Below are 68,712 nucleotides of genomic sequence, written 5' to 3'. Positions count from 1 at the left end.
AAATATTCAGACATTATTCATTTACCATAATATTTACTTGTGTCTAATATGTCCATAATGGATCAAGGCATAAAAGAAATTAATTCATATATACTATGATTCCTTCTAAATATGTCCCTCAAAATTTTTATAAACATCTGGACATTAAGGAAATCAAGTTTAACATATATGACATGTTCCACAGCACGTAAATCATCGAAACTTATCTTGTAGCATTTCTAGAGATGTAAAAGGTTAGTGGGAGCATTAAATGTATTTATCTTAAGTTGCGAGAGTTGCAAGAGGTAGGGGAGTGAAAACTTGTTACTACCTCAATTTGCACCTCTTGTACAAGACATTGCTCCTTCACAACTTTTCTCTTTAAGAATATACTGCTACTCTAACAAAAGTTTCATTGTTGCTTAAACGTGGGCACACTCAGATTTCTTGCCAAACTTGTAATCCTCAAACAGAGAAACTACAATGAGTAACTTCTTTAATTTGTTTCTCTACTAGAATTTATTGGTCTTCTAATGTTGACCATAATCATGCTAAACTGTTAAAGATTTCTAAGTCAGTGGGAGCAATAAAATCCTTATCAGGACTTCCCAGAAGTGCAAGAGGCGGGGGGAAGAGACCTATTAAATTTTACTCCGATTACACCTCTTGCACACCATACTGCACCAACTCTTACACACTTAGAATCTTGAAAGTGATAGCAACTTAATCAAGAGTTAATCCACAAAAGCTGAAACTCATAATACAACCCAATAATCAACTACACAGGTCATCTAGGTTTAAATCCTCCTTGGTTGAAGTCGAAATGGATATTGGAAAGTTTACTGGTCCTACTTCCTCTAATTAAGCCATTAGCATCAATCAATTTTCTAAATGAAATAAGAATTGTTATTAGCAAATTTGATTTTAACGTTTGGGATTTGGTTGAATTACCTAAGGGTGTTCATCACTAAACAAAATCTGAATGCAAATGTTAAGACACTAAAAGCAAGATTGATCGTTAATGGCTATGCTCAGGAGAGAATTATTTATCAAAGAATCATCTTACCTTTCTTACAAAAGGTTTCTTTGAGGATCATTGTTGTTCTAGTAGCTTATAATCTTTTGTAGCTACATTAAATGGATATTAAAACAACTTTCCCTAAACAAAGACTTACATGTTCAAAACAACCTGAAAGTTCTAAACTGAAAGGTCAAGAACACTTAGTTTCTAATTCGATGAAATTCATATATGGGTTGAAGCAAACATCAAAATGTGACGAAATCTTAATGCAATTCTTTTCATCACGAATTAAGTGGATTTATGTGTACCAACCTCAGGATGAGTGGTAGCAACTAATGTTAACTTGTCCTTATATAGATGACACTCTTTTGATAAGTATATGTTACATAAGTCAAATAATTTCTCACACATATTTTGATATAATGAATCTCGGAAATACCACTTACGTGAGAGATATCAAAATATACCGAGATAGACCCATTGGGGCATTAGTTTCGTGCCATAAGCTTTACTCTAAAGTGGGTCCTTACATATGTAACAAACAATATTGCTCTCATTAAGAGGATAAAATGATAAATGAGATTACTTCCTTATGCTTCATTAATTAGAAGCCTTATGAAGGTTCAAGTCTATACTTGTTTAGATATTGCTCACATTGATGAACATTATATCACTCTAGATTATTGTGAAGCATCTTACAATATTTTTAAGAAACGAGAAAGACAATAAGAAGAGGAAGATTATTCTTACCTTGATTTTATGATGTTCAAAAGAAACTAAAAGTCAATTTGGGGTAATCCTTGTGTCTACGGACAAATCTATCTCATGGAGGAGTCATGAGAAACTGTTAACAACAACCTAAATTATAATGACATAATATGTTGTTAATTAACAACGCAATTGTCACTAAATGTTGTTGAAATTTTATCAGTGGACTCATAAACTTATTAACTCCATATAAATACTATATTGAAGACTTACTGTGAAGAGTCAGCTACCTTATTTTTTCGAACAGTAACAGTTCGAGAGGTGCTGCATTAAACTTCGATACAAAATTATTGTTCGTTTATGAACAAGAAGAGGAACCTAAATACTTGTATCGAATACATTTACATTCATGATATGCTTGCGGATCCGATAACTAAGGTCTGCACCCAAAGTCTTTTTAAGAGCTCATAATAAAGACGGGTTTTACTAAAGGCCTTACATAATAGCATATCGTACATATGAATGATTAGTTATTATTTTTTCTCAATTACACAATTTGTTTGTCTATAAATACGTATGTGCACCTGATGACGTATAGACAAGAATTATACAAATTAATTTTAAAGGGCTTACCTCAGTCATTTTGGTCTTAAATTTACGTATGTTTTGATTTGGGGTTGTAACATGATTAATGGGGGTCTTGAGTTGACAGTAACTCAATGACTGTATTTTTCTGTTGCAATTTCAATTTGAAACATTGATTGATGTTTTAACTTGGCCAAACTTACTTATACTTATCACAAATGATCACTCGGCCAAGTGGGAGAATGCTAGAAATAACCCGTTGATGTGGCCTTAGGGATCATTTGGTAACATTACCAATATGACATAACTAGTCCCCGACAATTACTTGATGGTAGTAATTGTAATTATTGATTAGTATTAAGGGGCACTTATGATTTCCCTTTAGGTACCATTAATAGAGAAAACATAGAGTTTTATAACGGATCACCATTCATGACCATTATTCATTGATCTTTATATATTGATGATAAGTGGTGATCAAAACTCTCTAGTAGAACACCATTACAAAATTCTCTAGTGTGATCCATCAACACAAGGTATCATAACGGGAATCATGGCTTCATCTTTATTATCAAAGATAATCATCCCTACAAGTAAGTATCTCTATCTTGGTATCTATATTTAGATTACGATTAAATAAACATGATTAGGGTTCTATGTTTTTAACCCATGTTTATAGATATAATCAACAGAAACAAATTCCAATTATTTTCAACAGCAAGACTAATAACAGTTCTAACCGTAACCATTTTAACTACAGGAGAAAATGTCTCTGTAAAGTCTATACCTTCTCTCTGACTAAATCCTTTGGCAACTAACCTTGCTTTATATCTCTCAACCTCACCATTAGACTTGTATTTTATTTTATAAACCCATTTACACCCAATGGGTTTTCTACCAATAGGTAGATCAACTAACTCCCAAGTCTTATTTCTAAACAACGCTTCCATTTCAAGATTCATTGCTTCAACCCACTTAGGGTCTTTAACAGCTTCACTAAAGCTGTTTGGTTCAACAGACTTGTTCAGACTAGACACATAACACATATTCTCAACAGATAAACAAGAATAGTTCACAGATTTATCAATACCATACTTAACCTTCCCATCCAAAACAAAACCATCTAATCTTTTTGGAACAAAAGTTACTCTAGATGACCTCCTAACACTTGGTAAATTTCCCTCAGACGGGTTAGTCTCAACATGTGAAGTGTTAGTGTCCTCAACCCTGCCATGACCTTCATCACTACTACTCACAACCCTAGGTTCTAAGGACTGACCCTGCCTAGAAGTGGCAATTGTTGAAGAATGATCAGGCTACTGATCATCACTAGACACTTCTTGAGTACCTAAATCCCTCTCTTCATCATCGGGAGCAGACACTTTATCACTTTCAGAATCATTGGATGGTAATGTTTCAAAACAGTCAAAAAAATTTAAGTGATTCAAATCAGAATTAACAAATAATTCTTTCTTAATTACAACTTTAGACTTGAAAGGGTATACATTTACATAAAATTTAACATCTCTTGAATAAAATTCGATTTTGTCATCCAAGTTCCACAGCTTATACCCTTTCTTCACGTTTGAATATCCAATTAACACACACTTGCTTGCTCTATACGAAAACTTATCTGACTCATTCAAAACCGTACCAAAACATAAACATCCGAAATTTCTTAGCTGATTAAGAGAGGGTTTAAAGCCATGAACTAACTCATATGGACTCTTTCCTAGAAGCACAGAAGAGGGAAGCCTGTTGATTAAGTAAACAGCCGTTAATACACAATCTAACCAAAAATTTAAGGGTAACCCTCCTTGAAACAATAATGACCTAGCCATGTTTAGAAGATGCCGGTGTTTCCTTTCCACCACACCATTTTGTTGTGGTGTATAGGTACACGTTGTTTGGTAAAGAATACCCTTTTGTTTACAAAAAAACATTCATTTGTGAATTAACAAATTCAGCTCCGTTATCACTACGAAAACATTTTATTTTTTTCTTGAACTGAGTTAACAACAATTCATAAAAACTCGTAATGTTTTCAAACACTTCACTTTTAGTTTTTAACATGTAACACCAAACAGTTCTAGAGTAGTCATCAACCACAGTTAAGAAATATTTAAAACCTTCTCTACTCACAACCTTGTAAGCCCCCAAACATCTAAGTGAATTAACTCTCCAACACTTTTAGTTTTATGTTCACTTAACGGAAACGGAACCCTAACTTGCTTTGCCCTATGACATATCTCACAAGACACATCCTCAACAACACCAATATCAAGGCTTTCTTTAAAAATGGCTAGAACCTGTTTAGAGGGATGCCCTAATCTACAATGCCACAGATTAAGACTATTTACACTACTAAAACACATATTAGCAGAATTACCATTTCTATCAACAAAGAACAAGCCATTATGTTGTCTACCAATCACCAGGAGCTTCTTTGAACTCAAATCCTGAATAAAATAGTTATTCTCATCAAACAACACAGTCACTTTATTATCTCTTGCAAGCTTATGAACAGACACTAAATTAACATTATAACTAGGAACATAGAAAACATCAAACAAAATAACACCAGTAGCAAGTTTTATGTTTCCTATTTTTGTTACTTTAGCACTTGTTCCATTTGGATGTGAAACCTTAAAGTCATAATCAGACACATCAACACAATCATACATATCTCTATCAGTCATAACCATATGCTGATTAGCACCAGAATCAATGACCCAATTATAATTGAACTCATGATTAACAATACTAGAACAACTCATATAACTACTACACATGTTATTAAATACAGAATTGTTTTCAACATTCACAAACTTACCTCCCATGTTAGACACAGAATGCTCAGAAGCAGTTTTACCTTTTCTCATTCACCAGACTAAGAAGTTTGGAAATCTGTTCAGAAGTAAAAGGCATAACAGAAGTACTAGAAGATGCATTTAACTTTCCATAATTAAAACTATTATTACTTTTATTCCCTGGATTTCCAACCCTTCTTTTAAACCCTGATGGATAACCAATTATTTCAAAACATCTATCAACCGTATGTCCAAGCATGTTACAATGGGTACATTTCAAATTAGGATTAGACCCCCTAAATACTTTTTTTCTTTGGATCAAAAGATTGATTAGTTTTTGACACAAAAGAAACATTTTGACCTTTTGATCTATTACTAGACAACCTATGAGACTCTTCTTTGGAAATGATTGAAAAAGCAACCTTGACAGAAGGAAATGGTTCCATAGTTAACAAACTTGTTCTAACAGGCTGATATACATCATCAAGGCCCAATAGAAACTGCATCAGTTTTATTAAAGTAGTAAAATCATTGTAATCTTTTGCTGCCTTACATGAACATGAAGGCAGCTGTACCATAGCGTCAAATTGTTTCCACATTGTAGTTAATTTGTTATAATACTCGGCTACAGTACTACCATTTTGAGAAATATTGTTTATTCTTTTATATAGATCATATAGATCATATACAACTGAACCATCAACCTTGTCATAGGTTTCTTTCAGATCAGTCCAGACTTCAGAGGCAAGTTTAGAAAAAACTTGCCCCAAAAACAATTCCTCAGATATAGAATTCAATAACCATGTAAGAACCACTGAGTTACACCTATCCCACTGACCCGCTAAGACCTCATCATCCTCTGACTTAACACATTTTCCATCAATAAAACCGTATTTATTTTTAGCTTCAAATGCCAATTTCATAGCACTTAACCATACAGCATCATTTTCAGTTCCCTTTAGTTTTATATTAACAATTGTTAACGCACTAGAGTCACTAGGATGCAAGTAAAGAGGTGACCCTATGTCTAATTTACTAATGATCGTAACAGACGTACTAGCATCCATATTGACAGATCAACAAAAAAAAACAGATAAACAAACACAATACAAGCAGAGAACAAGCAAGAAACACCACAAGTTATCAAACGGATAACTACTCACAGAAGTAACAGCCAATAAGAAGCAAACAACTCTAAGGCGAAGCTGAGTCAGGGACAAGATTCCAGGTTCATCACTCTATGGTGCCTGGACATGCCTTTACTCAGGAGCCACGATCTAAGACACAAAAAACAAAACAACAACAGTCAACACAACCAAAAAAAATGAACCCTACACAACAAAAAAAAAAAAAAAACAAGTAACACAAAATAGTCAAGAATCAACTATAACAAACAGTCAACAGTGCCGGTCCTCACTACCCCGACTTCAACTAATCAACAACAACTAAAACAAAAAAAAAAAACAGAATGAAATGATCTTACAGAGGGTGCGATTAACTCCAAAGCGGATCAGAACTATAGCCTTCACTTAGGGCTAAAGTTACAGATCAGAAGACAAGAGAACAATGCAACCGGTCAGTTTGCTCTGTTCACACCAAACCCTAGATTAGGGTTTCCAAACCTCCGAATGATCACAAGCCCCAAATATACTTCCGATAAAAAACAAGAGTTCCTGAGACAAGAAACCTTCATATAACCCAGAATCAATCAACAATCAGAGACAAATAAGAAAAAGCGAAAAAAAGATGATAATCAAGAGCCTAAAAGCTCTCATACCATGTACAAAACTATGGTATGAACTAGAACAAGAACAAAAAACTGAACAATCAACACAACCGTAGCGGCAAAACAGTGACGGAAAACTTTTATTATGTTTAGCCAACCCAAAAAACTCCCGAACCAAACCCTAGATCTCAAGAAGATGAGATCTGTGTAATACAATGAACAAATACAACATATCAGTAAGATCTGTTGGCTGACAAAAACGAAACAAACCAACAATATACACAGAGATAACAAGTTCTCTGAAATACAACCGTGCTTTCTACAAGAAATCACTAGACTATCGGCTGAAATAGCTCCTACTGAAGACACCAGCAACTGAAGACAACAACAACGATCACTCAGACAAAAGTTGATTACAGCGACAACAACGAACCAGTGAAACCCTAATTGCCACTCTAATCGCCTGTACAGAACTAGAGAGAGACGAACAATAATTGTGAGAGGGTAGATATCGAGAACTGATATAAGAGACTCTTTTATATTAGTCTCTTCTAATATTACATCCAAGACCCTCAAACATAACACCAAACACCCTGAACATATGCTGAAGTTGATCGCAGTCCTCAACTTTACAAGAAAATACTATTCAAGTCCTTAAACTCGTTATACCTGCACAACCACTTGTAACAACTTTAGTTTATTTTGTAACAAACTTTAATAAATAACTCTTAACATATGAATGATAATATTTAACCATAACCTCTTTTTGGTGCAGATATGGATCAACGTCTTTTTGGGTCTGCAACCTCTCTTCTCCTCCACAAAACCCTTGCACCTCTCCATCCCTCTCCTCCACCCCATCTTCTCAACCAACGCCACCCACCCTCCCACCGGCGGCACCCTCCCACCGTCTGCCACCACCTCGTCACCCTCCCACCGTCCGCCACCCCATTTGTAACCATCGCCACTGTCCATCAACCTCCCTCATTAGCCGCCGCCACCTCGTCACCCCCTCCTCACCAGTCGTCTGCCACCTCGTCACCCAGACGTCCACCACCCCGTCACCGTCATCATCAGCCGCCATCATTAGTATCTATCCAGGTAAGTTAAATTTATGTTTTTTTGTGTTAATTTTCAGAAATTGGTGCTAGTTTTCAGATTTGGTGTTATACTTTAGATTTTTTATGTTAGTTTTTCATAATTTTGGTGTTAATTTTAAGAATTGTGGTGTTACTTTGCTCACTTTTGGTGTTAATTTTCATAATTGTGATGTTAATTTTGGTGTTACTCATGCTTGTTATGTTGTTTGATTATGATATTCATTGATAAAATGGTAATTAGAATTTGTATGATGTTTAGCAGCTTGCATAAGTTAAAAAACAAATAGTCTTCTTCTAGCAGACTGGAGAGGTTTGGTCCACCTCTTCCGCTGCAGACGTGTTCCGCAGACTGCAGACATTTTACCTCTGAAAAAACAAACAGCACCTAAACCGGCATCCACTCCACCACCCAACTCGAGCCGAAACTGGACCAACAACTCGTTTTGGTTAGTTCCCGGTTTGAGTTATGGAGTTTTTTCGATTGTTGACTTGGTCGGTCCGATTATATCATATTTTTATAAATAAAAAATAAGAAGAAGAAGAAACTCAACTAACAACAGAATTGTCGGTTAAACTATGATAACTTTTTGGATGGAGTCCCATTTAAGTACATAAATGCTACTTTCCCTTCATCTTTATGTATTTTCCACACGAAGGAACCTTGAGATTTTCATAATGATGAATAATTCCTGTTATGAGTCCATTCTACGCCAACCAAACCTATGACACATCACCAAGCAACCCACACTTCAACTTTATCAAACATTATTCTTTATTATTAGACTTGACTTGATTACAATTTTCATCCTTCGTTTTATTCCTTGGAGTCTTGGACACTATGTGGTTTTGTTTTCTCATCATTTTGCTTGTAAGACTAACAGTCTAACACCGTTACAATTATGAAGTTAACCTTCCAAAGTTGATCAAAAATTAAAAATACTCTTTGTTATTACAAATCATCATCATCGTCATCGAACTCAGTAAATCTCACCAAATAGAGTCTGAGGAGGGTAAGATGTAGACAACCTTACCTCTACCCAGTGGCGAAGCTTGACTCGATTGACGAGGGGGTCGAAAACGTACATACCAAAAAAATTGCATAGAAACAGGGGGTCGAAAACGTATATACCCAAATATTTCTATATGAAAACTACATATATAACACTACTGAGAGAAAAGTTCGGGGGGTCGGGCGCCCCCGGCCCCTTCTATACTTCGCCCCTGCCTCTACCTCATAGAAATAGAGACGATGCTTCTAGTGAGACCCTCGATTCGATAGTAGTTTTGCATCAAGCTTTGGACATAAGACACATAACAGTCAACAATCAGGACAAAGGGCGATTATTGCATGTACCCTTTTGTCTTTCGGCTATCACCGCCACCACATGATGCATGATTAACCGTCTGCAGCTTTTAACGTTATTTTCACGAAATTAGTAAAATAACATGAAAATTAGTGCATTTTCACTTTTGGCCCCAAAGGGTCCACACATATATACATTATATATCCACACAGCAAGCGCGACGTCTTTATTATTAAATAAAACAAAAAAAAAACATTTGCATTTAAAAATAATTTCTTTTTTTTTACCAAATCTAGTTTTAAAACAAGGATATTTTGGTTTGGGGTATTTGTTTTTCTTAATAACAATAACAATGGTATTTTGGTCGATTTTAGAAGGTTAATGACAAAACTTTAACAACGTTAGTTTAAGAGAGACGAAAGTGAGAATGATATTTTGGTCAATTTTAGAAGGTTAACAACAAACTTTAACAGCGTTAGTATAAGAGAGACAAAAGTGAGAATTTGACCAACCAAAGAGACGATCGTTGTAAGTAACTCTTATTAGTTAATTCATATAATCTAAACAAATTACAAGTGTGTTGTTGTTGAGGTATTACATCCAATTACAAGTGCATTGTTGTTAAGGTATTACATCCATGATTTGTAATTAAATAAAGTCAATTAATATATTAATGGATTATTCATTTAACATTTAAACTTGCATTGGATTAGTTAGCTTTTAGTTGGTGGCCCATGCACTCATCAACTACACCAAACCCCTTCCATATCAACACCAATCTTGTTCACCCATCTTCACCGGAATCACCATCGCCGGAGACACTACAATTCCGATGGAATCCACCATCAAAATCATTAGAAATTCAATCCATATTTTCCTCAAACAATACAATTTCTTCACTTTAACAGCCATTTTAGCCATCCCATTCTCTACTTCAATCCTCATCTCCACTTCTCTTATTCCTGACTTCCTCTCATTCCATTCCCATCTCCAGTCGCTTTTCGACGCGGCCGGATTCCCTCCGGAATCGGAATTCTATTCCATTCTCACCCTCAAACTCTCCCAAACCATCTCTTGTTCTATTCTAGTCCTACCCTTTTCCCTCTCTTTCCTCCTCATAGCAAAAGGAATTGTAATCCATTCCCTTTGCAATCGTAAACCGCCACCTTCGCTCGCCGGAATCTTGAATTCCATCCTCCAAACACAAATTTGCAACACTTTAATAATCATCTCAGCAAATGCCACATGCTTTTGGGTTCTTTTCATTGCTTTCAACACCTTACAAAACCTCCATATCCCCTCACTATTCCTCACCATAACCGGTGGAATCGTGTATTCCATAGTTGTAGCAAATGCATTGATCATATGCAATTTAGCACTAATCCTGTCTGGAATGGAACTAAGTGGTGGCTTCATTTCCATTCTCAAAGCTTGTGTGTTGATCAAAGGAAGAACCGCTATCGCGCTTTCGTTATCGCTGCCTGTAAACATGGCGTTGGCCGGAATCGAATTCCTATTCCAGTTCCGGATCATCAAGGCTTATTCCAATTCCGGGATGAATAAACTCACATCAACCATGGTATTAGAGGGGTTATTTATAGCTTATTTGTACTCCATTCTCATCATAATAGATGCCATAATTGGGTGTGTGTTCTTTAAAAGCTGCAAAATTGCTTATGAACATAATATTGTTGATCAAACAGCAGGCAGAATTATAGAAGAAGAAGATGTTGCATTGGTAAAGTGTTAGGCAAAAGATATTTTTTTTTTAATTATATATTTTTTTTCTTTTTTATTATAACTTTTTCTTTTGTGTGATTGGGGATTTTTTATTTTATTTTCTTGGATTGAAATCATAGGGTGAGAATGAGTTGATAAACTCTCCTCTGGATTAAATTCATGTAGTGTGATAGTTACAAAACTGAATATAGAAGAATGTATAACTTTATTTGTATCTAATACAAAGTGTGTTATAACATCATGATATATCAAATTAAGTATATATTATAATGATTGTTTACTTCTTTTTTTAATGTTTTGTCTGATTATTTGGTAACAAGTAGATTATGTACACACCCTTTAGAAATATGATATTATGATGTAGAAAAGCACATTTTTTAAAGCTTATAACATTCGAATTTTACTATTTTTGTAGAATATTCATAGATGGTATTGGACCTAAACATATCTTATAATCACATAGTTAAAATGACACTCAAGATATTTGTTTTTAGAGTAAATTACTTTTTGACTTCTTGTGTTTTAGTGGTTTTAACTATTTGGGTCCAAAATCAAAATGTTTAACGCACTGAGTCCCTAGACGCTTTTTTATAACCATTTGAGTCCAATTTGTTTTTTAACAAAATTTCCTCTCCCCGATGGGGAGTCATTATTAGTTCAAGGGCATCGTAGTGGGACGATGGTTGGTATTATCTCGGCCATGCATGCGCAGAAGTATCTACAAAAGGGGTATCCTGCAATGTTAGCGTTAGTTACCAACGCTCAGTCTGAAGAGAGAAAGATCGAGGATCTACCAGTGGTGCGAGAATTCGCTGATGTGTTCCCAGAGGAGCTACCAGGTTACCTCCTCACCGTCAAGTAGAATTTCAGGTTGATCTGGCGCCGGGAGCGGCCCCAATTGCTCGAGCTCCATACCGGTTGGCCCCAGAACCGGGATATTCCGCATTGCTAACGCATTTTTAGTCGGCATCTTTTCCATCTCTGCTCTCCACGCCACGATACTAACTTTTTTCGGCACCCAGTTATTCCATTCAAAAGCTCTAGCCGGATTTATGCGATTAACTGCACTTAGGATTTTTTTAATGTTGGCCACACTAAATATACCATTCGGATCATACTTCCAGCACCACCTATCCTTACCCGATGTTGGACGATAGTTGTCGATCAAAGCAATAATCTGTTGGACCTGATTTTGTTCCACTAACCCGACAACAGGCCTGGCCCAGGCCCAATTAAACGCCAAGCCGAGATTGTCAACAGTAATACGATCATGTACAGTGCACTCCTTGTCCAATTCAATTTTAAAGAGATCAGGGAACTTTAAGTATAAAGGCAAAGGGTCTACCCAGCTATCCATCCAAAAGGAGATCGATTTACCATTTGCTAGTACCGCTGAAATAGCCTGACGCATATCAATATCAGCAATAAGAAGAGACTGTTGAATACTAATAATACCTTTCCATGGCCCAGCAATAGACGCTTTGATAGGTAGATCATTCCATGCCCTTGGACTATGATGAATCGCCTAAATTACATTCCTCCACAATGCTTTCCTTTCCGATTTAAATCTCCACCACCACTTTGCTAACATTGCTAGATTCGCGTCCCTAAGAGAGCCAAAACCCAACCCCCCATATTCTACAGGCGAAATCGTTTTTATCCCACGCAACCCAATTCATTTTAGCCTTCTCTTCCGACCCACCCCAGAAGAATACTCTTCTAATCTTATCCAATGATTCCAGAACTTTTAATGGGGCTTTAAATAATGAGAAATAATAAGTAGGTAAGGAGTTTAACACCGATTTGATGAGTGTTATCCTCCCACCATAAGATAACATTTTGGCTTTCCATAATGAAAGTCTATTCTTAAAAAGCTCAATCACCGGTTTCCAATTTCTAACAAGATTCATGTTGGCACCAATCATCAATCCAAGATGTTTAAAAGGGAACATACCTTGTTTACAGCTCAAGAGGGTAGCCATGTTTTGAACTTCCTGCTCTTCCACACCAATACCGTAGATACTACACTTAGCGAGGTTAATTTTCAATCCAGAAACTAGATAAAAACACCTCATCATCCTACGCAAATTGAAAACATTCAAAAGAGACCACTCGCCGATAAACATCACATCGTCCGCATATATCAAATGCGATAGATTCGGGCCACTATTGGAGACATTAATCCCATGGAATAATCCAACAGAAGTAGCTTTCTTCATAATACCGGTAAGTGCTTCCATAACCATAACAAACAAAAATGGGAAGAGTGGGTCCCCCTGGCGAAGCCCCCGGGAACAGTCAAATTCCCTAGTTGGAGATCCATTAACTAGAACTAAAGCTCTGGCCGAATTCACTATGGACATCACCCATGCTCTGCATCTACTCGGGAAATTCATTTGTGTCATAATCGAATCAAGGAACCCCCAGTTGACAGAATCATATGCCTTACTTATGTCAACTTTGAAGAATAATCCACTCCGCTTATTCCTTTTTAGCCAGCTAAGGACCTCGTTAAGAATCAAGGGGCCATCCATAATATTCTTTCCCGTCAGAAAAGCCGACTGTTGCTCCGAAATTAGGTTATTCCTTCCCGTCTATACTACCATTTATGTAGAACTTGACCACACAATTCATGTACATTTAATTCCGCATAATCCCTACAGGAAAAATGGCATTCTATATTTTTGAATTTATCATCCCAAATTAATTTATTACCTAGAGATATTATATCCCAAAGCAAAACCACTTGAGGAATTTAGTAATTCCCAATCCATTTCCCATTGAAGTTTTAACTTATCAATCTATTTCATCACGTGGCTATATATTTTACTAAAAATTTTAAAAAAAAATAATAAAAAAAAAAAAACTAAGCAAGGCTTTTCTACCATGTAATAATTAACATGTCACAACCATCAAAATGACTTTTATAACCTTCCTCGACGAATTTCAGTTTCATACTTCATTAATTTATAATAATATACAATATAAATCACTTGTTCTTCATGTAAGTTGTAACATATGGATTGGTCTATTGGCAAAGGCAAAGCCTTTAAAAACATCTAGGTTGGGAAGGGGAAGGTCTTGGGTTTAAGTCTCACAGACAGCAGGGGATTAAAGAAATTAACCGTTTAAAAAAAAGGTATTGAATTTCTCATGCTCCAAGGTTGGATCACTAATAGCTAAACCAAAAAGATCAAATACAAATACTTTTAACGTACAAAATGTACGAACAGAAGGTTTGCTGAAAAAAACGCGGTAGTATATTCGTAATTATTTACTCGTAAAGTAATTATCAAAATTACCCTACAAATGATCTTGTAGGGTAATTTTGTAGAGTATTATAATTACTCTACAAATGATCTTGTAGGGTAATTTTGAATTGTATATTGTTTGATAAACTAGTAGAGTGATTTTGATATACTTGTAGAGTAATTTTGATAATTACCCTACAAGCACATTTTGCAAAATTACCCTACATGATCAAAATTACCCTTGTAGGGTAATTTTGATCATTACCCTACGAGTAAATAATTACAAAAATTTCAAGGCGTTTTTTTTTTTTTTTTTTTTACTTTTTCATGTCTTTCGTACGTTTTGTACGATAAGGCTGTTTGTACAGGAACTTTTCCCTTTAAATATATTCTTAATTTAGTTTTTAATTTTCTTTGATTTTTTTTTTTTTTAATTTGAAGATACTTTCTAGCATAATCTGAACCTACATAAACTCAAATCAAGTAAAAAAATGTTTTGGTGTTTCAGCAAACGAGCACTAGTAATTTAATTAGGTCACCCTCCAAAAACCATGTTTGACCGGTTATTGTTACGTTAATTCTATAAGAATTCTTATTAAGTTTTGTTCCTGACTTTTGTTAATTTATTGATTATAATACTGAAACAAAATTTTGAAACACAAGAAATATGATAAATATATTCTTTTTCTTTGTTTTGAACAACATACACATGTTCTCTTTGGATGAACCGAATCATCATATGATACTATTGATACACATGTATGGATATGTATAGATAGATATTTACACATGTATAGACATGAATAGGTAGATATTTGGGAACATTAATTTTAGAAGCAATAATATGTTGAGAACGGTATAATGCATTTGTAACTTGTAAGTACAACGTGAAAGATGATCAAAGATAGTGGGAAACGGAAACATAGGCGTTTACACAACCACCTTTTGTATCACATTCAAAGCAATAAGTAAAATTGTATTATGCGATTCTCGATTTTCTTTAACTTATTATTAGTTCTCAAACAAACGCTCTAGATAGTCTACATCCTTATTATCATTGTTAAACATATAAATATTAAGTACATATATAAAACAAAACACTATGCACCCTAAAAAACATTTAAAACAATCATATACCATAACACACAAATAATACTTGATTTTTTTCCCATTCTACAATTAATAAAATGTGTCTAAATCTGCACTTTTGTTACACCAATGGTAGCCTATCTTCCCAACTTGTTATCATCTACCTGGTTCTATGTACAAGCACATTTCATGGCCTGTTTCTGTTCTAAAACTCTTAGATGACCAATTTACTCTAATAATACAAACCGAATAATCAAATATCAATGTTAGCATATATACATGGTTAATCACTATACAGGTCAACCAACCCCCCATCTCATGTGGTCAACTCAAAATAGAACTTAAGGTCACATAAGTTTTACATCTCCCCGTTCCCCGATAACACGTGCATCTTGCTCTGTGTATGTATGTATGTATGTACGTATGCTCCGCAGAGTTGTTTGCAATCTAGGGTTTTTTTTTGTGCATGCAGCCACGGGCTTTACAATTCGGTTCACTTCACGTGTGGCTGTGGCTAGCATTGGGCTTACATTGACCCGCCCGACCCTTTGACCGGATAATATGAAGAAAAAATTTCCATTCAACTTATTTTTTCGACTTTCTTTGTTAAGTTGATACCTTTGCTTTTTCCATTTCAGCCTCTTTTTGAGCCTTCTTTTTTTCTAGTTCACCCTGTTTATAGTTCTCTTCGTGAGCTTTTCGAAATAGCCTCACAAAATTTAAAAGGGTCTGAGTAACTGCAAACCGTAAAAAATATCCACGTGTCATCATCCTTCAGTTATTTATCCAACACAGATTCGTAAATCGTTTATATGTTACCTTGTTCAAAAGGGCAACGAGCAGGGTCTTCACCGAAATATAGGGCTAATGCATCAGCATTTCTACCCTGTAATTAAACAAAAAAAATAAAGAACCCGAAAGTAAACTTTGTGAAGGATAAATAAAAGGAAGATGATATATTGATATCACTATAAAAGGATTCTTGATTCTTACCACTACAGAATACAAATTTGTTACAGATGCCACTTCTGACTCAGCAAAGCCGATGAACTCGTTTAATGTCTAGCAGTTCAAGAATAAGAATCACTTGGCAGGATGTAAAATTATAAATATAAATTTTTACAATATTTATAGTCTTAAAATTATGTGTTAATTACGTTTTTCATCCTTGTGGTTTCTTGAAAATAGCCATTACAGTCTATTAGTTTAAAAATTGCCAAAACAGTACTAGTACTTTCACTTTTGTAGCAATTACAGTCCACCTCCGTTAACCCCATCCAATTTACCGTTAAGTTTTTGGTGAAAAGACTAAAATACCCTTAAAAAAACTAGAAAAAATTAAACCAATTATTACGTTTTTCGTCCATGTAATGGTTATTTTCAACAAACCATAGGGACGAAAAACGTAACTAACTCCTTATAAAAAAATGTTTGTTTGTTATGGTTTTTTACATAGGGGTATTTAATCCTTTCACCAAAAACTTAACGGTAAATTAGGTGGGGTTAATGGAGGTGGACTGTAATTGTTACAAAAGTGAAAGTAGTACTGTTTTGGCAATTTTTAAACTAATGGACTGTAATGGCTATTTTCAGCAAAGCACATGGACGAAAACGTAATTAACTCAGAATTATATCAAAAATGGATTTTTTTTTTCGTTGAAAAGTTGTGAGAGATATTTACTAACCTTATGGAAAACTTCGGATACAGGACCATCATTTGCAGATGCAACTAGTTCTTGTTTAACCTTTTCCAGTCCCTTAATGATTGCTTGCATTTCTTCTGCTAAAGACTTCAATTGTATCTGCAATTTAAGCCTTTTTGTTAATCTTTTTCTTTACCAACAATAAACAATGATTAAAACTTGATTAAAAAAATAAAGTGTGAACGCGAACCTTAGTTGCAGACTCAAGACTAACAAGATCCACATGAAAATCTAAAAGGGCCGGTGACCTAGAGGCAAGAACCTGCAAAATGGCGTTACATTTATTAGAAACAAAAGATGTATGAATATTGAATAGCAATACTTATGCATAAGCGACTTGTACCCTGCAGAGATAATGCATTAAAGTCATCTTGCTGTTGGAAGCGCGTGTATCGGTGAGTTTCAAAAGACTGTCCAACTTGAAACCAACTGCGGAACCTGAAATATTCGCAAAATGATTCATTTATTAATGATCTAGATAGGTAAGATATATATGTAGTATTATTCATTATTGATGTTCTTACCTCTAGCAGTTCCTTGATTTAATGTATTCCCCAAATACAGGATTCTTTTCATGATTTCCTTCAATTTAGCGGAGTTGCGGACCTAATACCAGAAAGAGAATTATATGAGATACGTAATTCGTAAACATATATGTGTAAGGATTACAAAGAGTGTGAACTATTATATTAAAGTACCTCATCACATGCATTGTTCACAGTGTTCAAACTCTTCTTAAACTCTGAGAGCTGAACGAAAAGTCAAAATGAGATTATAATAATAATTATATTAATATCAATTTATCAAACAAACAGAAAATAGTAGCATTACTGTGTGACCAGAACAATCAAACTATACCATAAGAGTTACCTGAGTGTTGAATTGAATTTTGAATAGAAAAACACGTAACTTCGATTCCACACGTGGCACCTTCATGAGCTCCAGGAAGAACTAAGAGATAATTCGTTTAAATAAGAACAAAAAATAAGTAGGTTACATGCAAATTATCATAAAAAGATATAATAATCCATATTTGGCTACCGACCTGTTCACACTTGCCCAACGTCTCCTTGTCACCTGCATAATTCTGAACAGTTGCAATGCATAACCATTAATACATAAATAGAAAATCAAAATAAAAAAGTATTATACATAAAAAAATATTTATAATACCTTGAGGAGCTCCATCTCTTCTTTAGTAGGACAGAACTTGATAAGATTCTCTATTTGATCGGCATCTAAGATTGATTCATCCATAGCTAAAGCTGCAGCCTGTAGATGTATTGCCAGATAAATATGATTTTATTCTACTCATTGGCATGCAATTAAGAGTGCAAAAACACTGCCTTACATCCGGTATATATGATGAAAAATTAAGAACGGCATAACATTACGAGAAAAAAATCTACAAACATAGATACTTTGTATTAAGAAGTAGATTGAAAAAAAATCTCAAGCTGCAGCCTGTAGATGCTTCAAATAAATAGTTTCGTAAATAAAATTATATTACGAAGAAAACCAAAAAGAATTAAAAAATAATGATAATCGGATGATTAGAGTGAGAAAACCAAGAAGCCAAATATATTGAGACGTAATATTAATATATTATGTCCACGCTTTACCATCATGTCGGGAAGTGGCATCTTAACCTTCGTGAGCATGATTTCCGTGTTATTGGCCCTCCTTAAATCAACCTAATAAAAAAATTGCAATAGCAAAATGGAAAGGTTAATAGGTAACGGCCACAAGTAACCAATGTTGTCAATTCTCAAAGAATTTATAATAATAATAATAATAATAATAATAATAATAATAACTATTATTATTATTATATGCACAATAGGATATTATTCTAATTCATAAAAGTAAGTCATCCATCAAAAAAATCATAAATAAGAAATTTAATTAATTTAAAACTGCACTACCAAGTGAATTTTCTCAGGTTTTGAACCAGTAGATTTGCGACGCCCTCCTTTAGAAGTATCTTTCTTTGGGACTATAGCGGAGAATAATGTCTCAAGTTCTGACACATCGAAATCGGGTGCACTACAATCCAATAAATTAAATACTTGGCATCAGGAAAAACATATGACAGCTGTCTAAAAACTGTTAACTCTGTATTAAACATCTGCAAAACTAAGGTCCAAATGCATGTAACCCGTACGGTGTACGCCCTTTAAAGCTCACCACAAGCTTTAGATGACAGTAATTTATTTTCTTAAAAGCAATATAGAGAAACATTGTTTATTGAGATGATACCTTAGAGGTTCTCCAGGTCTTTGCAATTCTTCCCACAAGCTTCCTTGCAAGGCACGGGTAACCTTGCTCCAATGCAGTGGCTTTAGATTAGATCTCCGTGCTGCTGTAGCCGTTCCAGCTGGACGCATGAGTCCTCGACCTCTAGGGGGAATAGGACCGTTGCTTGGAGGTCCAGGTGCACGAGGTCCGAGCGGAGGTGGTGGAGGCCCAACACCTGGAGGTCTTGGCGGCCCAGGCGGAGGTGGTGGCCCAGGTGCACGAGCACCAGGTGGAGGCGGAGGTGGTGGTCCAGGTGCACGAGCACCAGGTGGAGGGGGAGGTGGTGGTCCAGGCGCACGAGCACCAGGCAGAGGCGGTGGAGGTGGTCCAGGTGCACGAGCAACAGGTGGAGGCGGTGGAGGTGCACGGCCTCCAGGTGGTGGTGGTGGAGGAGGTGGTCCCCGCATCAGTGGCGGTGATGGCGGTGGACCACCACCTGGTAGTGATGGAGGTTGAGGTGCTCCACGGATTGGAGGTGGCGGAGGTGGAGGTGCTCCGCGGATCGGAGGTGGCGGAGGTGGGGGTGGCCCTCTGCTCATTGGAGGTGGTGGTGGGGGTGGTGGGAGTACTCGTGTCGGGGGTGGCGGAGGTGTAGGTGGTCCGCCACTCATTGGAGGTGGAGGTGGAGGTGGGGGTGGCGGATATGGCGGAAGGGTTGGAGCTGCACATATCGGAGGTGGCGGAGGTGGTGGCGGTGGTGGAGGAGGGGCCTTGCTTGTAGCTTGTACCGGAGTAACCCTTGCAGTTGAAGGATGAGGTGACGGTAATGGAGGAAGTGGTGACGTAACCTTAGTTGACTTTTCTTCCAAATTACCAACACAAGAGTCAACAACCTGTTTCCTACTTTTACTCTCTGTTTTATTCACACCAACTTCGAGCGACTTTTTGTCTTCCTCTAACAGAGCAGCTAGCAGAGGCGGTGCACTATTATATCTAGTAGGCGGATACGCCACATGTACCGAGTTAGTATATGGCCCTTTATTAGGTGGGATCCACCTAGACACCACATTCGGCTTCGCAAGTCTTACATTTGCATTCGCCCCTATTTCCGGCTTACCCTTTTGCTTTCCAACACCATCCAAACCAACTTTTAAATTAACAGAATTTTTTCTAGTCAATTTCGTCCCTGCACCCTCTTCTTTCTCTTGTTTACCTTTTACCCCCTCCATCTTTATTTCCTTCACAATCCCATCTGTCTTATCATCTTCATTAGCAACCACCACCGTAAGCTTCAAACCACCATTTTCGTAGATCCTATTTTCAGGTTCTTTCTTCAAGACCAAATCACCACCTTTAGGTGAAAGACCATCTTGCCCATCAACCGCATTACTAAAAATCTCTTCTACCTCAAAAAACTCTTCATGTGTAGGACTTTCGGTCCCGTTCTTGTCGTCAAATTCTGCTTCTGTGGTGATCATAGATGGTAGAGCATCAGCATCCGAAAAACATACCTGATACAAATATAACGATTCATTCAACTTCTAGCGTTTGCAAAATAAGGGTATAAAAAAGAACAAAAAGGCCTACCTCTGCTTTAAAGTTCTTTGGTATCTGATCTCTTGCATCCCACATAACGTCAACTTCGTCACGACTCAAAATAAGTACACTGCTTCGCACAAACGTTGTGTGAAACATTACTCTGAATATCATTTCCTCCCTAACATGATCCAAATGCACGCATTCAAGAACCACATCTCCTTGAACACGGTGACGGATATCAATTTTCACCAGTTCACACTCTTCCTGCAGTCACAAAGTCATAAGCTTAAATTAGGGAGTGTTTGGATTTGCATTTTGAAACTAATTATCTGATTATTTTGACTTGCAGTCACAAACATCAGTTTTCAATGTTTAAATCTTTGGATAAGCATATTCTGCACTTGATTATTCAAGGGTCAAACAATCGATTTCAAATAATGAGTTGAGTTTAACCAGCTACAACTTCAAATAGCAAAAGCGCATTCAAACACTACCTTCTACAGCCCGTTTTTTTACAGCTGAGTAACTGATTCGCATTATTTAAAACAAGACAAAAACACACCCAAACACTATCCTCTACAGCCCATTTTATCACAACCCATAACTTACCGGTTGGTAGTAGCGGGCTTGTTTTTTGGTCAGTTTCAACACACACACGCAAAAACGCCTCCTTAAAAAAGGAAGTAACATCCCTTAACTGATTGGTAGAAAAACTTACCGGTTGATAGTAGCGGGCTTGTTTTTTGGTTTTAGAGGATGTAAACAAAAGCTTAGAGCTCCTATTGGCTGTTGTCGAAGATGAATCCTGACCGTAGATTCGAATGACAGGTCTACAACCCTTTTCACCAAACAAAGGAAGGGATTTAAGTTTGATATGATCCAAAGCCAATGGTGTGTCTGAGGGCGACCAATCAGAACCTAGATTTCTCCGGGATATGTACTGAAGATACCTCAGTTGAGACGGTTGTGGATTCAAAGGTGTTAAAAGACGAAGAAGCTCTCTAGGAGCTTGTTTATACACCATTTCAAGCGTCTTTTGTTCACCATTATATTGTTTCCTAAACAGAAGAAGAGCCGCAAGCATAAATGCAAGCACGGGCCACCCACCCCTTTCACAGTGCATTAGAAGCACGTTTTGTTGACCCGCTAACGAGAGCCAGCTTTCACTAGATTTCAAAAAGTGATGGATCATTTCCAATGGTAACATCGGACACCCTTCATACTGCCGAGGGTATTCCATTACCGTCATATCGTATTGCGATAATATGTCTGATATTTGAGTCCTTTTGTCACCTTCTCTAAAGTTAAAAACCATGAAAGATGAATCAGGATAGTAGTCTTGTAGCTCGGCCACAATGCCACCCATGTAAACCTTGTACTCATCTTCTCCAAGTACTTCAGTCGAGAAGCAGCAATCGAAAACTGCAAACGATTTTCGACAAGATCATTAGCTTTAAACAGAGATCAACAAACTAACAACAAATGCAATGAAACAAACCCTAACATGTCAAAAATTTTCCTATTTCGAAACAATTTATCTAGCAAGTTTCCCCCAAATTTCAAGTCTAAATATAGTCAACGCTTTGGCATACCTAAAAGAAGTTAACAACCGTTGACATCTTAGTCAAATTTCACTAATATTCAAAGAAGAAATCACCCATAAAAACCGGAGAGATCAGATAAAAACATACGTACCGTACAAGTGGCAATTTGAAACTAATTTATTTTGTGTTAGTTCCAAATCTCTTCAAATATAACCTAAACATTAGTAGATACGTACCGTAAACCCTCTCGGAGATCTCAAGCAGCCGATCCGGCGGTTTCCGGTAAAAAAACCGCTTAAACAGCGCCATTAAATGGCGCTGCTACACTCCAAACCGTAAATGCCGACTGTATAAACCCTGGATCGACTATTCCTCTTTCAAATCAACACCTACAACTGTTCAATTCGAAACAATTTGCATCCAAACACTTTGAATTCGAACTTCAATTGATGAATCGCACGAATGTGATGAATTAGATCTTCAATGGCGATGACGTAAGCTTCACAATCTGCAATAGCAAGTGAATATAGAGAAATTGAGTGGAGTAATTGGAGTAAAAGTGAAATGAGTGGAGTTAGGGTTTGTAGGAAGTTATAGGTGAAGTAATGGAGATGAAAACATGATGAAAAGCCATGTGGTTGTTCTGCATATTTGATGATTTGGTTCACATGTGTGTTGAAAAAGGAAGGAAGAAGAATCGTAGAGAGAGTTGAACCTTTTTCGAACAAGTGAGATGCGATTAGGAAGGATATACACGTGGAATCTGAAGAGTGCAAATGGATATCATGAAGAAGGAGATATGATTTGAAGAAGACAAAGATGACAGTTAGGAGTGTGGTTTCTCTTTTGATTTCATGTTTCTTCCTTCCTACCTTTTTTATCATCTTTTTATATCATGTTTATGTTTTTGGAACGTTAATTAGTAGTTAATTACATTACATCACATCAATTTTTAGAGTGAAGAATCTGAGTTTTAATTAGTAGTTAAACAAATCTATAGGTTCGATTCACATTTGAGCCATTTCGACAGACATTTATGTGAAGAGACGAATCTGAGTTTTAATTTCAGGTTTGAACCTGATGGGGAATGAGAGTTTACGGATTCCATCTGGTTCCTATGCATTAGGGAGGTACGGTCTCACGGCGGTCGAGAAGTCGACTTTGGATATAGGCCCGAGCATAGTAGGTTTACAAGTAAGTTTCCTTGCCATTCAAAAAAGTGTTTATATAGATAGAACTATATACACATGGAAATTTAGTGAACTTTTATACATAAAATCTAGATTTAGTCTAAATTAAGAAGTCAAATGGCTCGGGAATTGTATTTTGCAATGTTTTTAAAGTTTTTATTTTAAAATGAAATTGTATTTTGCAATATTTCTAAAGTTTTTATTTTAAAGTTAGTTTATTGCTTTAATTACATAGCTTTTATTTAGTTTTATTTTATTATATAAATAAATTACATGAAAAAATTTGGTTGATTATTCAAGGTTTGTTTCAGAATTACAAATTTGGGAATGTTTTAATAAAAGATTGGTAGGTTTAGTTGAAGAGCTTTGCTTTGAAGATAAACAAATATGTATACATTTTTAAGAGGGAAACACAAAAGGTGATATTTTGTCATGATGGACCATCCTGCAATTAAGTTTCACATTATGGACCACTTGTTTTAGCTTTTTTTTACGTTTTAATTTATTTGTGTTTTCGTATCACAATTTTCTTTTATCTTATTATAGGTTATTAAGAGTTAAAAAATATTATAACAGTTTAAGAGTTAATAATATATTGTGTAATAACAATAACAATAATATAATAAATTAATTACTTAATGATCCTACGTTAGCACACGTATTTTAAATATGTTTGATAAAAAAAAATCATGTAATTATTAAAGTTAAAGGTTATCTATGACAATCTGTTATAAACATAATTTGTATTAAGGGTTGAGATCCTGTACAAACAGTGCTAATTATAAGAACCGTAAGAACAGATCTAAATCATTGTTAATTTAAATCAAGGGTTGATATTGATTATAAATAAAACTCTTATAATTAAAAATTACTACTAACAAATTAGGGGTAATTTTGTAAAATTGCTAGTCATTTGACCATTTTCTATTAAATACAAATTCCACCAAGGTTTTTTAAACTAAAATAACTTTTATATACTTCATTATTTTTTTAAAAAATATATACCATAAAATCAAGTATTTTTTTCTCTTTAATATGAGTACCATATTGCTATACCTTTTTGTATTTATAAAAGTGTTTTTTAAAAAAAGTTAACAAAAGGTGTTTTATATTTGTGCTAATAAGGTGCTGATTATGTGTTAATTACAAAATAATACAAACAAACACCAAAAGTAGATATAATCAGCACATCTGGTGTGCTGATAATGGAGAACGATTGAAGATGTTGTGCTAATGTCGTTTATGTTGATAATGGAGAACGATTCGAGGACGATGTGCTGATAATGAAGAACGATTAATGATGTTGTGCTAATTATATAGTGTTGTGCTGATTATATTTTTTGTAATTATTTTTAATTAGTTATAAATAAATATGGTCAAAAAGTCTAAATTACCCCTAAACTAATTTTTTATTGATGGACACTTGTCAATTATGTATTGGTTCTTATGGTTCTTACAAACTTAAGTGTTTGTATTTGATCCCATTCCTTTGTATTAATATGTGAGAATGTGCATTTAATAGCTAGTTACTTTTTGAGCATTTAGACATGTCGTACACACAACAAATCCAAAAGTAAATATCTAGTTAGAGCTTAAGACCATGTGTAGTGGTGGAACAAAATAATGCCTTCACCATTGGGCATTATTCGACACGTGTTATCCTAGTCAGCATGGGGCATTATTGCAAAAATGGTGTAGTGGGCATAATGCCTTATAGTGCCCCCTTCCAATTATTAAAAAAATAATAATAATAAAAGGAAACTAGTTGTTGCAGGTCAAAGCCCTCCTCATTGGCTAGTCAAAGTCCTCCTCACACTCCATTGGCCACATCCATTTTCCTTCCAACCCCATGCAGCGTTATGATTAAAACGCCGGCCACCAATTTTTTCAATTTTTTTTAAAAAGTAACGCCCCATGTAATGGGGGGATGGGCGTTTTAAGGCGTTTTTTTTTTTTTCAATTTTTTTTAAAAAAACGCCCCACTACGGGTGGTCTAGTGAAGAAATAAAATAAACGACCAATCTCACAATCGAAAAGCTACAATATTACTTTTTTTTAATCGATGATTACTTATAATTTATACATAAATATTTTTAAGTAGTAATAATAATACATATGTTTAAATATTTAATGTTTGACAATTACTTAGATATTTTGTGTTTTTTTTTTCTATTTTGATTTTGACATATATTTTAATCTTCGATTTAGACATATTATAAACACATAATTATTTTTTCTTAAATGATATATAAGTACTACTCATAATTAAGCGAAAATTGAAATGTTATAACTTTTCTAGAATCACATAAATTGAAACTTTTGAATAAGGTTAAATTTTAATGATAAACTTTATCATGGCATGCTGGCCTTTTCTATACCAACAATGCTAACTTTATCATGCATCTTATAATAAAACTTGTACTCTATGAAAAAGGGGCGAACATAAGTCCAAATGAGACACCATACTCAACTTTTGTCTTAACAAAAAAAAAAGAAAAAAAAAAAGTCAAAAGTCTTTCTAAATAACATGTTATGTATTTGTGTATTTTTCATAACAGCCTCCTTAAAATTCAAAATTTTAAGGGATATTGAATTTATATAAACCCCAACTTTCACTAATTGGACAATAGCACTCCTAACTTTCGATTTGTACCGCACAATTCCCAACTTTCAAGTTATTGGTCGATAACACTCTCAAACTAACTGAACCCTATCCCAGTTAGTTTTTGCTTATGTGAGTTTTTTTGATGACGTGACATCTGATGTGGCATCTAACTTGGCTTTTTTTATGTGACAACTAATATAGCACTAGTTTGGTGACGTGACAACTGATGTCAGCAAACTAGGTTAGTTTGGAAGTGTTATCGGCCATTAAGTTGAAAGTTGAGAGTGGTGTGATACAAATCAAAAGTTGAAGTGTTATCGGGCAATTGGTGAAAGTTGAGGTTATTTAAATCTAATATCGTTTTTTTTAATATCTTTTTATAGTACAACCCTAGGTTATGAAACATCCGCCACGCCGTAAAAATAATTTGATTTAGGCTATATCTTACGTTGTATCTCTTTGAAAATATCATTAAAGTGTCACATGGTATGATTGTTGTATGCATTTCCTATAATATTAGATTTGTGATATGCTATTTAATATTTATGTGTTGGGTGCAAAGAGATAGACAATTGGGTGAATTGGACCCCATTACACGATTAGTATTGGTGGATCTTGGATTACACATGCCCAACCAACTTTTGCTTCCATCCCGGCTGTTTTGATATATAGTCTACCACCTTCTATCCCTACTTTATTTTTAAATAGAAAAAAAAATCTATTATACCATATAGATTTTTTATATTATGTGAAAATTCTTTAACTTTTATAAGAATACTAAGTGTCCTTCACATACAATAAGTGTTCATACTATTATCTAAGCCAACACGGATCAGTTAGTACAATGAACAAGTCACAATGAGTTTGGGTTAAAATAGGTCATTTTAGAAGGTATTGGAAAATCATATTTAAAATGATGGTTAAAGGATCTCTTTATGATGTGTTTCTTTCTTAATCTTGTTGGTAATTAGGTGAAAGTGGGTATTTTCAATTAATGGAAAATGGGTTTTCACTAGCCTTATTCAAAGCGGTGATAACATGAATTAGAAATCAATACTCAAAATTATGTGTTTGAAATGTTAAAACCTATGAAAATTGAAAGAAAATAGGTGAAAACTTGTCCCCACATCTTTAGTAGGAGCCATCTTAGTTGTAGCACTACTAGAAAAATTAAAATTTCTGACACCATTTTCCGTAGGAAATGCGTCACAAATCGCGTTTTTCTATGAATTTGTGACAAAATGCATATGTAGGAAAACCACTCGTAGGAAACTGGTTACTTACGCATTTTCTACGCATTTTCCTACCCATTTCTGACAGAAAAAGGGCTGTCACAAATTGCTACATATTTTCTACGCATTTTCCTACCCATTTAACAGAAGTTAATTTTTAATTTTTGCTACACAATTGTCACGAAATTTAATTTTTAATTTTTGCTACACAATTGTCACGAAAATCCATTGCTACACATTTTCTACGCATTTTCCTACTACCTGTTTACTACGCATTTCTGACGAATTTGTAATAAAAAAAATGAAGAAATAAAAGGTTTTCAGCAATGGATTTTGTGTCACAAACCCGAGTAAAAATATGCTTTGTTTAAAAAAAATATTTTTTTCTAGTTTTATTCTATACAAAAGCAAATAAAACTAAAAACTATACAAATTCAATAACATTAATCATAAATTTATACAAATTTACGAACAAAAAATATATAAAATCTACAAACATAAAGAAAATAAAATTACATATTCATCCTAAGCTTGTTTTGTCATCATCTTTTCTCTAAATTTATGTGATGCCTTCACTATCTCAACGTATGTGAACCGAACAGTGACCCGAGCCGAAACAAAACCCGAACCATCATGAAGCTAGAAACACACTTCCTCCGCCACTGGTCAGACGTGAAGATCCCCACACCATCGCCTGAAATGACAACCACAACAGACCGGAGAAGATAGATCTTAAAGAAAAGAGAAGAAGATGATTGTTACCTACTGTCCGTACACCACCGAGGCACCGCCGCCGCCGTAGACGCTGAAACCACTAGAGAAATCTCAATAAAAGTCGCCGGCTGTTTACCGTCAAAACCTGTCGCCGTCGATTCTTATCAGCAATTACGGCGTCGGTCAGCATGTTGATGCATTGAGTAGTTGTACTCTATACTTAGGGAGATTTTCAAAAAAAAAAATTGATATAATTACACTTTTAATACGATTTATAAAAACAAATTGATATAATTACACTTTTAATGTGATTTATAAAAACAAATTGATATAACAAGTTTATAAAAAACTGGATATAATTTATGTGCCACCATATTAATAATAATAATATTTTTTCATTAATTAACTAGTTAATAATAATACAAGTAATAGATTCCATGCTCACCTAATTGAGCCAATCAAAAGCTTTAGTTAAACTTCACACGGATCATCATCCTACGGTCCATTGCTCACCTAATTTTCAATCCAACGGTCCATTGCACATCTAAACCCTACACATTTCCTACACAATAAATTTTCCATCACAAATGCGTAGCAAGTTGCTACACATTTCCTATACAATAAATTTTCCATCACAAATGCGTAGATAGTTGCTACACATTTCCTACACAATATGGTAATAAATTTTCCATCACAAATGCGTAGCAAGTTGCTACACATTTCCTACACAATAAATTTTCCATCACAAATGCGTAACAAGTTGCTACACATTTCCTACGCAATAATTAATAATAATGTTGATTAAACATTAAAATATAATCTAAGTATAATAATAAATAATTCGTCATAAATGCGTAGCAAGTTGCTACGCATTTCTGACGCAACAATTAATATTTAAATGAATTTAACATATAAATCGAATTCCAACAAATAAATATTGTTTCCGTCGGAAATGCGTAACAAGTTGCTACGCATTTCTGACACAATACTTAGAATTAGTATATTTGTAACTATTGTGTCACAAATTGCCCAAAAAAATCATGGTCTTTTTTCCGTAGGAAATGTGTAGTAAATGTGTTAGAATTTGTGACGCATTTTTTTGCGTAGGAAATTTCCGTAGCAAAATGACCACTTTTCTAGTAGTGATAGATACACAACATAACCTCTGATACACTAAAATTCATGGCAAGCACACGAAAATAATTTCTACCAATCTAAGGATTGTTTTTATTTTTTAAGATATCAATCCAGATGCTAGAGTCATTCCCGACAGTACACATTGGTACGAGTGTTGTACATGTGGAACAAATGTGTTCTTTAAGTGGAGACATGTCTGCTGCCATTTAAAACGAGAGAAAATGTTTGAGAAATTTTTTGGTTCTCATTGATAAATGACATAATTAAGTTTAACACACTAGCTAACTATCTCATGAAAGAAACTTTTGTGCAAGTGAAACATCCATATAATAATTTGTTTTAGAAAACCTATGTTAAACAGGAATTTTTGTCATCAGTTTTTTATTTCATTCATGTGTTTGTTTATTTCAATTGTAACAATGTTTTTTTTTTCTTTCATTTGTATTGTAAGTTTATTTTAAGTGTTTTATATTATTTGACGAATGAAGTTTTTCATAGATCTTTTCAAATTTTAGAGAAAATTTTTAGAGAAAAATCACTCGAGAGCACAAATAAAGTTGCATTCCTACGAGTTTCCTTCCAAATCTCTCACGTTCCATCCAAAAAGTTGAACCGTGAACCTAACGGAAAGTGATTTTGGTACCATAAATCATGAACCATATCTTTCAAAGGTAGGGGTTACCATTAACACTTGTCCTCATCCTAGCTATTCTTTTGTCTTTGAAGGTTTCTCTTAGCAAGGGTGTTAAGGTTCAAACAAATGCACAATGTGGCTCGTGAGTTTTGCTTATTTTTTTCCTATGGCTTTAGGTTGGATTCAACCAAGGCAAACAAATCAACGAAGTTGCTTATAAGAAATTGCTTATAAGAGCTCATTCCATTCGTGGGTGTTGGTTCTATTCATTCTAAAAAAAATATTTTTTTTTCTCACACATTTTGCCGAAATAATCAATCATTAATGTACCAAATATTTTGTCAAAAGACAAAAAGAAAACATGGATTGCCATTGATTATGATTATGAAGTTGAGAAAAATAGCCTATGTATCATAATTGTAATGGCTTAGACGAAAGACTTTAAAAGTGATCCATGATGGCCATATTATGCAACGCGATGCAACATCTTTAATGCCTTAAAGTAAAAAGGGAAATTATGTTTTAGGGCTTATGATTAAAACGACGATATGAGTCCAATAATGTAAAACTTACCTCAAAACGGTTTAAAAAATTATGTTTTAAGGCTTATGTTTTAGACTACTTTAATTTAATTTTTAACTGTTTGACCCGCTATAGATAAGCATAACCCAAATCAACTGTTCATAAGAAAATAAGTTGATGTTGCCACATCAACAATACATATATAGGGTAAAGTTCTTGTACAAATAATCTTAACATACTAAACATACAAATTGAAGGAAAACTCAAAAAGACAAGGTGGCATTTTTGTAATTATCAATAACTATCAAAGTTACTCTACAAATATACCTAAAAAAACCAAACCACTCCCCCCACCCCCAAAAAAAACCTAAACCCCCCACCCCCCAAAAACCTAAAAAAAACCTACCCACCCCCCAAAAACCTAAAAAACCTAACCCCCCCCACCCCCCAAAAACCTAAAAAAAAAACCTAACCCCCCCCCCACCCCCACCCCCCAAAAACCTAAAAAAACCTAACCCCCCCCACCCCCAAAAACCTAAAAAAAACCTAACCCCCCCCCCCCCCCCACCCAAGCTAAAATGCTAAAAACTAAACCCCCAAAAAACCTAAAAAAAATCTAAAAAAATAAAAAAAAACACACAAATTATTTTATTTTATTTTTTTAACATTTTTTATTAAAAAATCGCTACTTTTAGTAGCAGCCAAAAATTTTTTTTTTTTTTTTTTTTTTTTTTTGCTAACGAAATGTAGCGATTTTTTAATAAAAAATGTTAAAAAAAAATTTGTGTTTTTTTAGATATTTTTGGTTGTAACTTTGATAGTTGGTGGTAATTACAAAAATGCCACCTTGTCTTTTTGGGTTTTCCTTCAATTTGTATGTTTAGTATGTTAAGATTATTTGTATTTGATCTTTTGCCTACATATATAAACATATACAAATAGCTAAAATAAGTCATGATATAAATCGAAATGAGAACAAAAGAAAATAATAACTTGAATACTTTCGGCTATAATTATATGACAACAAATACCACGGGATTCGGCAAATTATAACAAATATTAGATCTTTGAATATGCAAATATATGATAGAATGCTTTTTAGTTGGATCCTAAATAGTTAAAAAAATCGTTTTTCAGTTTGTAGAATTCAAAAAAAAAGTGATTAAACAATTTAATTAATAAAATAAAATTGAATTGGGAAAAATTTGTAGATAAATATTGAAACGATTAACTAATATAGTTTTTTTTTTCAAATACTAGAGTTGATTAAGATTTACAAACGGTCTAAAGATATATTAACTATCCATGATACAATTTTTTTCTTTTAAAAATGATAATTAACATCAAAAGTTATAACTATCTATAAGTTTCATATAAATTCATTTAGTTAATGTTATAATAACTAGCCATACTGAATTAATATTAGATATCTAAATATATATAATTTTAGTTTTAATATTATTATCTAATAGGAAAGTAAAACAGAAAAATTACTATTTAATATAAATTCACCAGAAATTAAGGGTGATGAGGAATAAAAAAACGACATGTGTCCTCTAACATTGTAATTTATAGATTTATATTTCTCAATTATCAATCAGTAAATCATTTGGAAAGCCCTAAATTTTCGCTTTTGAAAATTACTTCTTGATTTTTTCAAAAAGCTAATAAGGCGAAAGGGTGTGGAGGGCAGGGGTTGGATCATCAATGTCACATAGGACCATTAATAAATTGCTACATCATCCTCTTACCTCATCCACCATGGTTGGCATGGATTAAACCATGGCAACCATGAGCCTACTTTCCTTTTTAAATATTTCTTTTTCCTTTTTCACAAAAACAAATTAAAATAAGAAAATAATTGTTTGTGTCATGACCACACCCTTAGGGTGGTGGTTTTGGATGGTAGATTAGAAGTGGGTGACATGGCACTGATGTGGAGGGTCATGGTGACCATAAGGGTCATGACCACACCCTATAGCCTAAGTCAATAAGTCATTTACAAACTCAATCCTAGACACCTTCTAAATCTATTATTAGCAACTAGTAGAGTGCCCGCGCGATGCGACGGGGACGACACTTTGCATTACGACACTTGTTTCTGGTAGTTTTCTTATTCGTGTAATATTTATGATAACATTATTCTGGTGGATATATGTTATAAGTGTTACACATATGTACAGTTTTGTTTTTTTTTTTATAAAAATTAATAATCAAAAGATAAAAAATAAAAGACAAGTTGTTAAAATTTTAAACTATGTTTATTTTATTGGTTAAATTATAAAGTATAATTTTATTCTTTAAAGTTCATAACTTTTTTTTTAATATCCACATAGCATTCATCAAATAAACGTTAAGTTTAAAATTTTCATTTTTATAAAAATAATAAATAATAGTATTTGACTTGTAAGTATGTTTTAGACCTTTAACTTAAATTGTTAATTTTCGTTTTTTTACCGATATAAAAAATTTATATTTTTATAAAACTTCAAGAACCGTTTTTATAAAAAGAAATAGGATGTTAAGAGTTTATATATTTATTAACTTTATATCATACTAAGTTCAAATTTTTAGTTCCTAACTAATCTTATTTATATGAGTCTACTTTTAACTTATAATCCCTAAAAACATGCAACACAATCTAATATGTATCTAGTCAAGTTGGTAAAGAATTCTTTTGAAACTGAAATAACAATATAGTTCAACTTATAATTCCTAAAAATTTGCAACACAATTTAGTATTTATCTAGTAAAGATTGTAAATTTCTGGATTATTTTATTTATATTACTTGTTACAAAAAAATGTTTATAAAAGAATTATTTTTTATGAAAACAAAATGTTTTGTTTATAAAATCTTTGTAGATTAGGCACATTAGATCACATGTATTAATTACTTGTATATTAAAGCATTATCGACTTGTGTCTTTTAATCTGTGCGTCGATATTGAACAAGACAACTACCGAAACGTCGACAAAAATGTTTAGGTCGTCATGCTATCTTTGGATTTTTTTAAACAGTATATTTTATAAGATATGTCAAGAATATGTAAAAAAATATAAGTTTTTTTGCGGAAGGGTGAATTGTAACTAATTATCTATAATTTTGTTAAAACTTTAGGGATTTAAGTGTAATAAGTTTATGGGCTAAAAATAAATAGTGTTTAAAAGACCAAACTACCCTCATTTTAGGGGTCTTTCTAAAAATAAAAGAGAAGAAAAGTTCTTATTTTTTGGGTATCTTAAAATACCACTCATTTATGCATTATAATAGGGTCGTATTATTGGCAAACCTTGGGGATTAAATCGACACCCTCAATACGCATCGTATAGGTCTATACGATGCGTATTGAGGTGGGTTCAAACTTCTATGCCTGCCAAAGGCTGCCATTGTCCCCTACCAAAAAGTAATACGCATCGTATAGGCCTATACGATGCGTATTGAGGGTGTCGATTTAATTTTTTAATTTTTGCAAGGTAGCTTCCTGTCACGCGGTAGCTTTCCGTCACGCGAACGAAGAAGTAACACTTTGGACATTTGTTGGTCTTCAAACATCTAGGAAAACTTTATTTGAGAATACCCCTTAATTTATCGAAGCTGTCGAATGAGATCCTCCACTGTTGGGTTATCATCTTTCAACCCCATTTTCCCGAAATTTATCGATTATGTTTTTCAAAAGGGATGTAATGCAATGATTCATCTCAATTGAATAGACCGACACTTGCTTCATAGGACTCACTTGAATCGTCTCAGATGTAATAACAATACGTTTAGCATCCGTGCCTGCTTGAATTATAGAAAGCAAAGGGTAACGAAGATGAACATTGTATTTATCACGAAAGTACTGAACAACCGAGATAACAGCTCCGGTTTCATCAACTGCAATTGGAATTGATCTTGGAACAACATACTCTTGTTACCATCAATAATCTTGGAATTAATCTTGGAACAACATACTCTTGTTAACAACGGTTCTCCAATTCCAGATCAATAAAGGTTGCGGTTTGCAGATTCAATCTTCATTGCTTCATTAAAATTAACAAGGCAGTCTCTTTGCTTCGTCCACTAGAACTATTTGTGTATGCATTCTTAGGGTTTTATTATTTGATCAATGGAAGTTGAAATCGGCTTTGAAACCGGACGGAATCTACGAAGAAACTGTTCGATTTCACGGTTTATTTGAGAACCTGATTCAGATACACAACGGTCTCTTTGCTTTGTCCACTAGAACTATTTGTGTATGCATTCTTTTGGTAGTGAACAACGTTGATGGTACTGAAAAACAGCTCCGGTTTCATTTGCTTCGTCCACTAGAACTATTTGTGTATGCATTCTGTTGGTACTGAACAACAGAATCAGGTTCTCAAAACAAGGATCGTTCTAATAGATTAAAGAGAACTATTTCAGTTATTTCTGTTGATCCACAAATTACAACAAATTATGTCTAATGCAAGGATCTTCGAATGTGGTGTGTACGTTAAATACCGTTCACCGCTTGTTTAGTTGCTTCTCCTATTAAGTTTCTGAACCAACCGAAATCCACAAATTCAAACAGTTTCTCCGTCGCTAATTTCTCCACTCACCGTGAAATCGAACAGTTTCTTTGTAGATTCCGTCCGGTTTCAAAGCCGGTTGAGGATTACGAGTGATCTAGACTCGTTCAAGGCATGCAATGTTTCCTCTCAATTGAATAGACCGACACTTGCTTCATAGGACTCACTAGCAGAAGAACCCGACACGTCTTCTATGATGATTCAGAGGTCGGTCTCGGGTGGGCATAAGATCCGTGGCCCCGATACACGAGCTCACCCTTGTTATGGATGATTACTGGGAAGATTAAAATTGTTTTGAGTTTTGTCAGATAATACTTCATTTGTCGAGAAACCATACTGTCAAGAAACTAACATCTTTTAATACTTCATTTGTCGAGAAACCATACTGTAAAGATCTCTACACAAACTCTTCTACATCTTTTAACCAATTGTCCATCACTTAAGACCTTGAAAGATTTGTTGAAATCGAATTTGTGTATCTGAATCAGGTTCTCTGCCTTAGATCGGTCATTCCTTGTGATACGTGAACGTTTGATTTGAATTTTGAAAGTGACAAATTGATGGATAATGCAACAAAGAGACCGCCTTGTTAATTTTAAAGTATTTTTATCTTTTGTTGATGGATAACGCAAACAAGTTCTCCACAGATTGTTATTCAGATCTCTATTCGGTCATCTTTCCAAACTGCAACACACGATAAGTTCTCCAAAAAGAATGCATACACAAATAGTTGGAGCATGAAGAAACGAAACCCTAACAACTGATTCAGATTTAAACAACTTATTTGTGTATGCATTCTTTTGGTAGTTAATGATATCGATTGCTATAACAGGATGGATGTGACACACACATATAGATAAGCTGTCACAGTTGTCAAGACTGTTTTTCGGGTTTCCAATGCTCACACAGGGTGATAAACAACGCTGATGATGAACACATGTGTTTTGAAAATAGGCTTTGTTCTTGGTTTAATGAAGTTACACGCAACATCTAGTTATATTCAGATTTAAACAATGCACGCCTCAATTGAGATAACGGACATCCATCAAGCTCAAAAAGAAAACTTGTGTTTCCTATAGTCACAAACGATTGCGGTTTGTATTTCGCATAGTCACCATTTCCGTAGTAAAAAACGGTTGCGGTACTATTTGTTGAAATCGAAGAAAAGAGTAAAAAAGATGAATTGAGGTGTACATTAGGAACAAGAAGTCCAATAATCCGTTCATTATCTGTTGTTGTCTAAAATATGTTACAATACGTTAAAATACGCTAAAATACGTTACAATACGTTAAAATACGTTAAAATACCCTAAAATACGTTAAACTACGCTAAAATACATTAAAATATGTTAAAATACCCTAAAATACGATAAAATACTCTAAAATACGCTAAAATACGTAAAAATACGATAAAATACGTTAAAATACTATTAAATACGCAACAATATGTTAGAATACGTCAAAGTACGCAAAAATACGTCAAAGTATGCGACTAACGATATTTCCACACACGTATACATATAATACGATACTATGGAGTTCAAGTGGATTTTAAACAAAACTGTACGTAATCATAGAATAAGATATTTGCACGCAACCGAACGACACCGAAACGACTTATGTTGAAGGTATACGTAATAAGACGACAAAATATGTGAAAGTTCGGCAAAAAACGAGACGTATACGCGTCGAACCGAGGGAAACACGATAACACTAAATTTGAAATAATGTCATATACGATCATATAGGCTTATGTTGTATAGTATATCAGCTTAATACGAATCGTATAGGCCTATACGATCCGTATTAAACTTGGAATTTTCTCAAAAATACCCCTAAATTTATCAGAAAACCAGGGGTATTTCAGTAAAATCATCGATTAATACGCATCGTATAGGGCTATACGATGCGTATTGAAATATAAATTTCTCAAAAATGTTTTTTCAAATCAAGGGTTCCATCATTACAACCACTTGTTTTCAACGGAGATGTAATGCAATGATTCCTCTCAATTGAATAGACCGACACTTGCTTCATAGGACTCACTTGGATCGTCTCGGATGTAATAACAGTACGTTTAGCATCCGTGCCTGCTTGAATTGCAGAAAGCAAAGGATAACGAAGATGAACATTGTATTTAGCACGAAAGTACTGAACAACCAAGATAACAACTCCGGTTTCATTTGCTTCGTCCACTAGAACTATTTGTGTATGCATTCTGTTGGTATTGAAAAACAGAATCAGGTTCTCATAACAAGGATCATTCTAATAGATTAAAGAGAACTATTTCAGTTATTTCTGTTGATCCACAAATTACAACAAATTGTGTCTAATGCAAGGATCTTCGAATGCGGTGTGTACGTTAAATATCGTTCACCGCTTTTTTTTACTTGCTTCTCTTGTTAAGTTTCTGACCCAACCGAAATCCACAAATTCAAACAGTTTCTCCGTCGCTAATTTCTCGACTCACCGTGAAATCGAACAGTTTCTTCGTAGATTCCGTCCGGTTTCAAAGCCCGGTTGAGGATTACGAGTGTTCTAGACTCGTTCAAGGCATGCAATGTTTCCTCTCAATTGAATAGACCGACACTTGCTTCATAGGACTCACTTAAATCGTCTCAGAAGTGGATTTAGGTTGGTTCAGATCTCTTTGGGTATATTCGAAACCAATTAAAATACGTTGAAGTACTGAATCAACAGAAATAGCTGAAATAACTTGAATTGTCTCGAAAGTACTGAACAACAGAAGGATGAGATATCAGCGGTTAGCTTGAAGAAGTTTCTCTCAAACAGGTGTTCCATTAGATTTCCCCTTTTATCATGTGTCATACGTTACGAGATTCTTCGAGAATTAGAAAAGGAGAAAATACGGAACGACAAGGGTAGTATGAGTCTGAGTCCATTGTGGTTCGTGTCAGGTTTGTATTTCCCATAGCCATCGTTTCCGTAGTAAAAAAACGGTTGCGGTTTTGCACATTCAATCTTCATTGCTTCATTATAATTAATAATGCGGTCTCGATTGAAGATGTAATTGCAAGACTATTTGTCGCATTATTGTACCAAGAAAGTCATTGGACTGCCGCAGATGAAGTCAAATGTGATCAAACTTGGACATCAGTCGTAAATCTTGAAGAAACGGAACATAATCCCAGATTTTCTAAAGAAGCGCTTTTATCATGTGTGATTCAGAGGTCGGTCTCGGGCGGGCATAAGATCCGTGGGCCCTATTGTCGGATATGTGACTCAAGAAAGTCATTGGACTGCCGCAGATGAAGTCAAATGTGATCAAACTTGGACATCAGTCGTAAATCTTGAAGAAACGAAACATGATCCCAGATTGTCTAAAGAAGCGCTTTTATCATGTGTGATCCAGAGGTCGGTCTCAGGTGGGCATCAGATCCGTGGGCCCTATTGTCGGATATGTGACTCAAGAAAGTCATTGGACTGCCCCAGATGAAGTCAAATGTGATCAAACTTGGACATCAGACGTAAATCTTGAAGAAACAGAACATAATCCTAGATTGTCTAAAGAAGCGCTTTTATCATGTGTGATCCAAAAAAGACGTATCGGGTGTGTTGTAGTTTGGAAAGATGACCGAATGCGGTGTGTACGTTAAATACCGTTCACCGCTTTTTTAGTTGCTTCTCTTGTTAAGTTTCTGAACTAACCGAAATCCACAAATACAAACAGTTTCTCATTCACTAATTTCTCCACTCACCGTGAAATCGAACAGTTTCTTCGTAGATTCCAACAAAGTTAATATTCACTGTGGTGGATGCAAGCATAAAGTTAGAAACCGATGGTATTGAACCAACATTTCCTTCAAACATTCTAAACACTACAAGGATGTTGGGAATTAAACGCATGTACATGACAAAACAAGGATCGTTCTAATAGATTAAAAGAGAATAAACCAAGTACAAAATCATCTGCTTTCTGAATCTGAATCTGAATGTTAACTTTGACTCATAAACCCTTGAATCCCAACGCTTCTATGATGACATCAGTGTTGTTTATCACCCTGTGTGAGCATTGGAAGCCCGACCACTAGAAGAAGAACCCAACACGTCTTCTATGATGATTCAGAGGTCGGTCTCGGGTGGGCATAAGATCCGTGGGCCCAATTGTCGGATATGTGACTCAAGAAAGTCATTGGACTGCCGCCGATGAAGTCAAATGTGATCAAACTTGGACATCAGACGTAAATCTTAAAGAAACAGAACATAATCCCAGATTGTCTAAAGAAACGCTTTTATCATGTGTGATCCAAAGAAGACGTATCGGGTGAGTTGTGGTTGATTTATAGGAGGAGGTTATGAAACGAATATATGTTTATGCGAATTTAAAGGACAATACTAACAGAGGTGCTGGTCTTTTCTCTCACTGTGCAAACTTAAAAAATCTCACCATAACACATCTAATATGACACATGATAAAAGCGCTTCTTTTATCAATCATATCATCAACCAACTGCTCGAAATCCCTTTCGTTTCTCGGGTTCGCATTCGACACAACACAACAAAAAATAAATTCCAAAAAACAGCGGCCTGATACGCATCGTATAGGCCTATCCGATGCGTATCAGGTCCATCGCCAGACATAACCTGCACCTGTCAGTCTGCCATGTTTTTTACTTTAATTCAATACGCATCGTATAGGCCTATACGATGCGTAGTGAATTGAAAAAGTGTGTAGATAGACAGGGGGGTCTGCCATTAGAAAAGCCCTTATAATATAGTATAGATGTGTGGATAATATTAGATCGTTTTCTTGTTGGGACCCATTATTACTTTCTTTTATCATGTAAAAATTTGAATAAATTCTTGTTTATCTACTTCTACCGATGTGGGTAAGAAATAAATGCATTTTATACAAGATAAAAGGGGTTCATTTTTTTTTAGTTGGAGTTATGTGTATCGGTTTATATGGTTCTAATCAACTAAATTAAATTTTGAAATATCGGTTGTATTATTTTGCTTTGGGAAATCTATCTACTTACTATAATAAAAGAAATCGACTTTTGCACACATGTCATTCATTGAAGGTATACTCAAATCTATACTTATCTTATAATAAATTAATATTAAATCTTATCATACTTTAATAAAATATTATCCTCAAATCTAAATTGTTAATTTAATATATTTTTAGAACAAATACCTCTTTTACTACTTATCTTATAATAAACTAGGTTATAACCCTGTGTGTTACACGGATTGAATAAATGAATTTTATATAGTAAATACTAAAACAAAATACCTTTAAAAACCCCATTTATTGCACGAGTTGAATAAATGTAATTTTATATGTTAAATAATAAAAAGTTAAATCTATAAGAACCATATGTATTGTACGGGTTCATTAAATGTAATTTTATGTACTAAATAATAAAAAAGTTGTATCTTTAAATCATGTGTATTACACGTGTTGAATAAATATATTAGTGTTTACCAAATAATGAAAAAAAAGTTAATTTAAAAACCCTCGTGTATGACACGGGTTGAATACATATAATCTTACATACCAAATAATAAGAAAATTATATTAAAAAAAACTAATGGATATACTCGGTATACATTGTTTATATTACCCAAGGAGTCATATAACAGCTACATTTTTAGTTTCGTTTTACCTAAATTATTACTTATTTTTTATAGACACCTACTTTTTATTTATAATATACAAATTTACTCTTATTCTTTTCGAAGATTTAATTATCTCTAATAAACTTATAACTTTTACCATAGTATATTAGTAAAATCAATGATTTTATTTTTGTAATTTTATTTGGTATTATTTTATTAAAAAGTGAATATTATACATATTATTATATACACTAAAAAATAATTATCTATAATCTATACTATATAATAAAAGAAACCTGTTTTGGGACACTTGTCATTCTCTCATTTAATTGATTAAAATTATTAATAATACTAAAAATAATATTCTATATCTATACATATAATTATTAAAGTTATTCTCTGTGAGATGATCTCTATAGGTTTTCCCAGCTAAAATATTTTTTTTCTCAATTATCCCTACATTATTTATCAAATCTAAATAATTATAACAAGTTATTAAGTTAAAGATCATATGTTATTTGATAAGATTTTTTTATTTACGTAATTTAAAAACAAAATATTCATTAATATGTATATGATAAGTTTGTTTTATTTACGTTGAAGATGACTACGTGTCACACCCCGATTTCCACGTGTATCACCGGTGGGCCCAGTGGGGGATTACCGTGACGTAGTTGGCAAAAATATAGTCAAACCACACAATATATAAATGCACAGCGGAAGCATAAAGATAAATATATTTCAACTATTGAATGTAATATCCAAGTATCACAATCGTCGAAATATAATCCACAGGGGATCACAATAAGATAGAAAAATAATTGTCCAACAGATATTGGCATCCAAAGCTTGCGAGACTCTAACGATGCTAAGGAGTGGCCAGCCTATTACGTGTAGAACCTGCATTAATCTTTTCGGGGAAAATATGTCAGTTTACACTGGTAAATACATTCAACCGACACTTTTGTAAAATGTTTAATAAAAATTGATTTGAATGCACATGGCACAAACTCTTTATAACTTGGGATAATTCATAATCAAATCTTGTAAAAGAATTACATGTTTACTATGCGTTCGGTCGCCCGGGTCGTGCCGGGTTAAAGGTTAATAGACACGCCACAAAGCATAAAGCCGCGGCGGGAAAACCAACGGTTATACCTTTAATAATATAGACACATTACGGGTGTACGCCTACACCCGTGTGTCGGGGTTGTGGCCATTTCGTGAAATGATGCCAAGGATATCCGGGACATGGTCAATAAGCTCCCAAAGGCGTCAAGCCAACAAAACCAATTTTCAAACGGTCACATTGAAATCACCCGACTACTAATGAGTTGGGGTCAATTGCCCGACCAAGCGGTATTTTAAATACCGTAACCCAAGCCCGTATAACGGAAAATAAGTTAAAAGTATTTACCTGAGCAAGTAATATCCTTAATAAACAAATGCAAGTTTCTTTTACCGGTCTCCTAGTCTGGAACGAAGGTTTAAAATAACCTATTAGAATCCTAACGGGTCTTTAATTTAGCCTTAGCTTAGACCGGTCAGTTTCAAAGGATAATTACGGTAAATCGCGTGAAAGGCGAAAACAGGGAATGGAATGTGGTTTGGACCCAACAAGTTTGAAGACTCGTTTTATATGGGTAATATAACCACACTCTGGATTTTGAGGTAAGATCAATAAGGTTTGACCCGTTTCGGCTAGTTTATGTAAACTAGTTACATAAACCGAACCGTGCGCGCAAAAGGCGTACCGGGTAACCGTTAGAGTCCTACACAGGTTTCCTAAGTCAATATGCTCTAAAGAGGTTGTGGTATCAGTAGGATACCTTCCATAATGCCCGTAACGAGTTTAAATCCATTATATGCCCCGAAGGGGTATTTCGGTCACTTTTAAAGATTATAAAAGAGGTTTCTGAGTTCTATAGGAAATCTGAGTTTTCCGAACAGTTTATAAAGTTCAAAATACTCTATTTATTATTTAAAATCGGTAGCAACTGGAATCGGGTCAAAATACCTTGTAGAACTCAAGTTATGTCCAAAAAAAGGGTATATTCGGTATTTACCGAACCGATGCCATAACCGCAGGTTATGGGCAGGTTAAAAATGATTAAAAATCTTTAAAAATCCCAAAATATTATTTTACATAAGTGTGTAAAAGGTTTGGTGTCGAAATTTTGGGTTTAAATAGGCTTTATGCTAAATGCGCCGTTTAATTACTAAAGTTTCCGTAATTGCGCTATTTAGCATAACTCCTATTCTAGACCTCAGATTGACGTGAAATTTTAGGGACATGCTTGGAGATCAGTAACTAAGGTTATTGTCCTTTCACATGTCCAAAATTCTCATTTTAAAGTAAAAAGGGCGTTATGGTCAACTTTTTGGCGTTTAACGGAAATGTGCTAAAGACTCGGACAAACAATGAACCGGTCACAGAGGGTTATACCATCATGTAACCTGGTCCTAAGAGAGTCCTAAGGCATATCTAAAACATACCATAACTGGTCAGAACTGAAGTCAAAGCAAAAGTCAAAGTTTTGCGACTTTCGGCTCCGAACCGGGTCAAAACAGCAAATGGTCGGATCAAACAAGCTTAGACTAGTTAATATACTTATTATCATGTTATATGAGTGTTAAAACAGGTTACACGCTATCTACATTACTGATTATGCATAAAATCGCAAAATAGCATTCTGTTGACTTTTTCTAAGCAAGTTTGACTCGACATTCGAACTAGTTAGAGTGGGAATCAGAGGGTGACCTTTTTGGGGTTTAATGCCCACATGATTACCAACATATAACTACCTTTCATTCGACAAATCACTGGACCATTTGTGATTTATCGTCAAGTCAATCGTTAATTACGACGGATTGACTTTTAAGCTATAACTATGCAAAAACTAAACCACAAAGGGTTAGGCACACTTACAGAAGCTTGGTTCACGACCAGAGATGCTAGAAGAGAGTTCTTGTGCTTCAGAAAGCTCCAGGAGTGAAGAATGAAGGTGTGGTTACAATGTGCACAACTTATGGCCTTTTATAGTGAAAATTGGTGCATTAGATCATGACAACAAGGTCTATAATTGATCATGGATGTTCAACAACTGTCCCTGAGTGGTAGGGGACGTGTAGGGGGCGCCCATGCTGCCATAATTGCATCCAAGGTCGGTTAAAACAGCAAACAGTGAACCTGTGCACGTTTTCTGCAACTGGGGCCTTGACGCGGCCCGCATTAAGGATCAGGCTACCTTTACGCGGGTCGCCTGGATCCTATTGTCAGTAAACGAATCTACACATGGCTCGCGGCCCGCGTAAGATCACTTGCATTCTTAACGCGGCCCGCTTTAGACTTGATTTCCAAGATTTTCAAATCTTTTGCCCTTATTGACCTGACCTTTCGGTTTCGAAGGGGTAACTTTGCGATTTGGGCCTCGATTATTTGCGTATAAGGGCCTCGGAACTTCTACCCAACATATTAACCCTTGGTTAATTTATTATTACCCGAAAAGTCTTATCTTTCAATGTTTGACGCTACTAACCCTTCTCATACGAATTCGATCATAACTTTCTCGTTTTAAAACGGAACTTCGCGAAATTTATATCGCACGTTCTAGTGAGTGTAATTTACCATTACAAAGCCTCGGGCATGCCCAAAGGTCACTCAGAGGTATAACTTAAACATGTTGACACATTTGGCCCCTGAAGTTTGTAATTCCTCACTTTCTTCCACATTTCGCTCCATACGATCCATGATTCATCCGTTTGAAGGTACGAACAACGTTTAGGGTTACTGTACAGTATAATTATCCCTCGATGACATTTTTAACCCTCGAATTTACATACTTTCAATGTTTCTCAACTTTGGTCCTTTGTTTAGTTTTTAATACCACGTGTAAACTTATGACACGTGTCAATACATTATTGGACGCAAAATTTCGAGGTGTTACATCCTCACCCCCTTAAAAGAAATCTCGACCTCGAGATTTATTGGAATAGATGAGGGTACTTCTCCTTCATCGTGGACTCTACCTCCCACGTATGCTCGGGACCTCTACGGGCATCCCATTTCACCTTCACAATAGGTATATACTTCCTGCGAAGTTTCTTCACCTGTCGATCCTCGATCGACACCGATTGTTCAACGAACTTTAAGCTCTCGTCGATGTGTACATCTGTATGCGGTATGACCAGTGATTCGTCAGCGAAACACTTCTTTAGGTTACAGATGTGGAACACATTGTGGATACCACTGAGCTCTTCCGGTAAGTTTAATTTGTAGGCAACCGATCCGACACGTTCGATTACCTCGAAAGGTCCAATATATCTCGGGCTCAACTTGCCTTTCTTACCGAATCGCATCACCCCCTTCCAGGGTGATACCTTAAGCAAAACTTTGTCGCCTACTTCGAAATTGAAAGGCTTACGCTTCAAATCTGCGTAGCTCTTCTGCCTATCTCGGGCAGCTTTCAATCGATCGCGAATTTGGACAATCTTGTCCGTTGTTTCAAATATTATATCAGGTCCTGTCATTTGGACATCTCCAACTTCTGCCCAACAAACGGGCGTTCTACACTTTCTACCATATAGAGCTCCAAAAGGTGCAGCCTTAATGCTCGTATGTTAGCTGTTGTTATAGGAGAACTCGACCAATGGTAGGTGGTTATCCCAGCTACCACCTAAGTCGATCGCACATGCACGGAGCATGTCTTCCAACGTTTGGATTGTACGCTCACTCTGTCCATCTGTCTGAGGGTGGTAAGCCGTACTGAAATTCAAACGTGTGCCCAAAGATTGCTGGAAGCTTTTCCAAAAGTGTGACGTGTACCTGGTATCTCTATAAGAGATAATAGACACGGGCACGCCATGAAGGGCTACAATCTTGTCTACAAACAACTGAGCTAATATATCGGAGCTATGAGTCTCCTTTATGGGTAGGAAATGTGCTGACTTAGTCAGTCTATCAACTATCACCCATATTGTATCGTTTCCCTTCTTTGTCTTTGGTAACTTGGTGATGAAATCCATCGTCACCATCTCCCATTTCCACTTGGGAAGTTCAGGCTGTTGTAGCAAGCCTGACGGTTTTTGATGTTCAGCCTTTACTTGCGCACAAGTCAAGCACTTTGCTACATAGGTGGCTATAGACTTCTTCAAGCCTATCCACCAAAAATTTGCCTTCAAGTCCTGGTACATCTTATCAGCACCAGGATGAACGGAATATCGGGAACTGTGGGCTTCCTGGAGGATAACGTCACGAAGACCTCCATAAACAGGAACCCATATCCTTCCATTCAATCTCAGAATTCCGTCTTTGCCATAGGATAATTGCTCCTCAGTTACTCCTAGCTTTTCGCGAGGATAGTTAGCTTCTGTCACAGCTTCTTTCTGTGTAGCTAACAATCTCTCGTTCAGACTGTTCTTGATTTCAATGCTCTTGGCATTGATCCTTATTGGCTTCACACTTTCTTTCCTGCTCAAGGCATCTGCGACTACATTGGCCTTGCCTGGATGGTATCTTATTTCACAGTCATAGTCGTTCAGAGTTTCCATCCAACGTCGCTGCCTCATATTCAGATCTTTCTGATTGAACAGATGCTGAAGGCTTTTGTGATCAGAATAGATCACAAATTTAATGCTATACAAGTAATGCCTCCAAAGTTTTAGTGCAAATACAACGGCACCCAACTCCAAGTCGTGGGTGGTGTAATTCTTCTCATGCACCTTTAATTGTCGTGATGCATAGGCAATCACCTTGCCCCTCTGCATAAGCACACAACCCATACCGGTGTGCGATGCATCACAATAAACAACAAATTCTTCCATTCCGTCTGGCAATGTCAACACTGGAGCATTGCTCAGCTTTTGTTTGAGGATATCAAAAGCTTCTTGCTGCTTAGGGCCCCAATTGAACTTTATATTCTTCCTAGTCAAGGAAGTTAGGGGTGCAGCAATTCTTGAAAAGTTTTCGATGAAGCGTCTGTAGTATCCTGCTAGACCTAGGAAACTGCGAATCTCCGTAGGTGTCTTCGGTTCCTGCCAATTCATGACGGCTTCAACTTTAGCGGGATCCACCTGAATACCACGCTCGCTGACTACATGTCCAAGGAATTGGACTTCTCGTAGCCAAAATTCACACTTAGAGAATTTGGCATAAAGCTTTTCTTGATGGAGCAATTTAAGAATACATCGAAGATGCTTCTCGTGGTCAACTTGACTTTTTGAATAGATGAGGATGTCATCGATGAAGACAATGACAAATTTATCCAAATAAGGTTTACAAACGCGATTCATGAGATCCATGAATGCAGTAGGTGCATTTGTGAGCCCAAAAGGCATCACTAGGAACTCGAAATGACCATAACGAGTCCTGAAAGCAGTCTTGTGCACGTCTTCGTCCTTGACCTTTAATTGATGGTAGCCTGACCGTAGGTCAATCTTGGAGAAATAGCTCGCTCCTTGCAACTGATCGAACAAATCGTCTATCCTTGGCAAAGGATACCTATTCTTGATTGTAACTTTATTCAGTTCGCGGTAATCGATGCATAGGCGCATCGAACCATCTTTCTTCTTGACGAACAGGATTGGTGCCCCCCAAGGAGATGAACTGGGTCTAACAAAACCCTTGGCTAGTAGATCATCTAGCTACGTCCTCAATTCTTTCATTTCCGTGGGTGCCAATCTATAGGGTGCTCTAGCAATAGGCGCGGCTCCTGGAATGATGTCGATACTGAATTCCACTTGCCTGTCTGGTGGCAAACCAGACAGTTCTTCTGGGAAAACTTCAGGATAGTCAGAGATGACTGGGATGTCTTCGATCTTAGGTTTCTCCTCCCCAATAGTCACCTGTGCCATATAAATGACACATCCTTTCTTCAAACATCTGGATGCCTTTAGCATAGATACTTGCGCAGGCAGTCCATGTCGAGTATCTCCTTGGATGGTAAGTGGTTCTCCAGACGAAGTCTTGATTACTACTTGTTTCTTGTTACATACAATCTGGGCTTGGTTATGCGATAACCAATCCATACCCAATACTACGTCGAACCCAGCTAATTTAAAGAGCAACAGGGATAAAGGAAATGAGTGATTTCTAATGGATATAACACATCCATCTAAAACAGTTGAGACTGTTCCCATAGTCCCATCAGCTAGTTCTACTTCGTATTTTATATTCAAGGTTTTAACAGGCAATTTTAACAACTCACAGAACTTATCATCCACAAAGGATTTGTCTGCTCCAGAATCAAACAACACTCTTGCGAATACATCATTGATAAGAAACGTACCGGTTATGACGTTGTTGTTCTGGATAGCCTCTTTAACATCCATCTGAAAGACCCTCGCATTGGTCTTTTTACCTTCTTCAATCTTCTTCACTATCTTCGGGCAGTTAGTCTTGATGTGCCCCTTCTCGTTGCAACTATAGCAAGTTGCATCCTTGAGTTTCTTGCACTCAAGAGTCCTATGCTCGGAAGACTTGCATATCCCACATGCCTTCGGCTGGGATTTCTTTTCAAACCTGCACCTTCCGAAGTGGTGCTTCTGACAAACCTTGCACAAGGGCTTATCGCCCGACTGCCGATCGTTCTTCTTGCTCTCTGACCCCTTCTTGTGGTCACGTTTGCCCCGATGCTTCTTGTTAGATCTTCGTGAATCATCGTCTTTACGCTTCCTCTTCTCACTGTCGGCATTTCTCAGAGATCTCTGTCTCACTGCATCCAGGGTGAGAGACAGAGATATATCTGCCATGGATCTGAAGGTAGCAGGGCTAGAAGCCTTCATGCTAGCTTTTATTTCTGGGGCCAAACCCCCAATGAAGCGCGCGATCCGTTTGGGTTCCGGTGTAACAAGGTATGGAACCAATCTCGACAGAGTGTTGAAAGTCGTGAGATAGGCCTGGCAATCCAGGTTCTTCATGACCAACGATAAGAAGTCAGACTCTATCTTCTCAACCTCCTGCTGAGGGAAGTAATTTTCCTTGATGAGAGCGATAAATTCCTCCCATGTCATGCTATACAAAACAACCTTCCCAGAGGCTTGAACCAGAGATCTCCACCACGCTAGGGCTTCACCCTTGAACGACTGGGATACAAACTTCACCACGTCTCTCTCAGCACAACCACTGATGTCCACAACAATGTCCATTTCGTCTAACTAGGTCATACAATCCACCGCGCCTTTCTCCCCCAGTAAAGTCTCGGGGTTTACAGGAAACGAAGTACTTATACGTGCAACCCCTGGCGCGAGGTGCATCATCGACCACTTTCTTCTTAGGGTGGACGCTATTCTCATTGGATGAGTGCCTATCGTCGTCCTTCTTAGGCTTGGACGGACTCGAGGGTGGTTTGCTGTGAGATTTAGAGTGGGTTTTTGGTTTTGAGTGTGGTGTAGATAAGGTTCTGCTTCGAGACTCGGTGTATTCTTCGTACTGCCGATCCAAGGCTGCTTTAACAGCGCCGTCTACTAGAGCTTTCAATTCAGCGCCCGTTATATGAATCTGGGCGTTATCGTTGTCATCCTCCTTTGATTGACTATTAACTCCACTTGGGTCAGCCATCGAGATCTTGATCTGCTACAACGAATATGACAGAGTTCATTTTAGGAGTTTATTATGGAATTGTCTTTTATGGCAATTCATTAACCATGGTAAACATAGACCATTTTGGTTAATTTGTTACTCACTTTTATTCAGGATTTGAATATAACTTATTCTATCTACAAATAATATTGTTAGTGGCACAAAAAGCCTAGTCACAAGGACATTTTATATATTAGTAGCCAGGATTTCAGAGAATCAAGGCATGATGGTTTGAACCATAGTTCTTTTACCTTTTCTGACTGGGAGTCATAGACTACAACTGTCTTTTGTCTTATATGTCAATAAGTATGGCCCGTAGGCACTTCATCACTAATGGATGTTTGATAATTGATCATCTTTATTGACGATTTAACCCATGATCTATAAATCATTAATTTGGGTTTTGGAATCCTTTGAAGGATTCTTACATAAGAATGGTGCGTGCGATTTTAACGAATCACATCTGCCAAGAACGTTAACATGTTTACAGAGGTTAACAGGGAATCTGAATCTTTTAATCAGGCCTTACCATTTTGGCCGGTCTTAATAATGACACCAGGCTAGGTTTCACCATTAAGATTTTTTATGTAGTAGGCAGACTTATTTAAAAGGAATGATTTTTGACTTATATAATAATAATGTATATAATAACAAAAATGAAATTTTTTGACTTAACATTCCATTACATGTAACAGATTACATACTGCCTTAAACGGGACTTTTGAATAAATAAATACCTACGCAGAGGTTTACAGGAAGCAAGTCCACGCAGGGACCCAATACAAGGATAGAGGTCCGCACAGGGACTAAAAGATAAGTCCACACAGGGACTGAAATGCAATTGTCCACGCAGGGACTAAACACGATAAATGTCCACGCAGGGACTAAAATACTTAAAACAAATGTCCTCGCAGGGACTTGATTGTAATAGTAAATACTATAGTACACAAAGAGACTAATGAACTCGTTTCTTCCTCCCTTTTAGTAGGTTTGCTAGGCCTTTAAGGAATCCACGATTACTTTTACGTTCTTGCTCAAAGTCTCGTTCCACTCGGTTTAGACGGTGGAGGATTTCTTCTTGCTCCGGTGGAGAAAAACGTGGCTGCTCTGACGGTTGCTGAACCGGAGGTCTAGGAGGTGCTGGATACCCATGAGCTGAGTAATCTAGTCCCCAAAGGTTTCCATAAGGTCTGTCGGGATGGAGGGCATTGTAATTGGCCGCTACCACGTATGGGTCAGCATCATAATTATAGTTGTAGTGCGTGTGAGTCGGCTGCTCAAACGGGTTGTACGCGGTGGAACCGGCGTACGCTGGTATCGGATTGTCATAGCCGAATGGTGGCAGAGGTGGTGCAACTGGTGCAGAATTCACCTCTGCAGGGTGACCCGAAGGTTCCCCTAACTGTGGTTCTTCAGGCACTGGCGGAAAGTGACTTGCACTCGAGTGGCGAGGGGTGCTAAAGTGGAATTCCCCTCCTCGGGTAGACATCCGCGCGCCTGATCTCCTGCGCCTTGGCGGATCAGGAGGTGCTGGTTGAACTGGTGGCGGTGGAGGCGGTGGCGTAACTGCCACGAAGCGCGAATCCTCGGAAGGATCCTGTTGCTGCTGCTGCTCATGAGGCGAGAAGTGGTGAGAGGGTGTGAAGTACCAATCACACTGGTTAAACCTCGCCTGGTAACTGTCGGGACCTTGATAGGGTTTTCCATGAAAGGATGACCCAGCAGAGATCTCGATAGGATGGTTGGGAGTACCTCGTGCAGGTTCTATGGGATCCGTGTCTCCATCCATATCTACCACATTATCTTCGGAGAAATGGTCTTCAGGTCCTAAAGGGTTATAACCTATTGGTTCTTGGACATAATCGGCCGGGTTAAATCGGCCTTGAAAGAAAGGAGTAGGATCGCCATAGGAACGGTGCGAAGCAGATCGCTGGAGGGGTATAAACGAAGGTTGGGGGTTACTGGGATCGTTCTCCGAATCTGGTCTAAAAGAGTGACGGTATGAAGGAGTCGAACTGTGTGAGGTAGACCGTCTTGCTGGCTCAAAGAGGTTTCTTCTACGTCTCTGAGGTTCTTCGCTCCTCGTGCTAGAAGGAGCTCGCATGTTTGAAGGTCCGACCTCGTGATCATTATGAGTAGTGATCGGCCCTTTGCCTCTTCCTCCTCTTCTAATTGCTGGTGGCATATTTCCCGCTTAACAGATTTTTAAATCATAATAAACAATAAAAGACAAACTGGAATAAAAATTCGAATTTGTCCTATGTTCTTGTCTAGAATCAAGTATGTGTAATTGTGTCATTGAGATTAAACACATAAAGATAGTGTTTAATTCACTCAACGTTGGCTCTGATACCATCCTGTCACACCCCGATTTCCACGTGTATCACCGGTGGGCTCGGTGGGGGATTACCGTGACGTAGTTGGCAACAATATAGTCAAACCACACAATATATAAATGCACAGCGGAAGCATAAAGATAAATATATTTCAACTATTGAATGTAATATCCAAGTATCACAATCGTCGAAATATAATCCACAGGGGATCAAAATAAGATAGAAAAATAATTGTCCAACAGATATTGGCATCCAAAGCTTGCGAGACTCTAACGATGTTAAGGAATGGCCATCCTATTACGTGTAGAACCTGCATTAATCTTTTTGGGGAAAATACGTCAGTTTACACTGGTAAATACATTCAACCGACACTTTTGTAAAATGTTTAATAAAAATTGATTTGAATGCACATGGCACAAACTCTTTATAACTTGGGATAATTCGTAATCAAATCTTGTAAAAGAATTACATGTTTACTATGCGTTCGGTCGCCCGGGTCGTGCCGGGTTAAAGGTTAATAGACATGCCACAAAGCATAAAGCCGCGGCGGGAAAACCAATGGTTATACCTTTAATAATATAGACACATTACGGGTGTACGCCTACACCCGTGTGTCGGGGTTGTGGCCATTTCGTGAAATGATGCCAAGGATATCCGGGACATGGTCATTAAGCTCCCAAAGGCGTCAAGCCAACAAAACCAATTTTCAAACGGTCACATTGAAATCACCCGACTACTAATGAGTTGGGGTCAATTGCCCGACCAAGCGGTATTTTAAATACCGTAACCCAAGCTCGTATAACGGAAAATAAGTTAAAAGTATTACCTGAGCAAGTAATATCCTTAATAAACAAATGCAAGTTTCTTTTACCGGTCTCCTAGTCTGGAACGAAGGTTTAAAATAACCTATTAGAATCCTAAAGGGTCTTTAATTTAGCCTTAGCTTAGGCCGGTCAGTTTCAAAGGATAATTACGGTTTAATCGCGTGAAAGGCGAAAACCGGGAATGGAATGTGGTTTGGACCCAACAAGTTTGAAGACTCGTTTTATATGGGTAATGTAACATTTCGTATATTCAAACTTTCCATTTTTGGAAAGTCTACTTTTACTTTCTACTTTTGTAAGTTGTACCTTTGTTGTACTTGATTCAAATTCCAAAATTTTACTCGAGACTTGAAATCATAATAAAATTGCATGATTTTATCCATGTTTTGTGTTTGAATACTATGAATCATTGAAACTATGAAACTATTTTAAACACGTTGAAACTATGTTAAACACGTTGAAACTATGTTAAACACGTTGAAACTATGTTAAACACGTAAAAACAGAGGAATTCCATCTTAATTTCGACTCTTTAATTCATCGTTGCCAAGAGATTACCCTAAACCGTACAAAAATTGGGAATTTATACGCTAATTCGGTAAAAATATTGAAATTTGGGTTAAATTTGATTATTATATTATTTTATTATTATTTTAAATGAATAAAATAACAATTTAAATTAAATAAATAATTATTTTCTAAATTTTATTGATTTTTAAGCAATTCCGTTAGCGAATCTAACCCCGTTAGTGAAAACCAGGTTAAATCAGTCTAACCTGGTTAGTTTTATTAAAGGGCAGCACTAACTGAGTTAGAAAACTCAGTTAGTGACTAACCCAGTTAGTTAATACTAACAGTTATAAAAAAATGTCCTTTTATGCGTTGGACCGGAATCGAACCCGTTACCACTGTTTCCAAACACGCGCATCAAACCAACTGGGCTGCATCATAACATGTGCTATGTCTTGGCTCGTATTATATTTAACATGTATTAAATGCGCTGATTTGAATAAAAAACATAACCGCCAATAGCCTGTTCTTCTTCTTCGACCCATGACATACCTACCGGAAAACCTTTGATCTTTCATGTTCTGTAACCGACAATCGTATTCCCCCTTATAAATCCGAACACCCTCATCATATTTCGGTCCTTCACTCTCGATCACCGTAACAAACCGAAACCACAACTCGACTCGAACACGATTCGTCTCCGGCCGTCACCTCGCCTCACCGGAACCACCGCCTCACCACCGGACCACCGCCGTCTGCCGCCTTCGCCGTCGGTACCCCTTCGCCGTCCGGTAACCTTCTCCCGATCCCGTTTTCTTTTTTTGTTTTATTTATCATATTTCATGTTATATTATTATTATTATTATTATTATTATTATTATTATTATTATAATTCAGAAATGATTATTATTATTAATATCAAATAAACAGATTTAAATAGTCATATACATATATTTCAGAATTTTATTATTTCAGTTTTATAAAGTCCAATCTATTAAAATCAGATTTATTTATTAGATTTATTCACTATAATTGTTGATTAATAAAACTGGATATTAATGTAAATATTATTATTAAAAACAGAATTATATTTTATAAAACAGTTTTGTTTATATAATGAAAACAGAATTATTTATATAAAACAGTTTTATTTAAGCAATTTATAAAAAAAAAAAAACAGAATTATTCATTTTAAATCTGAAATATTATTTTGAAATCAGATTTATATTTTAAAATCAGAAAATATGATTTTCAGAAATTATATTTTTATCAGAATTTAAATAGTTATCTAAATCAGAATTTTTTTACTATTTTCTGATTTATTTATTTAAATCAGAAATTTATAGTAAATCAGATTTATTCATACTAATCTATATATTTACTAAAATAATTCAGAATGATTATTATAAAATTCGATTTATTTATAAAAATCAGATTTATTATATTCAGAATTTATTTCTGAAATTTAATAAAATCAGATTTTATTTATTTATTTATTTCAGAATTTATTTCTGAAATTTAATAAAATAAGATTTTATTTATTTATTTATTTCAGGATTTATTTCTGAAATTTAATAAAATCAGACTTTATTTATTTGTTTATTTCGGAATTTATTTCTGAAATTTAATAAAATCAGATTTTATCTATTTATTTATTTCAGAATTTACAAATCAGAATTATTATTTAATAATATTTAGAAATCATATTTTTGTATATTTTTTTTATCAGAATTTTATTTCAGAATTATAGTTTAAAATCAGGTTATTTATTTATTTTCAGAATCTATAAATCAGAATTATTTATGTATTTCAGAATTATTATCATAAAAATCAGATATATTGTTTTTATTAATTCAGAATATTTATTTTAAATGTTGTTTAAATTATAAATTAATTCTGAATTACTATTTAATTATTATTTGATCATATTTATTAATTTCAGGATTTATATTCTTTAAATCAGAATTATTGTTTATTTAATAAAAATCTAGAAATTTTATTTATTTTATTTTCAGATTTATTTATTTGTTTTATAAACTAGAAACTTTATAAATAAGTTATTTGTTTATAAGATTATTAACTAATGTTGTGGTAATTATTTTAGATTGTTAAAATAATTATTTATCTATTTAAATTCCTATTTATTTTATTGTTCCAACACTTTAGGAATTTTGTATTATTTATGTCTTATTATCTAAATTATTCTATAAATTCCCAAATAATTAATCAAATCCTCAAATTAATAGGGTAATTCTCTTGTGCACGATCTTCTTGGAAAATCCCTGATTCTATTATCTTTTTCCAATATACGCAACGCAACCTAAGGTGAGTATACTTGACCCATTTTCTTTTTACACGTTTGGGTGTAGTATGCATTTCCTTATCAAAAACACAATGATAAACACTTTCATTGCACAATCTATCCATACTATTGTGAAACTACTTGATCATTGATTATCTATGTTGTGCTGATGTTAACATCTATGGCTACATGTTCATTAACTTTGCAAGCCTCCCCTAACAATGGCAGCGCTGTAGGTTGTAACGCCCCTCCCGTATATACGGGTATTGTTAGGTTTAATCTATTAACTCTATTAACTCTATTACCACCCTTTCGAGGGTTAGGCTATGTTAATTGCGTAACTATGGTTTGGACATGTGGATTTCATCGTTACGAGTATGACAGTTAATTGAATATCAGTTGTTCACATGGATTAGATTTGATAAACTATTAACTCTATTATGCTATATCAAACCTGTATACTCGCCAGCAATTATTTGTTGATTGTATTTTAAATGCATACTGCAGGTTGAGGATCCAAGAAAAACAAGAAAAGACTAGGATGGCTTAGAAACCCATCAACTATTTAAATTCCCAAATCTATGTTATGTATTTGAACTTTTCTATATATTGTATGAAACTTATGATTATCAATGAAATAAACTTTAATTATTGTCACAATTAGTGTTATGATGTCTTTGAACAGTTTGTACGTCTCATCTCGATGTTTCCGCCATCGGTTGGGGTGTGACAGATTGGTATCAGAGCCATAACTATAGGGAATTAGGTAGAGTTGCTATACTTTTCCCTAGTCTATAGTAGGAGTACTCTGATACCAGATTGGTATCAGAGCCATAACTATAGGGAATTAGGATTGCCTTGCTTTACCTAGTCTATAGTTTAAGAGCTTTCTCATTTACTTGCTGTTAAAGACATTATCCTTTGCTTTCTTCTTTGCTTCTCTCTATTCTTTTGGACTTCTAATATACAAGCCTTTCCTAAGGCTAACACAATACACACTTGGAAGCTTTGAAGACACTCTTATAACACAATCGAAATGATTCATCAAGATAGGGGTGATTCCCACACTTGGTGATGATTTTCACTCAGCTATACTTTGATTTTGCACGAAATCTACCCTCAAGTTAGGAGTGATATCCAAATCTTGATGGGAGTTTTCCATTTCCTAATCTAGTGGACCCTCATCTTTGGATGGGTACTAACCACGTTAGGGTACGATGTTATCAAGTTAGAGGTGAAACTCGCATCTTGTTAACTAGTCCCATTCCTTGATTTTCGATCTCGCCAAAGTTTCGATTTACCCAATCGATTAAGGACGTGTAGTAACTGGAAGGACAAACATCGTTAGTCGCTCCTCGATGAGAATGTTTGTCTATTAGGCCAAAGCACGTTTCCTTAATTCGAAAAGGACTTCGATTCACTTTGGAATAGTCTATGTTACGTTCCGTGACACTCCATATTTATTGATAAAATCTCTTTTTATGCTATCTCAATTATCATGTGATTTATATTTGAGCGTTATCTTCAATTCAAATTTGGGAACATGAAGCACGTTATTATCGCAATCCAAAACAATTAATAACTACTCTCTTTCGTGGACAAACTAAATTTATATTGCTTTCATTATTCTATGTGAAACATCATTCTATGTGTAATACTATGTTAAACTATGTGAAACTATTTGGTGATCCATGTGAGAAACTATGTGCTATGTGATGCATACATGAAGTCAATTTTCCTAAACAAAAACATTATGATTAAAAGTCTCATCCATTTCTTGTTTTGAATTTCTAGATGTCATCATCTCGTCAGTACTCTCACTCTCCCAGAAAATCCAAGTTCCTTTTTATCAGATGTACACTTTATTATCTTCGATCTTTTATGATGAAACTCTTCCTTGTCAATTTTGAACCATTTTTAGGATTTCACTTTTGCGCATACATCATACGATTATACATCATTAGCATGCATAATTTCACTTAATTTTAATTACACTTTCGTAACAACGAGTGAAGACATATCATCGAGATAGGAGTGATTTCCTTACCTTGACGATTAACTTCGCTTCTTTTCTCATCTTACAACGACCTCACCAACGGATTTGGGGTGATTCCCTTACCTAGGTGATCGTTACCAATACTTTCTTTAATAGATTATATTGCGTAAACACGATCATGTTTATACCTAAATCATTTATCATGTATTTCAAAATGCTTCATTTATTTAGACGTATCTCCTATTCTATAATCTATTTTCACTCATCTCGCATCACTATACTAAAGAATTCTAAATTTCCAATTCAGAATCAAACCAACTTTTCATACAAAATATTACAAATATTATCCGATCAGTTATCAAAACTCTTTTCAAGATCAACAAAAACATTTTATTAAGGACACCTTTCACGATCACCAGGTTCATATACCAAAATTCCTTTTCCTAAGGTTAAACCTTTTCACTAGAATCTGTAAACTTCGAAGTTAGTAATACAAAAAAAAAAAAAAAAAAAAAAAAAAAAAACTTCTTAAAACGATGCAAACTTTTTAATTCGAAGAACTTTTCAAAACCTCGCTTGATACGTTAATTAAATTCAAAACACGTGGGCAAGGAAACTTTATAAGGACGACAAATTTTCAGCTATGAAAATTCTTTTTTTAAAACCATAATAGCACTTCCATTCTTTTACAAAGTATCCTTTCGCATAATCAAAAGATGTTTTCCTTTATATTCTCTTTACAATTCACAAACTAGATTCTACATTCCTGACAACTCAATCTAATTTAACTTCACGTTTTGCACAGACAACTATATATGTATATCATTTTACACGTTTTAGTCAATATCTCACAACAATCTCACGCGTGTCACTCGTTCTCTTTTCCTTTCATATTCAAAACTTTAAACCTTTTATGCGCATAAACTCATGTATTTTAATTTTATATTATAAACAAAATCATTAATCCCTACGTCCATACTTATACATTTTATGCTTTCACTTATGTTCACACTTACGCATTTATGTTATACTCACGATTCAAAACTCATACGTTTTACGTTTATACACACACTCACAATTATACATTTACGTGATACTTAAATTCATATTCATACACCTTCGTTTTACTTATAATCATATACACATTCATACGTATGCAATTTGCGTATACGCTTATACCGCTATGTTTATACTTGTATTTATATTCAGACACATTCTCACGTCTGTTATGATCCTCGTATTTATATACTCATAACTACCACGACACGTTTCGTGTCTATACTTTGACTCATATTTACACACGTACTCCCCACAATACGTTCGTATGCTTACACTTGTACTCATATTTATACTCATAGTCGCAACAACATACTTGTACTTGTACTTATACGATCACGTTTACACTCATATATATATATATATATATATATGTATGTATATATATATACTCATACATTCCATTCGTACTTAAACATTCATGTTTTACACTTAATTTTCACATTTACAACCATACTCATGCATCTTATGTTTATACTCATATTTATACTCGTATTCACACTCGTACTTGTGTTCATACTCTCATTTATACGAATTTTGTCCATACTCACGTCATTCGATTGTGCTCAAATTGTGCTCACATTTATGCTCATTTTAATACACGTTATGCTTATACTTTTGCTCACACTCCTGGCATGCGTTTTATGTTTATGCTCACGTGCGTGTTCAAATTTAAACTTATACTATGCTCATGCTTTTTACTCAAAATTTATACATTCGCACATGTACACGGGCGAAACCCGAAGGATTCGTTTACGTTAGTCTTATACTATTTGGAACGCGAACATGCTTACATGTTACATTTTTATACGCACACAATCTTATTTTCAAAATTTATGTATACCTTGATTCATACGCAAATTAGTACAAGCTATGCGGATCATGCGACGATTGGTATAATCGCGGGTGCACACGGGATTATAGTAATAAGCGCATGAGAACCATAGAGTGTACTACTGTGTATGGTAAGACATGGAACGTAACATGACACGAATAACGAAACGGACGTAACATGGTCAAAACATGGTGGATACACCGCTGGTACATCCTATATATAAGTGTTTTCACCACGTTACCAAACTTTCGTGAAACGTGCCATGAGAAATTCAGTGTTTTGCACACCTTTTTGGACCTAATGCAAACTTTAAACAACTTACAAACGCATTATGTCCGATTATCCAAGACGAAACTCCATTCTTACTACGCAACTTTTGTATATCCAATACTTATGCCATTCTTATACTTGCATCCACTTAGAGTCAATCGTTCACTTCCATACTCCCACTATTCTCTATTATTCCATGTCTTTGATATGACTCCCATTCACAATCAAGTTTCATCTATTCCCTCTGTGGAATCCTTGGATGCCATCTTTTCAACAGTCTTCCTCTTAGATTTCGAGGACGAAATCTCCTAAAGTAGGGGAGACTGTAACATTTCGTATATTCAAACTTTCCATTTTTGGAAAGTCTACTTTTACTTTCTACTTTTGTAAGTTGTACCTTTGTTGTACTTGATTCAAATTCCAAAATTTTACTCGAGACTTGAAATCATAATAAAATTGCATGATTTTATCCATGTTTTGTGTTTGAATACTATGAATCATTGAAACTATGAAACTATTTTAAACACGTTGAAACTATGTTAAACACGTTGAAACTATGTTAAACACGTTGAAACTATGTTAAACACGTAAAAACAGAGGAATTCCATCTTAATTTCGACTCTTTAATTCATCGTTGCCAAGAGATTACCCTAAACCGTACAAAAATTGGGAATTTATACGCTAATTCGGTAAAAATATTGAAATTTGGGTTAAATTTGATTATTATATTATTTTATTATTATTTTAAATGAATAAAATAACAATTTAAATTAAATAAATAATTATTTTCTAAATTTTATTGATTTTTAAGCAATTCCGTTAGCGAATCTAACCCCGTTAGTGAAAACCAGGTTAAATCAGTCTAACCTGGTTAGTTTTATTAAAGGGCAGCACTAACTGAGTTAGAAAACTCAGTTAGTGACTAACCCAGTTAGTTAATACTAACAGTTATAAAAAAATGTCCTTTTATGCGTTGGACCGGAATCGAACCCGTTACCACTGTTTCCAAACACGCGCATCAAACCAACTGGGCTGCATCATAACATGTGCTATGTCTTGGCTCGTATTATATTTAACATGTATTAAATGCGCTGATTTGAATAAAAAACATAACCGCCAATAGCCTGTTCTTCTTCTTCGACCCATGACATACCTACCGGAAAACCTTTGATCTTTCATGTTCTGTAACCGACAATCGTATTCCCCCTTATAAATCCGAACACCCTCATCATATTTCGGTCCTTCACTCTCGATCACCGTAACAAACCGAAACCACAACTCGACTCGAACACGATTCGTCTCCGGCCGTCACCTCGCCTCACCGGAACCACCGCCTCACCACCGGACCACCGCCGTCTGCAGCCTTCGCCGTCGGTACCCCTTCGCCGTCCGGTAACCTTCTCCCGATCCCGTTTTCTTTTTTTTGTTTTATTTATCATATTTCATGTTATATTATTATTATTATTATTATTATTATTATTATTATTATTATTATTATAATTCAGAAATGATTATTATTATTAATATCAAATAAACAGATTTAAATAGTCATATACATATATTTCAGAATTTTATTATTTCAGTTTTATAAAGTCCAATCTATTAAAATCAGATTTATTTATCAGATTTATTCACTATAATTGTTGATTAATAAAACTGGATATTAATGTAAATATTATTATTAAAAACAGAATTATATTTTATAAAACAGTTTTGTTTATATAATGAAAATAGAATTATTTATATAAAACAGTTTTATTTAAGCAATTTATAAAAAAAAAAAACAGAATTATTCATTTTAAATCTGAAATATTATTTTGAAATCAGATTTATATTTTAAAATCAGAAAATATGATTTTCAGAAATTATATTTTTATCAGAATTTAAATAGTTATCTAAATCAGAATTTTTTTACTATTTTCTGATTTATTTATTTAAATCAGAAATTTATAGTAAATCAGATTTATTCATACTAATCTATATATTTACTAAAATAATTCAGAATGATTATTATAAAATTCGATTTATTTATAAAAATCAGATTTATTATATTCAGAATTTATTTCTCAAATTTAATAAAATCAGATTTTATTTATTTATTTATTTCAGAATTTATTTCTGAAATTTAATAAAATAAGATTTTATTTATTTATTTATTTCAGGATTTATTTCTGAAATTTAATAAAATCAGACTTTATTTATTTGTTTATTTCGGAATTTATTTCTGAAATTTAATAAAATCAGATTTTATCTATTTATTTATTTCAGAATTTACAAATCAGAATTATTATTTAATAATATTTAGAAATCATATTTTTGTATATTTTTTTTATCAGAATTTTATTTCAGAATTATAGTTTAAAATCAGGTTATTTATTTATTTTCAGAATCTATAAATCAGAATTATTTATGTATTTCAGAATTATTATCATAAAAATCAGATATATTGTTTTTATTAATTCAGAATATTTATTTTAAATGTTGTTTAAATTATAAATTAATTCTGAATTACTATTTAATTATTATTTGATCATATTTATTAATTTCAGGATTTATATTCTTTAAATCAGAATTATTGTTTATTTAATAAAAATCTAGAAATTTTATTTATTTTATTTTCAGATTTATTTATTTGTTTTATAAACTAGAAACTTTATAAATAAGTTATTTGTTTATAAGATTATTAACTAATGTTGTGGTAATTATTTTAGATTGTTAAAATAATTATTTATCTATTTAAATTCCTATTTATTTTATTGTTCCAACACTTTAGGAATTTTGTATTATTTATGTCTTATTATCTAAATTATTCTATAAATTCCCAAATAATTAATCAAATCCTCAAATTAATAGGGTAATTCTCTTGTGCACGATCTTCTTGGAAAATCCCTGATTCTATTATCTTTTTCCAATATACGCAACGCAACCTAAGGTGAGTATACTTGACCCATTTTCTTTTTACACGTTTGGGTGTAGTATGCATTTCCTTATCAAAAACACAATGATAAACACTTTCATTGCACAATCTATCCATACTATTGTGAAACTACTTGATCATTGATTATCTATGTTGTGCTGATGTTAACATCTATGGCTACATGTTCATTAACTTTGCAAGCCTCCCCTAACAATGGCAGCGCTGTAGGTTGTAACGCCCCTCCCGTATATACGGGTATTGTTAGGTTTAATCTATTAACTCTATTAACTCTATTACCACCCTTTCGAGGGTTAGGCTATGTTAATTGCGTAACTATGGTTTGGACATGTGGATTTCATCGTTACGAGTATGACAGTTAATTGAATATCAGTTGTTCACATGGATTAGATTTGATAAACTATTAACTCTATTATGCTATATCAAACCTGTATACTCGCCAGCAATTATTTGTTGATTGTATTTTAAATGCATACTGCAGGTTGAGGATCCAAGAAAAACAAGAAAAGACTAGGATGGCTTAGAAACCCATCAACTATTTAAATTCCCAAATCTATGTTATGTATTTGAACTTTTCTATATATTGTATGAAACTTATGATTATCAATGAAATAAACTTTAATTATTGTCACAATTAGTGTTATGATGTCTTTGAACAGTTTGTACGTCTCATCTCGATGTTTCCGCCATCGGTTGGGGTGTGACAGGTAATATAACCACACTCTAGATTTTGAGGTCAAATCAATAAGGTTTGACCCGTTTCGGCTAGTTTATGTAAACTAGTTACATAAACCGAACCGTGCGCGCAAAAGGCGTAACGGGTAACCGTTAGAGTCCTACACAGGTTTCCTAAGTCAATATGCTCTAAAGAGGTTGTGGTATCATTAGGATACCTTCCATAATGCCCGTAACGAGTTTAAATCCATTCCGAAGGGGTATTTCAGTCACTTTTAAAGATTATAAAAGAGGTTTCTGAGTTCTATAGGAAATCTGAGTTTTCCGAACAGTTTATAAAGTCCAAAATACTCTATTTATTATTTAAAATCAGTAGCAACTGGAATCGGGTCAAAATACCTTGTAGAACTCAAGTTATGTCCAAAAAAAGGGTATATTCGGTATTTACCGAACCGATGCCATAACCGCAGGTTATGGGCAGGTTAAAAATGATTAAAAATCTTTAAAAATCCCAAAATATTATTTTACATCAGTGTGTAAAAGGCTTGGTGTCGAAATTTTGGGTTTAGATAGGCTTTATGCTAAATGCACCGTTTAATTACTAAAGTTTCCGTAATTGCGCTATTTAGCATAACTTCTATTCTAGACCTCGGATTGACGTGAAATTTTAAAGACATGCTTGGAAATCAGTAACTAAGGTTATTGTCCTTTCACATGTCCAAAATTCTCATTTTAAAGTAAAAAGGGCGTTATGGTCAACTTTTAGGCGTTTAACGGAAATGTGCTAAAGACTCGGACAAACAATGAACCGGTCACAGAGGGTTATACCATCATGTAACCTGGTCCTAAGAGAGTCCTAAGGCATATCTAAAACATACCATAACTGGTCAGAACTGAAGTCAAAGCAAAAGTCAAAGTTTTGTGACTTTCGGCTCCGAACCGGGTCAAAACAGCAAATGGTCGGATCAAACAAGCTTAGACTAGTTAATATACTTATTATCATGTTATATGAGTGTTAAAACAGGTTACACGCTATCTACATTACTGATTATGCATAAAATCGCAAAATAGCATTTTGTTGACTTTTTCTAAGCAAGTTTGACTCGACATTCGAACTAGTTAGAGTGGGAATCAGAGGGTGCCCTTTTTGGGGTTTAATGCCCACATGATTACCAACATATAACTACCTTTCATTCGACAAATCACTGGACCATTTGTGATTTATCGTCAAGTCAATCGTTAATTACGACGGATTGACTTTTAAGCTATAACTATGCAAAAACTAAACCACAAAGGGTTAGGCACACTTACAGAAGCTTGGTTCACGACCAGAGATGCTAGAAGAGAGTTCTTGTGCTTCAGAAAGCTCCAGGAGTGAAGAATGAAGGTGTGGTTACAATGTGCACAACTTATGGCCTTTTATAGTGAAAATTGGTGCATTAGATCATGACAACAAGGTCTATAATTGATCATGGATGTTCAACAACTGTCCCTGAGTGGTAGGGGACGTGTAGGGGGCACCCATGCTGCCATAATTGCATCCAAGGTCGGTTAAAACAGCAAACAGTGAACCTGTGCACGTTTTCTGCAACTGGGGCCTTGACGCGGCCCGCGTTAAGGATCAGGCTACCTTTACGCAGGTCGCCTGGATCCTATTGTCAGTAAACGAATCTACACATGGCTCGCGGCCCGCGTAAGATCACTTTCATTCTTAACGCGGCCCGCTTTAGACTTGATTTCCAAGATTTTCAAATCTTTTGCCATTATTGACTTGACCTTTCGGTTTCGAAGGGGTAACTTTGCGATTTGGGCCTCGATTATTTGCATATAAGGGCCTCGGAACTTCTACCCAACATATTAACCCTTGGTTAATTTATTATTACCCGAAAAGTCTTATCTTTCAATGTTTGACGCTACTAACCCTTCTCATACGAATTCGATCATAACTTTCTTGTTTTAAAACGGAACTTCACGAAATTTATATCGCGCGTTCTAGTGAGTGTAATTTACGATTACAAAGCCTCGGGCATGACCAAAGGTCACTCAGAGGTATAACTTAAACATGTTGACACATTTAGCCCCTGAAGTTTGTAATTCCTCACTTTCTTCCACATTTCGCTCCATACGATCCATGATTCATCCGTTTGAAGGTACGAACAACGTTTAGGGTTACTGTACAGTATAATTATCCCTCGATGACATTTTTAACCCTCGAATTTACATACTTTCAATGTTTGTCAACTTTGGTCCTTTGTTTAGTGTTTAATACCACGTGTCAATACATTATTGGACGCAAAATTTCGAGGTGTTACACTACGGATACACGATTTATTAAGAAGTCATATATATAAAAGTATATATAAGTATTCTATTTTTTGCACCTTTTGTAAGTTATATTTTCTAATATATATATACACACACACACAATATCTTAGAACCCGATATCAGTAACAAAATAGTTACATTTTTTAAAGTCTGTGTATTGCAAGGATTGAATAAACACATTTATTACACGGGTTGAATAAATACAATTTAAATGATTAACACATACAAGCGTTAAGATATGTTTTTTTTTTAAAAATGAACTTAGATGTATCATTTACTTATTATAACATTTTACTTTTTTTATTGCTAAGTTAGAAACTTGTGTATTACACTTGTTATAATATTTTACTATGTTTTATATATCTATTATTGGATTAGATACTTGTGTATTACACGTGGTTGGATTAATGAAATACTAAATGGTTATTAATAAGAAGAAAAGAAATATTAAATAAATAAGAGATTAAAAGATATTATGATTTAATATTATTATTTTATAGGAAAGAGAAGCGGGATAATATGATTCAATATTAATATTTAATATATGAGAGATCCACATGTTTTTATTTGTAAACTATAATGTAACACACGTAAAATAGCAAAAATACAACATATGACTAACTCTTTTGTAGATGATAAGGAAAAAACTTTTTTATGTAACATTCTAGATGGTATGCTATGCATTACCTTATACATGTATACATTATTAATATGTTTTCTAACTTATTTTTTTTTAAACTTTTAGTTATTTCTTGCAATTTGTACCCTCGATGATCTTTATACCAACGCTACCGAGAGGCGTAAATTAAAAAAAAAAATTGTAGAATTATTATAGATTAAATGCGATACCCAAAACAATAAATTCTAACAAGATATCATTATCGAATAATAATATTTAAGAGTAATTTAACTAAATCTATTTATATTTAATAAATGTTTTAAATAAAGTTTATCCTCATCGTTTAAAAAAGGTTTACAATGTATTGCAATTTATTTATTAGACATTTTTAGGCTTTAGCGTAAAGTTTTACAATATATATATAGCTGAAGAAAGTTTCCAATACATTCTAATCCTGACATATTTAATTAAGATTGTATAATTAATTTTGACATGAAAATATAATCCCAATATGTCTTTATCCTCTCATATTTTAATAGGTAAATAGAACATCAATGTTTATTTTTTTTAAAAACATATCTTAACGACTATATATGTTAACTGATTATATTATATTTATTCAACATATGTAATACATGGTTTTATTCAACCGGTGCACTGCAATACACATGTTTTTATTAAAGATATAAATTTTTTATTATTTGATATATAAAATTACATTTATTTAACCCGTGTAATACACGGGGTTCTAACCTAGTTATGTATTAAACTAAATAATATTTAGTAGCTAAAATTTACCAATAACTAAGAGGAAAAACTAACAATATAAGATTTTAAAACCCCTAGAAGTTTAAAAATTACCTACATAAAAAGTTATTGATAAATTTTAGATGAGTTGAAAATATCCGAAAATTAGGTTTGAAGTTATGAAAATTTGATTATTTTAAGTTTTTAATTCCTTAGTTACTTACGCTTTTTTTATGTGAATAGCATTGGGTATTTATATTTAAAAGACACATAAATATTTTCACACCCCCAAAATCCACCATGCGGAGTATTACCGCTTGGAGGCGTGACAAGACCAGGATCAAGCCACCAATCATATTGAACAATATAGTAAAGTAAATAAAAGTTCAACCACACAATATAATTAGTGTTAAAAAAAACTAGTTAACCAAGTTCAAATTAAACAGCGGAAGCATAAGACGTAAATCCAAAATATAAGTCTTATAAGTTCATAAAGTTCAAATGTTAAGCACGGAACTTAACAGTCCATATCCCACAACGACCTCCTTCTCGTGCAAGCTCCATAAGCATCTAACGACCTGTAAGGCATGTAACAACGAGTCAACAACAAAGTTGAGTGAGTTCACGGTTGGTTGTTTAGTTTTAAATTGTTTCCGAAAAACATGGTTTGTCTTTTGCTGGCTTACTTGCCGTGGGGGTTACCCCATAGTTGAAAATAAGATTAACCAGTTCCTTCTTTATTACCCAAACCATATCCATAATCAGTGGGGGCTTCCCCATGTGAACTACTAGACCGTTACCATATCGATTACTAACGAAAGTAAGTTGTGCCCTACGTCAATGTCTATCACCATTGACAATTTGCCATAGTCCATTAGTACACGCCCGTCCGACTGACACGGTGTGAGGTTTGTTAAACCTAATAGCGCTATTAACTAATGACCCACTTGCCATTGGCCTCGACGATTAAGTCGATATAAAATGAGGGACTTAATGATAGAGTTTTGTCTAGTAAGTTTTAAGGTTGTTGTCCTACCCAAGGAGGACGAACGTACGTATTCTACCCAAGGAGAATACGCAGGATTAATATTGGCATCCTACCCATGGAGGATGGCGGTACATATCCTACCCAAGGAGGATATGTAGGTTCCGTTTTAATTCTTTAATCCCATTCCCAACCACCGGGAATCCCATGCCTTAGAACGTGTGTGAACTCACCTTGGTTTGCTCGGTTAGATTAGTTACTCTAATAATCAGAAATCAAGCACATCCTAATAAGGTACAAATAACAATCAATTTCTCACGCATAACACGTATCCTACGTACGGTTTATCTACTCATTGCTTCTATCACGTACCACACAATTCTAATGTCAAGATACTTTGTTAAGTTATATTATTTTACCCTAAAATAATATAACTATCTCACAAAATAAACAAGTATCCACACAAGTGTTCTAGTATAAAATATATATTCTAAATATATATATATATATATATATATATATATATATATTTAACCATTTTACTTGTAAAAACCAACCTCCGCTACTTTGTATTTTTGTAACAAAACTCATGGCGAAGTTTATTTTGAAAAACAAAGTTAAAACGTATTTATGAACACTTGTTAGAAAAATAATTTCCAAGTGTTGGAATTTTTAGAAAATTTCGCCAGAGTTTCCTTTGTAAATGGAGGTGCCATGCTAATAAGCATATCATTTTCTTTTCCAAACATTATTCAACAATCAACAATCATTCACTAAACAATATTACATTCACCAAGTGTAAAAACAATGCACTCTACGTAGTAACATGAACTTGAGTTTTCGTAAAAACGCGTAGTAACTTAGTAAGGTATTTAGTGGTCTTAGTTACCTCCCGAAGTGTATTTACTTTTGTGAAAATCTCATTCTCGGGATTTCTAGATGTTTACAACTTGTAGGTACTTTTTACAAAAATATTTATTTACCACATCTTCTTGTTCCAAAAATATTTCTACACTTATTTTGTTACTAAAATAGTGTAGGTTTACTAAAAATCATGATCTTTTAAGAATCATCTTTTCAAACTTGGTTCCTTTAGGAAAATCATTCACAAGTCTTGGATCTATAATTAATACTAGTTCACTTTGTTTGTTATTTTACAAGAAATCATTTTATGTTTAAGTTCATGTCTAAATGTGAAGGTGATCATTTT

At 34.7% G+C, this 68,712-nt stretch overlaps 1 protein-coding gene and 1 long non-coding RNA gene across 2 annotated transcripts; both read right to left on the bottom strand.

Annotated features, from left to right (window-relative positions):
• Positions 1 to 15,374: 15,374 nt before the first annotated feature.
• On the bottom strand, positions 15,375 to 23,045 carry LOC110917436 (formin-like protein 20). Its single transcript, XM_022161990.2, has 17 exons — positions 22,574 to 23,045; positions 21,512 to 22,215; positions 20,842 to 21,057; positions 19,276 to 20,765; positions 18,942 to 19,062; positions 18,639 to 18,710; positions 18,190 to 18,288; positions 18,062 to 18,103; positions 17,887 to 17,967; positions 17,715 to 17,765; positions 17,541 to 17,622; positions 17,360 to 17,454; positions 17,207 to 17,278; positions 16,999 to 17,115; positions 16,307 to 16,375; positions 16,133 to 16,199; positions 15,375 to 16,050 (listed from the first exon to the last, which is right to left on the bottom strand). The coding sequence occupies exons 1-17, from the start codon at positions 22,644 to 22,646 to the stop codon at positions 15,920 to 15,922; spliced, it is 3,582 nt and encodes a 1,193-aa protein (XP_022017682.1). The 5' UTR covers positions 22,647 to 23,045; the 3' UTR covers positions 15,375 to 15,919.
• A 4,773-nt stretch (positions 23,046 to 27,818) lies between these two features.
• LOC110917694 lies at positions 27,819 to 28,253 on the bottom strand. Its single transcript, XR_002580788.2, has 2 exons — positions 28,127 to 28,253; positions 27,819 to 28,058 (listed from the first exon to the last, which is right to left on the bottom strand). It is a non-coding gene; the product is annotated as an uncharacterized LOC110917694 (long non-coding RNA).
• Positions 28,254 to 68,712: the final 40,459 nt, after the last annotated feature.

The sequence above is a fragment of the Helianthus annuus genome, chromosome 16 (genome assembly GCF_002127325.2).
Source record: "Helianthus annuus cultivar XRQ/B chromosome 16, HanXRQr2.0-SUNRISE, whole genome shotgun sequence".
NCBI classification, from domain to species: domain Eukaryota; kingdom Viridiplantae; phylum Streptophyta; class Magnoliopsida; order Asterales; family Asteraceae; genus Helianthus; species Helianthus annuus.
Note: the sequence above shows the minus strand (reverse complement) of the source record. Positions and strands in the feature narration are given on the sequence as shown.

Coding starts and splice junctions, on each gene's coding strand:
- LOC110917436 (XM_022161990.2), bottom strand. CDS start 22,646: ATGGCGCTGTTTAAGCGGTTTTTTTACCGGAAACCGCCGGATCGGCTG. Junction 18,104..18,189: donor AAGAGATGGAGCTCCTCAAG/GTATTATAAATA, acceptor GCAACTGTTCAG/AATTATGCAGGTGACAAGGA. Junction 17,116..17,206: donor GTCTTGAGTCTGCAACTAAG/GTTCGCGTTCAC, acceptor CTTAAATTGCAG/ATACAATTGAAGTCTTTAGC.